The 72089-nt window shown below is 40.6% G+C and overlaps 1 protein-coding gene and 1 non-coding gene across 2 annotated transcripts; both read right to left on the reverse strand.

Annotated features, from left to right (window-relative positions):
* Positions 1–8128: 8128 nt before the first annotated feature.
* On the reverse strand, positions 8129–36301 carry LOC128051597 (zinc finger protein 474). The gene is made up of 3 exons (XM_052644222.1): positions 35270–36301; positions 10941–11121; positions 8129–8280 (listed from the first exon to the last, which is right to left on the reverse strand). The coding sequence occupies exons 1-3, from the start codon at positions 36299–36301 to the stop codon at positions 8129–8131; spliced, it is 1365 nt and encodes a 454-aa protein (XP_052500182.1).
* A 22281-nt stretch (positions 36302–58582) lies between these two features.
* TRNAY-GUA (transfer RNA tyrosine (anticodon GUA)) lies at positions 58583–58654 on the reverse strand. Its single transcript has one exon. It is a non-coding gene; the product is annotated as a tRNA-Tyr (tRNA).
* Positions 58655–72089: the final 13435 nt, after the last annotated feature.

Raw genomic sequence — 72089 nt, forward strand, 5'->3', positions numbered from 1 at the left:
AGTGACAAAGAAAACTAATTAGGGTAGAAAACAAACAAACATATCCAACTCTACCATTCTTGGAGTAGACCACAGTTTGGGAGCTTCTTCCCTGGGGTGTCCTTTAGTGCCCCCAGCTGCCTCCACTTGTTCATCCTTCCAGCTCTGAATTCTCTCTGCTGTGAGGTCTCCATAATGATGCCTGTCCTCCCATCTGCTTCGGCTGCAGGAGTCAGAGCCTGTGTACCTCCTGTCACTGTGCCATGCAGTCTTTCACGTCGTTTGCTGATGCTATGCGCTGTGCTTAGTTGCTCAGTCATGTCTGACTCTTTGCAACCCCAGGGACTGTAGCCCGCCAGGCTCCTCTGTCCGTGGGGATTCTCCAAGCAAGAATACTGGAGTGGGTTGCCATGCCCTCCTCCAGGGGATCTTCCCAACCAAGGGATCACACCCAGGTCTCCTGCATTGCAGGAGGATTCTTTACCATCTGAGCTACCAGGGAAGCCCAAGAATACTGGAGTGGGTAGCCTATCCCTTCTCCAGGGGAACTTCTCAACTCAGGAATTGAACCAGGGTCTCCTGCATTGCAGGCAGATTCTTTACCAGCTAAGCTACCCAGGAATCCCTTGCTGATGCTATATTGAAGCATATTTAACCATATACTCATGTTCCCTGGCCTTTTAGGGTTGCTTGCCCCTTTGCTACCTGAATAACCAGGCTCTAAAGTCACTATTAAATGATGTCAGGCATCCTGGCCCTCTTCTCTGGTGATTTTAGGATTAAAGAAGACTACACACCTGTCTTGGCTGTTGCTTGCCATCTGTGGCTCCTTACTGCTCCCTGGGTGCTACTTGAAGCTTCACGGTTGTCCATGTGTAGACACTGGCTCCTCTTTTACTTCACAACTCTACCCAGCACCCCAGCACAGCTGAGGTGAGACAAAGTGAAAGCTTCAAGATAACATACAGAATTAGACTGCAGGAAAGGGACATTTCAAATTCAGCAGCAGTGATCACTGCACCTAAGTCCCCCAGCCTTGTCTCCATGTAGGGTGACCCCTACCTGCGGTCTGGCAGAGGTGTTGCTATGGTTCAGAACTCCCAACAGGTGGGGGTTCCTTTCAACCTAGTTCTGAGCCCAAAATTCCAGTTTGTTTCTTTTTGTCAAGGAGAATGAAAAATCAGAGTACTCAATAATACCTCAAGGTTGAGTTCTGTCCACCGTAAAAATGGCATTCGCATGCTTTAGCAACATTTTCTTTGCCCCAACTACCCATATGAGACTAATCTTTTCATATCAAGAATGCCTTTTAAATTGTTTCCTCAAATATTAAAAAAAAGAACAATCTTTTCTTCAAATATTAAATGATGTTGCTATTTCTGGTCTGTGAAAATGGCTATAATGTTTTAAGTTTTATCCTTTTTTTTTTTTTGGCCTTATTTACCAACCTTGTCTGCCTTGATGGTAAGAACAACTTCTTGTCGCGCTATTTCAGCCCAAATACTGTCAGTTTCCCACAAGAGGGAATGTGGTTCCCTAACAAGAAGCCAGGAAGAGATTTATGCTTGAGCTCATGACAGAAACTCCTAATTACTCCCCCCCCCCCCCCCCCCCCCCGCCCCAGTCCCGGTCACTCTTCCTCCTGCTGTGCAGTGAGAACACAGTGTCCAGACCTCCTCGCACTTAGATGCAGCCATGTGGCTGAGATTCAGATGATGAGGATTTCTTCCAGGCTGATTGGGTAACTCCTTGCTTTTTCTCCTCATGTGGGTGTTTGCAGGTTAAGTTGCTTCACTCATGCCAACTCTTTGCAACCCTATGGACCTGCCAGGCTCCTCTGTCCCTGGAACTCTCCGGGCAAGAATAATGGAGTGGATTGCCATGCCCTCCTCTAGGGGATCTTCCCTACCCAGGGATTGAACTAGGGTCTCTTACGTCTCCTGCATTGGTAGGCAGGCTCTGCACCACCTGGGAAGCCCCTTTCTCGCCATGGCTGAGCTGAAAAGAGAGGACCTCCCACTGCAACTTGTATGTCACATGTTGAAAGTGGCAGAGATTTCATCAGCCTGGGATCCTGAATGATGTCATGAAGGAGGGACACCCCATTAAACTGCTCACTTGCCCAGGGCTCTTTGCCAAGCAAGAAATAAACTTGTCTTATTACAGCTGTTAGAATATTTTGGTCTGTTTGTTACAGCACTTAGCCTACCTTAATACCAGCTGTAAGCAGAAATCTAATTAGAGGTGCCTCTACTCAGGTGTGGAGTTAACAGAGGTCTGTGTGGTTGGGAAGGGTCATTATGGGTCAAGGAGCAGCCCTCCCAACCCCCATGCCCTTTTGACTTCCATTCCAACATTTTGTCTAAAATTTCACCACATGGATTTCATTACTTTGGATAAAGACATACTTCTAGGAAACACCTTTTAAAATAACCATGTCATCTGAAGGAGATAGCACATTAAACCATCAGCCTTCGTGAATCCCTTAGTGTGGATGACTTTCTCAAGTTTCTTTCCAGTGAAATAGCTGGTGAAAAGTCAAGAAGGGGCTACGGGAGAGGAATGTGGAAGGGTAGACTGGGAGAAATGGAGGGTATCTGGAGGGTGGAGCACCTGGGTTTTTTTTCTCTAGGAGAAACAGAAGTCTCGGCAGTCATGGGTGGAAGATTAGACAGCAAGATCCAGGAGAAAACTTGAAAGGATTAGGAGGAAAGAGTTCAAGATGTTCCAAGATAGGACATGAAGGCACTTAAGGCAAACATCTTGCTTGACAATTTGCCTGAATGCCGGTCCTCGAATCAGGTACTTTGAGCACATTTCTTTGACAGTTCAGCCTGCTCTTAAGATCTGCCCATGGCCTTTCAGAAAAGTCCCAGTAAAGATCATAAGAGAATGTTGAGATTTAAGCTATACCTGCACTTTTAGCACTCGAACACTTTGACTGTTCTTCAGTTAGTACCTTATTTAGAGATTCCCGTAACTATAAACTTCTATCATTTCAGATTATACAATTATTTTCTTTTCATGTTCATGGAAAGGATAAGGTCATAGGGTCATTTGGCATGAAAAGTCAGTTGCCAAATAATTCAACTGCATTTGTCCATTTATTACTTTTTGAACAAGTGTGTACATATACCAGAGTCACTTATGATTTAAAATATTAACAGAACATTAAAAACTGGCATCCAGACTTTGAGCATGTTGTGAAATAGCTGTGTATTTCAGGAGTGACAAATCTTGGAGCCAGTTTTCGCTGGGTTCTCTGACCCTACTGGCTTTGGTTACAGTGCCCTCTCACTAACGCAAGTAGTGGAGATGGCCAGTGTCCCGCATGAATTTAAGGACTCTACTTCTCAATAGGGGGTTTGGCCTTTTAATCCACATACAGTAACACCTTGTTTTAGTGTGCTTCGCCTATTTTACTTCTCAGATATTGCCTTTTTGTTTTGTTTTGCAAGTTAAGAGCTTGTGTCAACCCTGTGCAAGTTAAGAGCCTGTGTCAAGCAAGGCTATTGCTGCCATCTTTCCAACAGCGTTTGCTCACTTTGTGTCTCTGTGTCGTGTTTTGGTAATTTTTGCAATATTTCAAACTTTTGAAAATTATTATTATACTTGTTATAGTGATCTGTGGCGAGTGATCTTTGATGTTTTTATTGTAACTGTTTTAGCATTTGGGTATTTTAAAAATACCGAACATGTACATTGCTTTTTTAGATATACTACTACTGTACACTTATAGACTACAATGTAAACAAATTTTTCTATGCATGAAAAAAACAAAAAAATTCTATAATGTGCTTTATTGTGATAGTCACTTTATTGTGGTGGTCTGGAACCAAATGCACAATATCTCTGCAGTCTCCCTTCAGATGTTTCTATTAGCTGTCTGTTGCTGCCATCATAGATTACAAACTTAATGTATTCAGCCGCACACATTTATTTTCTTACATTTTTGCAGGTCAGATGTTCAACCCTGGACTCACCAGATAAAAACACATTGTTGGTGGGGCTGTGTTTCTTGCTGAAGGCTCCAGGGGAGAAAGTGTCCCCTTGCTCATTCAGGTTGTTGGCAGAATCCAGTTCCTGTGGTTATAGGACGGAGGTTCAAGTTTCTTTGCTGGCTGCCTGCTGGGGCTTTAACTTGGAGAAGCTTCTCTCTGGTCACTGCACATAGCTCCCCACATCTCAGAACAAGCCACAGGGTATGGGATACTTCTTATGCTGTCATCTCTTATCCTCTTTCTTTCTTATCCTACTATTAATGACATAATATTGGTCCCATCCAGATAATCCGAGATACTCTCCTCATGACGACGTGCATAACCTTAACTACATCTGCAAAGGTAACATAGCATGTAAGGTAATATATTCTTAAGTTTGGAGGACTAGGGGCCAACATCTTTGGGGCCATTACTTTGCTGAAAACACACTCAGTTAAGTATCACCTGAAAAACATTGGTCTATAGCTGATGAGTATGAATCAATGATGGGCCCTAGCCCTCATGATGTCTAGGCCAGGTTTCACTTGTTCACTGTAGTTGCTTTATAGCCATGTGGGTTTAATCTCATATTTCCAGAAGTAGAATTAAAAGGCATCAGAGGCACTCTGGAATCTTGTGTTCCCAGCACCTCTCCCCATCACATATCCAAAAGAACAGTAGTTGAAACAGAGACCATTCGGATTCAATCTTAGCAGGTTTTCAGCTCAGTGTACCTGGGTGTGGAGGATAGAAGACTTCATTATACTTTTCCCTGCAAGTGTTATCTATTGAATATTTTCATAACAAAAACTTAAAATTAAGCATAAAACGGTACCATCCTATGCTAAATTAGCAGTGCTTTTCCTGGTGTAATTCTCTCTGTCCAGCTTGACCCCCGCTGGAACCTCAGCTGCTCCTCATGTGTGCTGCTTCTTCCAAGTGCGGGAAAACCTCATTTCCATCTCTGGCCACAGTGCTCACAGAGAGCGGGCAGGGCCAGCAGAAACAGGCATGGCCTCTCATGTGGGCCAGACAGAGAGTCAGGAGGGAAGTAATAAATGATAAAGGAGGGTGGACCATCACCAGAGCAAGGGAAGGGCCCCCTCAGGGTTGAGGAAGGAAAGGGCTGAACTTCCTGTCCTGGCCTGGTATGGGATTAAAGCCATATGAGTTGGTTTAGATGGAGTGTAAAGAAGAAACACTGCTAATGTCAGAAGCAGAGAAGTTCGGAGAAACCAAGTACCGTTTTCAGGCTTTTAGGAGAAGGAAGACTTTGGATATTTGCCCTCTTTCTCTTGCCTGCTCACAAATGGGTCTGCCTGTCAGTCACAGCTTCTTTTTCTGAGACTCAGGCCAATATTCCCCAGGCTGATGTCATCTGGGGGCTTCCTTGGAGATACTGGGACCCCACTGGGAAATACTTCCAAGGTTGCCTGAAGAGGAGGTCCCACAATGGAGCTCTAACAGATCTCCATGTTTACTCACCGGAGGATCATAGCCTCCTCCAAACCCCTTATTAGGACAGGCTTGTTCCATCTCCAGGGTTCCCTTCTGATAATACATGCCCTGCACCACTAATGTGGGTTCAATGTGCAAGTGAGCATCAAGAAATCTTGGAATTCTTCCCATAATCTCAACTAGAGGGGAATTCAATTAGAGATTGTGCCGCACCAGTTGCCAGAGCTGAAAGGGAACTGTGTTGTTACTGATGTCCGGAATACCATTACATCCCAGCATCCCAGACCAATAACTGCCTGAGCCAGTGTAAGAGCTCCAAGGACCTTCATCTAGTATCTGCTCTTCATCAGCAAGGAGACTGTCTATGGGAACCATTTCAAGGTTCAAATTCACAGCTCACGGATGTGCCAACCATTGTTAAAGAGATCATTTCTCTTTGAGTGCAAGAATCTGCACAGCTGTCAATGAGTTGAGGGGAGGGCAGATGGCAAAGAGCGGATGAACTCTTTCCCATTGATGGCGAGACTTCAATGACATGACTTGGTGAAAGACGGAAACCCTTGGATTGATGTCAACTTTCTCCACATTTGATACCCTGCAACATTTGCAGGGCAGCTCAGGTGGAGCAGGTGGAAGCCCCTCGGTCAGCACTTTGGTGTTCCTCAAGCTTTTCCTTGTGGGAGTGGTGCCTCCTATAAGAGCTCATTTCTTTCAACCACTTCAAGAACTCAGATTTAATAATTCCTACGGATGAGGTAGTTTTGTTTTTCTCAAGCTTTGAAAACAAAGGGCCCAAGAACCTTTATGACCCCAATGGCCACTCATTTTAAAGTTGATGCCAGAACTCTTCCTTTATTTCCCTTGCTATCTGACTTCTGAACATTATTAGCAGAACACAGAAGTGGCTTTTGGAATACAATGCAATTCAAAGTGTACTCTGAATTCGGCAAACTGTTTTCACCTCGGTTTAAGATAAATCCAGACTAGCAGCTGAACTGCAAACATCCTAATTCCCTTAGTTCCTAAACACTGTACAAAACTTTCTCCATGTATCAGATCATTTGTGTTGGAACAGTCAGTCTCATTAATGGCGGCATGCGGCACACAAATGGCAATGGATGAGATTTTGGGTTTGCAAGTCTAGCAGTCTCAAGTCTGCTTCCTGACTCCACCCCTTAACTCAAGCTCAGTGTGACCTTGAGTTGGCTATTTTAGTCCAAGTATCAGTTTTCTCATGTGTAAAATAAGGATTATATCTATTTGAAGGATTGCTGTGAGATGTATATAAAGTGATATACAGAAAGCACTAGACACATTGCCTGATCCACAGTACATGCTCTACATATTAGATGTTATTGTCATTTTTGTTAACAAAATAAAAGAACTAAAGCATCAACTGCAAGTCATTGAAGGGTCTCTTTCACAAGATGCTAATCTTTTGGGGGATATCTAAAAGACTTAAAAAAATAGTTTATCTCTTGCTTCCTTCAGAATAGGCAGGAATAACAGAAAAATTAGCACAATTTTCCTAATCTAGCCTTTTACAATAGGCAGATGTATGACCAAATTATTAGGTCAAATAAATTTGCTTGTATAATTTGGAATTCACTGCGCTGTTTAAGGTCATGAATGCAAGGTTTGCAGGAACCTGGTGGATCCGGAATGGCCCTGAAATTCAGCCATTAAATGAACAAAGAGATCAAGCAAAACTGCTGGGAGTCCAGGCAAGGCAGCGCTGCCCGGGGGAGCAGAATTTCCTGGGCAGAGCCCCTCCCTGGCACTGGCCTCCTCCCAGGAGAGCCCCGCCTCTCTAAATACACATTCAAGGACTCAAAGCCAGAGCAGCTGCACAAGCCACTTTCTGTGCATGGACCCTGGGGGAGACGCACGGAACTTGCTGGCAGGCTTTTTAGACCTCAACAATAAAGCACCTATGAGGCCCGAGGAGGGCAGAGGAAAGGAATTCTCGCTGGACTTCGCTAGGTGGAGGCAGCCGGTTTCCACAAGGTGATGAATCACACCCAGCGATCTCCCAGCATAGGAGGCTGGTGTTGATCCTGAATCTTCCTTGTAGCATTTCTCACCGAGGGAGTATGAGTACTATACGGTTCTGGTGTTTTAAGCCCTTAGCTCTTTTTTGATATATCTCTCCTGTTGAACAGTTTTGTACAGAAAAGAAGAATTCCAGTCACTGAGTCGATTAAAAACATTTCCCTGGATCAGAAAAAGCAGGGAGGGGCACGTTATTTCAGAAAGCACAGGGATGGGAGGGAAGCCAGTTTTTCTCGGGACTGAAGAGTTGCCTGAAGTCACCCACCACTAAAATAATAGTCCTAAGCGGTGAGGTTCAGAATCTTGTTCGGGGAAAACAGACCAGATGAAAAAATGGCAACAGCTGGCTCAGAGATTTCCTGGAGATGAAAATGCCAGCTCTGAAGAGGCGCGGCCACGTGTCATTCTGTTGGAGCACCGTGTCTCATGAGAGGCCCGCGGCGTGTCTGGGCACACGCACGCAGCTGCTTGTTAAGAGCGGTGACACAGCGGTCAAGGCAGGCCACCAGAGCACTGAGCTGGGCGTCCTGTGCTCATGGCCTTTGGTCAATTCCAGTTCTTCTTCCCCAACTCCACCCCCACTTTTCCTCCTTTCCACCATAACCCAACTCCTTCCCAGGAATTTAATGCCCGTAACTCTTTCGTAGGGAGAAAGGGCTTTACTTGGCGACTTTTGGTTTACAGGATCGTTGGTGAACAATCAGTCTGTCTGGCAGGAAGGTACGCCCACAAATATTACAGGGAACCAACTGGCTCTGGGCGCTTGTCCAAGCAGCTTCGTTTAAGGCATCGAGATCATAGAAACCCTTGGCTGAAAAGTTAAAGAAAAACAGAGGGCAAAAAAAAAAAAAAAAGAACAAAGAAAGAAAAGAAAAAGAAAATGGGAAAATGGATCAGTTTTCATTCTGGAGAACCATACTCTACTTTTTATGGAAAGTATTTTCAGGAAATACCTGTTGACTGAGGCTTTTAAACAAATTATATTACTTTTGCCAAAAAAAAAAAAAAAACAACAAACTGCTGCTCAGTCTTTTAAGGGCTGAGAACTGTTAGCTCTGAATCAGAGGTTTTTCAGTCCTTGAATTTTGAAAAGGGGAAGACATTGTTTTATGTGTTGTGATATGCATTCTTCACTAATTATTAACATCTTTGTTTACGCATTATTATCTTGCAAACATAACTTTTGGCTTTCTTTCAGTTGACTCCATAAGCTTTCAAAAGAAAAAGAACATGTCTCTATCTTCCTCTTCTGTAATCTTTCAGAATGTCTTTCGAGGCCACAACTGACAGTGAGAGTGAATTTAAGACAAATTATATCCTAAAAATTTATCATCTCTTTATGGCCATAAAGTCAGAGATTCTTTAAGTAATTAAAGTGAAGAATGCAAACAGGATAGTTAAGCTGACAAAAAGAAGTGTCCTTAAGAAAGCAACAAAGACAGCTGAGAGATGTAAAATCTCCATTGACAGAACATAGGAAAAAGGGCATATGGGTTTATTTTAGAGAAACAGTGTGGGATTTAACTTTAATAAAACTTATTTAAATAGAATGGCTTTGGTACACTAAATTGACTATGTCTTAGAATTTCCCCAAAAAAGCACCCCCTCAAATGTAGCCAGGCACTCAAAAATATATCACATAGCTTTTAAAAAATTAATTTCACAGCATATATTTTTTTCATTAAAGCCCAGGCAGTTCTCATATGATTTTTGTATCTAGTGGTTCATAAAAATGTAGCCAATGTTAGATTCTTTAACAAGTCTACTAATGTTCTTTTTCTTTTTATCCTCCATGGGAAATTAAACTCTAGCACAATAGGACCATCTAGTATTTCTCCCTTGGATAAAGGAAGTGTCACTATATATGCAGGATATGAATGTATATTTTGAGTGCTTTAAACCAGTTAAAAAAAGAATGGTACTGACTTTCTCCTTACTCATGAGTTTTAATATGGGCTCAAAAATTCCCAAGTATTCATGGAGAGTTGAAGATGAGTCATTACATTTCTAAAAGTTTTAGTGCCTTTACTTTGGAGTGGGAATTCTCTTCACCCAGAGAGGAAGGGCACCCTCAGAAAGAACAGTTACATGGAGCCAAGAGGAAAATTGCAGAAAGTGCAATTATAGGACCTGGCTTTTCCATCTGTAGCCAATCAAGAGATTGGTGAACCCCCCAGGGCTTTCAAACCAGTAGTTTCTCTTCTCTCCTATAATTGTGATAACTCTGCTCAAGCAGAGAAAGTGATAGAGATCAGGAGTGAAGGAAACAGATTTTTTATCAGTTGAGAAATGATGGGAAGCAAGTCTCAAAGAGGTAAACAATCTCTTTGTGAGCAAATGCTCTAATTTTCATCTCGAGCTCTTTTCCGAGCATACACAGTTCTCCTTTTGGCAAGGACTTTGAGTAGTTGAGTTCTGGTAGCCTAGAACTTTATCATGACAATCTAGATTCCACTCTGGGAGCTATTAGAAAACTCTCTTTGGGTCACATGTCTAACAAGAGTGCTCTGAGATAATTGGTACTAAATGGCTTCCAAGGTACCTTCTGGATATGTAAATCTATGATTCTCTTACATAAAGAGAATCAATTAACTGAATGATACTTCTGTTAAAACCAAAAATGGTTTTCCTTTGAGAGGAATCATGGGATCAACTGATAAAATGACAATGGTAGGCGATGACTAAGTCTGAGCTGGCATGGCAAATTCTCTGAACTACTTCATTCTCACCCTGAAGAATTAAGTATAGGGCTCTGTAATGAGGCCCCACACGACAGTTTATGAAGTTCAGGTTTCATATGGCCTTTGCAGTGCTTTACAAAGTATTCACTGCAAAATTTTAAAAATCTGGACATTTCATATAGAAGTCAAGATTTCCAATTTCTTTTGTATTATTGAAAGATACATCACAGTGAAGTTAAGGCTAAGTTTCTTAAGGATAACACCAGCTGGAATTGGGTAGCAGCCGTCTCCTTTGGAGAGAAGCAGTGCTCTCAGTTCCCCATGATTCCCACCTTCCCCTTTTCCACACATGGACACATGTGCTCAATTGTGGAATCTGACCAGTGGACCTTGTAAGCATTTCACTTTGGAACCCCTGATCTTTGAACGCTAAAACACATTCATATTTGAAAGCATGTTTCTAGATGTCCCCAGAGGTTAAGCTTCACATTTTTACAGTATTGTGTTTGATAATATATGAATATAACTTTGGGGAAATATAGCAATTTTTAGTGAGTCCCTCTCCTTGCGCAGTTTGCCAGGATATAGCGTCTTTGTGTCTCAGCATCTGAAAACAACCCTTTGGTCAGGCATTTCAGAACTGTTTTTTCTATTGGCCACTGTTTTGTGGCCAAGACAGTAAATGTTGCTGATGTCAGTTGCTTGAGCAAGTAATAAAAGAATACCTCTGCTCTTTTAAGTTTAGAGAGAAAAGTCTTCCCTTATACAATCAAGTCTTTTAAAAACTTACCAGTAATGGCCCTGACTTCTGGTTTCTTTGGTTCTGGTCTCCTTAGCTCTTTAGGCAACAAGTTGTTTTCATTGTGCCATTTTTTCAGACATTGTGGCTCATGAATGGCAATCGATTTTGTTCCATATTCACGACCACAGATATAGCAAACAACTGTTGGTGGACGTCTTATCATTGTTGGCTGCAAGTAATACAAAATGCCTGTTAGCAGGTTTTGAAATTATACCTTTACATTATACTACATTTAAATTAGCTAGAAAAATCAATAAATTTTTAAAAATCTAAAAATTTTGGTGAGATTAACCTTTTTAGCAGTTGAGATAAAAATATACTGTCTGAGTGATTGAGGTGGGAGTGAAGATGTTGCTTTGGGAGGAGAATAGGAAATGAAGAACTGGCCAGAATTTTACATATTGGTACTTTATAAAAGGTATTTTCTCATTTAATAAATACTGATTGTCTTCTGACTATTCTCCATGCTGGGAGAACACAAAGATAAATCAGGTATGAATCGTCTTCTCAGTACATCAATATGCCTGAGAAATAAAGTAATAAATGTCCTTACAGGCACAGAGAGACTTTTTAACAGACACTGTTGTAGCCTCTCTCTCATTCCTTCATGTAAAATGCTTCTGCTGCACCTGTGATTCTCTGCCTTTTTTGATCTGGCATAGATTTCACCTAGAGACAGGACAACTAATCAATTACAGATGGGAGTTGGTGGATAAAGACCCAGCTTGCCCACTTAGGCTGTTTCCTCCAGAAGTCCCCAGTGGGATTGCACCACAGTTACTCATTAACACACTTCGTTCTCTTCCCTGTTTCTTCTTTCACTACTTGACTGGGGTTTCTGGGATCACCTGCCCTCTTAACCTTTGTTTCTGGAAGAGCCAAATCTAAGGAAGATTTACGTATGTAACCCAATAGGGAGTTTCTGCTTCTGTCTAGGATATAGAACATTACAAGAAACACTTCTCCCACCTCAACAATGAAAACAAATCAGAAATTTTTGAGCTATTGGATACTCAAAATTGCAAGGTAAACTAATGAACCAAAAAACACTGCCTCAGTTTAAGGGTGGATCAGCAGAAACAAAACAAAACCTCCCACACTCCAACTTTACAGGAATTAGAAACAACAGTCGTCTGCCACAGAAATAAGGGCAGGACAGCTGTATGAACTCTTCTGATGTGCAGCATCCAGGTACCATCTATATTAACTTTCCCACCCACTGGGTCTTACACCTAGCAATGGGGTGACAGTCCAACACCAGAGAGAGGTAGGAGCATTGAGAGAAACCCTCACCAATTCAGGAACATAGGGCTGCCTAACTGTGATGGTAAAGCTAGAGAATTAGGCCGTGTACTAACCCTAGATAAAAGCATACTATACAGATATATCACAAAAGACATATATGCGATGCATATGTGTGTGTATTTTTGTACATATATATGACAAAATTGCTTTGGACCATGGCCTCTTTAAAGAAAGATAATAAAAGAATATGGAATTTATATTCTCTTTTGTATAAAGTCAGAGTAAACAAGCACACAAATTATAGGGACTAAAATTGGAAATAGATTGTCATAGAATTCTTAGATATTTTTCTTAATTTTTTAAACATAGAATGTAATGTGCTAAAGATGCATGTTTTAGTGTCTATGCAACTGCTGCTACTGCTAAGTCTTCAGTCATGTCCGACTCTGTGCGACCCCATAGACGGCAGCCCACCAGGCTCCCCCGTCCCTGGGATTCTCCAGGCAAGAACACTGGAGTGGGTCGCCATTTCCTTCTCCAGTGCATGAAAGTGAAAAGTGAAAGTGAACTCGCTCAGTCGTGTCCGACTCTTTGAAACCCCATGGACTGCAGCCTACCAGGTTTCTCTGGCCATGGGATTTAATAACCACTAAAGTACAAAATCATGCTAAGAGGCATAAATAAAAAAATCAATGAGAAGAGAGAATTTTTTTTTTAAGGATTGATGGGTTAACCATGACCCAAACAAAGATAAGAAGAGAGGAACAGAAGATCTAAAAATAAAAAAAAAAAGAAGAAGGAAAGAAAAATGGCAGGAAGAACAAACATGATTAAAACTCCAAAGTGGTAGATTTTATTCTCTCTCTCTATATATACATACACACATACATATATCAATAACTGGGGTAAATATAAATGGATCAAAGAACATAGGTAAAAGGCAGGGTTGACCGACGAGATAAAACACAGCAACGCTCGATTATATGTTGTTTATGAGAAACATATTTTATAAACATAAAGACACAAACAGATTACAAGTAAAAGGAAGGGAAATTTTTTCATATAAACACTAAGCCAATGAAAATAGTATGACTATATTATTAAAATGTATTAAACTCAGAGTTGGGAAATGTTGGAAATCTTCTTCCAGTTGTGAAGATCAGGAAAAGCTTTAAGGAGGTAGCATTTGAAGAATGAGCAAAATTTAGATTATAAGGACTGGGAAGGGGCTTCCCTAGTGGTACAGTATATAGGGGTCTGCCTACCAAAGCAAGGGATACAGGTTTGAACTCTGGTCCAGGAAGATTCTACATGCTGTGAAGCAGCGAGGCTCACGTGCCACAAGTACTGAGTCTGTGCTCTGGAGCCCATGAGCTGCAACTACTGAGCGCTTATGCTGCAACAGTGGAGCCTGCGTGCCTAAAGCCTATGCTCCACAGCAAGAAAAGGGTCGACAACAAGAACCCTGTACACTGCAGCAGAGAGTAGCCGCAGCTCGCCACAACTAGAGAAAGCCTGGGCAGCAACAAGGAGCCAGTGCAACCAAAAATAAATAAATAAAAGTTGAAAAGACTGGAAAGGATGGAGAAAACTTTTGGATGCTGAGCAAAGACAGCATGAGCAAAGCCCCATGGACAGGAATCTGGAGGTGATTACAGAGAATTGTGAATAATTCAGTTTGCCTGATCCTCAGTCTAGCACTGAGAACTAGAACCAAACAAGTAGGGTGCAGCCATGCTGTGAACAACTTTGAATGCCATGCGAAGATCTGGATTTCGTTTTGTAAGTGATAGGAAGCAGAGAGGCAGGGAAATAGCCTGTAACTTCAATTCAGGAAAGTTTGCGTGGCTGTAAAGTGTCTAAGAGAATGAACAGGGCAGCATATCTATGAGAGCTTGAGCATTCATTGCTCTGTGAAATGAAAGTTGCTCAGTCATGTCTAACTCTTTGTGACCCCATGGAATACTCCATGGAATTCTCCAGGCCAGAATACTGGCATGGGTAGCCTGTTTGCTTCTTCAGGGGATCTCCCCAACCCAGGGATTGAACCCAGGTCTCCCGCATTGCAGGTGGATTCTTTACCAACTGATCCACCAGAGATGCCCAAGTAAATCATGGGTCCAAGAAAACACCAATGTTTTAGTCTAGATGACAGGCAAGACGGTGGTGTCAGTTACAGAAAGGGAGAAATTGGAAAAGACAGGTTGGGGAAGGAGAGAAAAGAGATTCTGTCTTGGAACTGTTGAGTTTGACGTATTAGTGGAATTTAAACACGAATAAGCCCAGCCAAAATAAGAAACAGAAGCCTATACTTCGGGATTAGTGGGATTCAGAGCTTTTTGCACAGAGAAGAGGTTTAAAACCATAAAAATTCCAGAAGAGGAATATGTAGAGAGTAAGTAGAGAAAAATTCCTGGGAGAATATCTACAATAAGGAGATTGAGCAGGGGAAATTGAAGCCTAAAGAGATAAAGGTTCAAGTTCAAAGTCAAAGAAACAGGGCTTGGAGACAAAAGACTCCATTCACAATTCTGGAAACACTTCTGGTTCCAGAAAGTTGGTATCATTGAATCTGTCAAGTGCTCCAGGAGGTAATAGGTAGTTGAGGAAGGCAGTTAAATGTGGTGGCCAGTAGGTAATGAGCCAGTGACTTTTGATAATTTAGTTCCAATGGGGTGATAAAGAATAAAAACTAAACTGTTAGGAGTTAAAGATTCGGTCAAGAAGAAAAGCACATGTTCAAAAGGTTTGCAGAAAAGATATTTGAGAAAGAAGTAGAGTTAAAGATCAGCTTTGTCGTTGTTGCTGTTGTTAGGATAGGAGTATTTGGAGAGGAGAGCAAGAAACTGTGGTCCTAAGAGAAAAGAGATAATCAACAGAAAAAGCCTCTGAAGAGGTAGGAGGAGATGGGATCAAGGGTGAGGAGATGGGATCAAGGGTGTGGAGATGGGAAAGGGAAAAAGGAAGAAAAATAAAATAGATGGATTTAGAGAAAGGTTATTGTAGAGAAGGGAGGCACTAGTGGAGCTAATATAAAATGAATGTAGTCTTCTAAGCATGAGGCGAAGTAATCTTCAGAGATTCCAATCCTGGGAAATAGGATAGTGAAAAATACTGGGAATTAAGCACTGTGGGAAATGTTATAGTGACTCAGTTAGGGAAGAATACTCACTGAATAATGGAAAAGGCCCAGTTAAGTTGAGCTGCAAGAAATTTCGGTGAAATTAAATGACTTTTTTCAATCTTTCTCAAGAAGCCCTGGGTGGCATGAAAGCAGAACCAAATTAAGTTGGTGGTGTGGTCTCCATTGGGGAAATAAAATACGGTAAAGTGTGTGCGTGTTTTAGAATCAGCTTGCTTTTAACAAGACTGTTGGGGGTTACACCTGCAGTGGAAAAAGCAAAGGGCGAGGTCAGCATCAGAAGGAAACACATTTATATTTCTGAATGCCCAAGCAGAAATAACAGATTTGAGATGAGTAAATCTGCAGTGAATACAGACCAAGCGAAATGGACAGTGGAGTTACTTCCTGGATGATCCGAGTCTTTAAGAAAGCACATTTTTGAGGAAAAATATTTTTATTTTATCTTTCTATACTGACCTATGTGAATATACTATGTTCATCGAAATAATAAAATAGTTCTTTATCTTTCCCTTTTATTGGCCATGTAGCAAAGCCTAACACTTGAAAAGTGACTTTAAAAATATTTGGGGAATTCAAGACCTAAGAGAAAGAATAGAGCAGAAAAAAACAGCCAAAACTTCCTTACTATTTGTATATATTTACTTGAAAGACAAATGCAGGTTTTTTAACTTTCAAAATGAGAGTTATTCTTTTGACTTTGAGAATAATGAATTTATTAAAATTACATATGTAAAGTATGAACCTTAACCGAGCATGTAAGCAAAATAAATGGTATGGGTCATAAATGAAGACATTCATGTCACATTGTCATAAGATTTCTTTTGGTAGGAAAAATTAAAAGAAAACAGGCAGACACAGAGGCTAGAAGACATGCACAAAATAACTTACAGGGATGTGGGAGAAAATTAATACCATAACAAGGCTAAGATGTCCTGTATTGTATTTTCCAAAGCCTGCCCCATGCTCTATATTTGCGGTTGAACTGCAGTTGAACTTGCAACATACTCCATATTCTTAAGTTTCGAGCATTTTACTCTTAAAGCCATGCTCCAGGGAAGTGCAAGCAACCCAGACACACAGCTGAAGAGAAAAATCCATCCCCATGGGTCTGAATGGAGATAAGAGAACCTCTTACTGTTCATTAATTTCACAACTGTCAGTCTGAAATTTCAGAGAAAGCTGAAAAATCAGCTTGTGGTTACTGCCGCTGCCCTATTTGCCAAGGTTTTACTCTTCAACCTCTTTGTTTCCAGAGGGAAGTCGATGTGTGGGGGATTGAGAAGAGAGGAAGAAGAGACCAAATTACAGGTGGAAAGAGTAGAGGCCCGTTCTTGGCTAGTGTGCTACTGTGACTGGCATAGCTGAGCGAGGCAAGGGTGTGGGAAGGTGTGCCCAGGGGGCTTGTATACATGGGTACTGCCAGGGCCAGCCAACTCTAGGAAGTGTAATGAAAGGGGGAGTGTGGCAAAGAGGAAGCCAAGCTGTCTAAATTTTCTGCAGAGCAAAGGCTTAGATTAACAGTTTTCCTGTCAATATCTCAGATCGTATTTTGGGGATAAGGCATGATTTTTTAAAAAGTTAATCTCTGAATCGATCTGAATCAGTGAATCTGATATGAACTCTTTTGGGGGGGGGGCAACTAGTGATAAATGCCCCTACACAGCAAGTTTATTAGGGCTCAGTGCATTTTGTTCTTCTTGTTTCAGTGTCCTGGGAAAGTCTATTTAGGTTGGATGTAGCCAGAGGCAATTGAACACTTCAGGGGAAGTTTTCATATGTGTATATTTCTTTCAACTAACTTTCATATGTTTTTAATCATTTTGCTGGCCACTATTGGAATTATTATTCTATTTTCCATGCAGCATTTTTTTTTTTCTATTTAGTTAATGTCTTTTCTCTGTCGGGAATGCCTCATGTTCCATCTTTTAAGCCAAGACTATGCAATGCAAAGGGAAGTGGACATTTAACAGCTTTCCTCCTGATCAGTGTAGATGACCTGTCATCCATCCATTTGTTTTTAGTTTGCAATATCACTGTTGAGTCAAAAGGCAAAGAATAAGGATCTAGAAGAGAGTGGTTTAGTGGATAACCTTGAGAGGTGTTGATAGAAGAGGAATGGACATAGTTCCAGAAAACCTAGACTAGAATACCTATTTCAAATCATTTCAAATAGTTTTCAATGACCTCCCTAAGTGTTCAGGCAGAAAGAAAACCACAGTGAACCACACAACTAAATAGCTAATAGAGCTTATAAAAGGACACATAATAACTGGTCAGAAGGAAAAAATAGTCCTAACATTAAATAGTATTGCATGAACCTTAATGAAAGAGATATTAAAAACTGAAGCAGAAGTTATTATTGAGGCTTTCCAGGTGGCACAGTGGTAAAGAATCCATCTGCCAATGCAGGAGATGCAAGCGATGCTGGTTTGATCCCTGGGTTGGGAAGACCCCTTGGGGTAGGAAATGGCAACCCACTCTAGTGTTCTCGCCTGGGAAATTCCATGGACAGAGGAGCCTGGCGGGCTACAGTCCAGGGGGTTGCAAAGAGTAGGACATGACTGAGCACACAGCACACACACAAATGTATTACTAGCAGTTTTACAGAGGATCAGAAACACTCTACACCTGGTCATTTCTTATATTAATCACACAATAAATACTAAGTAGTAATAAGTGAAATTATAGTTGTGTGGTGTTATTTATAGGAAAGTTAGGAGAACGTTCTCCAATGATGTAACTTTGGGGAGATTTCTTGTGAAATATCAATTAGTAACATATATGGAGCCATTAGCCCCTTTGAAAATCTAGTGGTGGAATGGCCCTCTCCCCAGAAATCGTACATGCATGGAGAACCATGGATATGACTTAGAATGACAGGTGGACTCCCTAAAGCTCATCCATTAGTCCCATGAAGGGAACTGTCGGGCCTTTAGTCAGAGCCAAACTTTTCCTTTCAAATAGATGCTCCTTTGTGCAAGGCATCATTTGGCACCATTTAAATGCCTCAAAAAGTACTGAGTGGAAGCCTGCAAGAACTTGTGAGACATACTACCTCTGGCTTTAGGAAGATCTTAAGTTCTGCTTTGTGCAAAACAGTCCCTAATGTACCTGTTGTCTTGACTAATATTAATAGTGTCCTCTTTTCACTCTCTGAAATGTCCCTGTTTGGTCAATAAACTACACAGACACTTTTCAAAAACATCAATTCATAAAATATAAGCAATCAAGAGATGAAACCAAAACAGCAAAAATGAACTTAGAAATATTGAAACTGTGAAACCATGTGGAGAAATATGAATTTATAAGACTGGCAGTGAATCCATTTAAACACAGAACTAAGGTAAAATGACTATAGAAATTATGGTTAGAAAAGAGAATAGAAAAGCAACATGTCTTGACAAAAATACCTTACAAAAATTGATGAGGGAGGGAGAGGTGAAAGGATGCTAATGATACTAAATTCTCTGACTTTCATGGCAAACAGTCAATTAAATCAGTGTAACATTAAAATATGGAGTGAAAACTGAAAACAAATTCTTTAATAATTTCTCTTTGTTTTTTAATGTTGGTGGGTCCTTTAAAAACTAACACTCTTTTAGTGAAGAAATATTTTTCTGAAGTTCAGCAATGAACTTCAGCCAAATGAAGTTTCATTTGGCTCTTATTGTTGAATTCAAGTAAAATTAAATATATTATCTTCATCAATAATAACTTTGATAAGATGATCTCACTTCAATGAAAATATGCATGTCAATATGTTATTTACATAGAGAGATGTCTGGAATGATATTCACTAAGGTCAACCTAAATTGTGGGTAATTTTTATGCTAATTTTATACTTTTATAACAGCTTGAATTTTTATAATGAATTTGTGTCATTTTTATAATAATAATAAAACAATAAAAAATATCAACTTCAGAGTCAAAACTTAGGCAGAGATTAGGTAATAAAATCAGTTCTAAAAGGAAAAATCAAGTGGAGTCCAAATTACTTTCTGAAATGACTGATAAGGATGATATTTAAGGTGTTGTATATAATACAGTTTAGTAATAGAACCAATTAGTAATTGACATTAAAATTAACATTAGGAATGAATACAGCTTTGCATAGAATAAAATCAACATACAATGCAAAATGAAAATATTGACTATCTTAAATTACATTATTCCAATAATGCTATCTTATTTTGTCAATCGTTTATAGTTGAATATATTAGTTAAATGCTTGCATGATGCAACTTAACTGAAATCCTAGAATTCAGTTACAAAGGCCTGGAGAAATAATCTGAACACAAGATTTAGCACAAGTCTGTTTCTACCATAACATAAGACAGCTCTTCCTGATAGTTTTATTGTATTCAGACTTGTTTCCCTGGCTTGCTTGCATTCACCAAAAAATGAATTCACAAATAACTGGATGAGACTTGTAGGGTATGAGCCATCTTGCGTTGAAAAGTGGCAGCCAAAAAGTTGGTTTGGGGGATGCATGGGCTGAACCATTCCTTGGGGCCTATGTTGCTGGCTGTGGCTGGACTGAGAAATCATTGTCTAACATTCAGCCTCCCAAATGCTTCCCTACCCTGTGCCTCTAAAAGGTCACAGGTATAATTATCTACCTGCTACCAGGGAAAAAAGGACGCTTCCCACATTTGCACATTGGAAGGCTGCAGTTAGCTGGATTTATTTGCTGTCATTGAAGCATCTGGCTTGCTGGTTTTGGAGAGGCTATTTTAGTGGGGCTGGGCCAAAGCAGCCATATCGAAATGTAAAAGATGTCTTTATTACCAAATATGTATGTAAATAAAATGCCTGGCTCTTTCCCCCAAGTGACACGTTTCACACATTACTTAGAAACAAATACTACTGCAAGTTTAATGGTCCTTTTTCCCCCTTTTAGATTGCATGATAACATCCCTGTAACAATACAGCCTCATGCCCTGTGTTCATTTGTGGACACTGATTAACCCGAGTCAAAAAGAGATCAGGGAAACTAGAAGTGTGGGAATGTCCTGAAAAGGAAACAGTCCTTGTGCCCCGAACCACCACTTTGAGTCAAATAGGAAAAAGTGCCCCACCTTAAGACACTCTCAAACCATCTTAGTTGTGATCATTAATCTGTAATGAGGCATATCACTAGATATAATATTTTAAAATGGTGACCATGGGAAAGCACACACAGGACAATCCTTGCCCTCCTGTCTCAGGACATGGCCTAGAATCGGCCCTGTCTGTTGGTGTGCACTTTGTATCTCTGATGGAGTGTGACTGGTCATGAGCACCGTATGGTCACTTCTGCACACATCTGGGTTGAATCATAGTCATTTCAACTTCATGAAAGCCAATAAAGCAATTGTTCTAAATATTGATATTGAAGTTGCACTGTGAGCTGAAAGAAACCAGAGACCTCTGCTGGAAACACGGAGGAGACTCAGTTAGTGGATGAGACTGCCACTAGCTGGAAATGCACCGGGAGGAAAGGGCCGCAACTCAGGAGGGGGTTCAAGTGTAGCCCAGACGCTGCTGTTCAGGAAGAACACTGATTACAGGCCAGGAGCCAGGCACTGTGCTAGGGACAGAATCAGAACTAGCCCTAACGGTGGGAATGATTGCACTTAAATTCACCACTTTTATTTAGGAAATATTTTTAATGTTTTTCCTAAGCTCTTTGCCTGAGGCAGTAAGTCAGGTTGACAGACCCCTAACTGGGGTGCACAGAGCCCATTCCCCTTGAAATTAGTCAAGAAACAAGGGGATAAAGAGACTTGCTGTGTGGAGCAAGCCTTCTTGACCTCTCTGCCCATTGATATGTTTGAACTCACATTGATTAGTTCTGATGATTGTTCTCCAGATGGGAACCTCTCTAGGATCCTGGACTTCTTTGTGGTCCTTAAAAATTTTAGAAGCTTTGGCTCCCAGATATCTGACCCACAAGAAAGGCCTCACTGTTCTGGAGTCTCCCATAGGTGACCCAGATGGTGTTTGGCAGCTGGCGTGAGTTACCCTCAGCCCTGGCATGAAGCCTGTGTGCCTGGTCCCTGGGCTCAACTACTACACAACTCTGTGGGTCATGTCATGGGTCCTTTGTGACCAGGCTGTCCTCTTTACAGCATCTCACCCAGGCTACACCATAGAACTACCTCCTCTCTGCTTCATATTCTGGATTTCAGACTGTAAACTGATGGACTCAGCACAATTTCAGCCAGTGGACATTCATGTTTTATTTGACTGGCATGATGCTCTTAGAAGTTTCAAATGTGAAGATCCTTAGGTGGGACTTACTCTCATGGATACTGTACTCTCCACCACTCCCTATGGCCCTGCATGCAGCTGCCAAACCCCCAAAGCATATGAGCCTGTGACTGAGCAGCCTACTTTTCCCACTCTCTCTCCAACTTTGTTGCTGTTCACTCACTCAGTCGTGTCCAGCTCTTTGTGACCCCATGGACTGCAGCACGCCGGGCTTCCCTGTCGTTCACCATCTCCGGAGTGTGCTCAAACTCATGTCCATTGAGTCGGTGATGCCATCCAACCATCTCAGCCTCTGTCGCCCCCTTCTCCTCCTGCCTTCAGTCTTTCCCAGCACCAGAGTCTTTTCCAGTGAGTCAGCTCTTTGCATCAGGTGGCCAAAGTATTGGAGCTTCAGCTTCAGCATCAGTCCTTTCAGTGAATATTCAGGGTGCCCCACTTATCTCAACAAAAGGTATTTGCCTTATATTTAATTTCTAAGAAATGAGCTAAACTTAGTTAATTTGCATGAATGTGCCAGTGGGCTAGACATGGGTTGCTACTTGTCTAGAAGATCTTTGCATTTTAGCTGGGATTTCCTATGGAATTAGTGCTTTGAGTCAAAGGAATGAACCTGTGGCTCTGGAATTTAAGAAGTAGGGCAGGCACTTTAGAAAACAAGTAGGCAGCAATATATTAGTGATTGTCACACTGAAGTGTCCCTGCTCTCTTTGATTATAAGCATGTAGGCAATTTGAACAGAACTTGACAGGCTAGAAACCTATCCTTAGGCAAAAGAAGCCCCTCTATGAAGGGAGGAGAGTCCAAGAGCACAAGAGCACCCAGTAACTGTGCACAACCCTCAAGTCATTTGCTTGATGGAGGATTTTTTGCTTCCTTCGGTTCTAGCTGGAACCCAGGTTGTCTAAAGCAGGGACCACCCTGCCAAGGCCTGAGGGAATCGTTCTGTGACTGTGCAGCTATTGAATGGGTGTCATTCCATTCACAGTGTTCCTCTTTCTGCTTGACAAAATGAACATAAAGAATTTGGGCCATAGCTTCTGTTTTCGATTTTCCACACTCCTTATCCCTTCTATTAGGCCAAATAATTGAAATGTTTGTGGTGAGCGCACAAGACTTATCATAGCATGCAGTAAGGTCAGATGGGGAAATAAGAGGGAAAGTTTTCCTTCCCTACACTTGAGGAAAAAAGAGCAAATCCTCTTAGAAATTCTTGTGTAAGACATGGGGAACAAAAGTATGGCGACCAAGGGGGGATGAGGGGTTGGGATGGACTGGGAGACTGAGACTGGCGTATATGCACTACCATGTATAAAATAGCTAACTGAGGACAGATTGTGCAGCACAGGGACCTCTGCTCAACGTTCTGTGGTGAACTAAAGGGGAAGGAAACCCAAGGAAGAGGGGATGTATGTATGCATATAGCTGACGTGCTTTGCTGTACAGCAGAAATTGACACAATATTGTAAAGCAGCGATGCTTGCTTGAGGGCTCAGTTGCTCAGTAGTGTCTGACTCTCTGCGGCCCCATGCACGGGAGCCCACCAAGCTCCTCTGTCCACGGGATTCTCCAGTCAAGAATACTAGAGTGTGTTACCACGCCCCACTCCAGGGGATTGTCCCATTCCAGGGATAGAATCTGCAACTCTTGTGTCTCCTGCATTGGCAGGTGGATTCTTTACCACTAGTGCCACTGGGAAAGCAACCATACTCCAATATAAAATAGAAAGAAATCCTTGTGTATATTCCAATAATGAAAATGTCCAACCAAGAGGCAGCTAACAATTACTAGGCGCTTTCTAAGTGCCAGTCCCTGTAGTAAGCACTTAAGATGATTTATCTTAATACTTCTGACAATAATCCTCTGGATAAAATGCAGTATTCCCATTTTACAAACCAGGAGACTGAGGTACTGAGCTGTTAGTAAATGGTAAAGTTGCTTTTCACCCAGACATTAAGTCTTAAGGCTGCCTGCACTGCCACTGTGAAGGGAAGAGGGACGTATTGACATGCGGCTGTTTGTCAGACATGATCCCGGGTTCTTCGCAGGTATTCTCATGTTTAACCCTCTGTGTGGATCACAATAAACTGTTTGATATTCTTAAAGAGATGGGAATACCAGACCACCTGACCTGCCTCTTGAGAAATCTGTATGCAGGTCAGGAAGCAACAGTTAGAACTGGGCATGAAACAACAGACTGGTTCCAAATAGGAAAAGGAGTACATCAAGGCTGTATATTGTCACCCTGCTCTCTCGTACTCTTGCCTGGAAAATGCCATGGATGGAGGAGCCTGGTGGGCTGCAGTCCATGGGGTCGCTGGGAGTCAGACACAACTGAGCGACTTCAATTTCACTTTTCACTTTCATGTACAGGAGAAGGAAATGGCAACCCACTCCAGTGTTCTTGCCTGGAGAATCCCAGGGATGGGGGAGCCTGGTGGGCTGCCCCATCTATGGGGTCGCACAGAGTCGGACACGACTGAAGCAGCAGCAGCAGCAGAAGCAGAGTACATCATGAGAAAAGCTGGGCTGGAAGGAGCACAAGCTGGAATCAAGATTGCCGGGAGAAATATCAATAACCTCAGATATGCAGGTGACACCACGCTTATGGCAGAAAGTGAAGAACTTAAAGAGTCTCTTGATGAAAGTGAAAGAGGAGAGTGAAAAAGTTGGCTTGAAGCTCAACATTCAGAAAACTAAGATCATGGCATCCATTCCCATCACTTCATTGCAAATAGATGGGAAAACAGTGGAAACAGTGTCAGACTTTATTTTTCTGGGCTCCAAAGTCACTGCAGATGGTGACTGCAGCCATGAAATTAAACTCCTTGGAAGGAAAGTTATGACCAACCTAGAGAGCATATTAAAAAGCAGAGACATTACTTTGTCAACAAAGGTCCGTCTAGTCAAGGCTATGGTTTTTCCAGTGGTCATGTATAGATGTGAGAGTTGGACTATAAACAATGCTGAGTGCCGAAGATTTGATGCTTTTGAACTGTGGTGTTGAAGAAGACTCTTGAGAGTCCACTGGACTGCAAGGAGATCCAACCAGTCCATCCTAAAGGAGATCAGTCCTGGGTGTTCATTGGAAGGACTGATGTTGAAGCTGAAATTCCAATACTTTTGCCACCTGATGCGAAGAGCTAACTCATTTGAAAAGACCCTGATGCTGGGAAATATTGAGGGCAGGAGGAGAAGGGGATGACAGAGGATGAGATGGTTGGATGGCATCACTGACTCAATGGACATGGGTTTGGGTGGAGTCTGGGAGTTGGTAATAGACAGGGAGGCCTGGTGTGCTATGGTTTATGGGGTCACGAAGAGTCAGACATGATTGAGTGACTGAACTGAACTGAACTGAATCTCTTGCTGTGAGGAACTGAGGTAGGGAGAAATCATCTGTTCATAGATATGTGATTCTGAGGTAGGGAGAAATCATCTGTCCACAGATATGTGATTCTGAGGCAGGGAGAAATCATCTGTCCACAGATATGTGATTTCACTGTGCATTTGTCATCTGATTCCAGGTCTGTTTGATTTCAGCAGTTTCTAGAAACATGAGGGGGAAGGTCATCTGTGGTCGGCTGAATATCATGCTCTGCCTTATGGGTTCACAGAGTCAGCCATTGCATGGGATTTGAGAGAAATCCACAAAATTCCTACTTCTGCTCTCTGGACTACCTCAAAAACTCATTCCTTTGGATTAAACTGCTTTCTCCCCAGATCCTCTTTCAAAATGCAAATAGACCTATGAGAGTTTTCTATGAAGAATTTTATCATATTTCCCCAACCCCCTTCCAACAGTATCAAGGGATGGGGGTTGTGAAGGGTAGAAGGGGATGCTGAAAGTGATGAAAAGGAAAGGAGATCCAGGTGACCCAAAGTTGTTCCCAAAGTCAGAACTTTGCCTGCGGCCATTTAAAACAATTTGAAGCAAACTGACTGAGCTTGAAAGTGTATAAACAAGTTTCCATTCCCCCAGGCATGTCCTACATATGCAGAAACAGTATCAATAGCATTTTAATATATAGGAGCAACTGTGTAGTTCAGTCTCAAACCTCAACAATTGCAGTTTGATTGTCTCAAAACCACTGGTATTTCACGTTTACTTCTAGTGTTTTCAAACAATTCTACCCAAATGTCACATCTGGAAGGATCGTTGTTTGAAATTAAATTGTTTTTGGAAATCACTGGATGCCACGTAAAGGAATTTTCCAATCCAGCCTGTCTATTGGCCAACTATTAAAGAGTCTGCTACATGTGATCTGGGGATTTGTTTTGCTCCTTTCAACAATAAGAAAGACTTGGCCATTCATTTGGAAATGCTGTTAACATTAGAGGATTTTCATGTACCTGATTTTTAAAAACAAACTATTGGTATTTTGAATATATGCTTGGCATTTTAGTTATTTACTTGCTAGTCCTGAGATAACAAAGGCTGAAAAATAGAAGTCAAAGAATGAAATCCAAATGAAAGCTTCTGTTTATGAAAGGAATACAGTTTCTTAGCTAAAGTTTTTCCCTTTTCTTTTTTCTTTTCACATTTGAGGTAAGTTTTTTTTTTTTTTTCTTCCTGATCCCGTGGAAAGCTATTGGCTGGAAAGTGAGGTGTTTTTGGTATGGATTCAATCTCTTGGCAAATTCTGGTAAGAACAACTTTCCCTGAAGAAAATGGGTGTGGCCCTGGCGTGTGGTTCCCATGCTCTTCAGTTTGGCTCCAGGCCTGACCTTCATATTCAGATAGCTTCCGGGTCACGGGTAAAATGAAGCAATGGGGGAAGACAGGAAAAACCTAATAACTGTGGCAGGCACTCAGTTTTTCCAGCTTCTAGAGAGAAAAAAAGGACAGCAAGGGGCACTATCTGACCAGGAACATGGGAGCAGGGCCTGCTTTGTCTACCGCTTGTATACTCGAGGGCCCCCAGCCCTGGGAAAGGCCCAGGAAAGAAGTTTTTCAATGAAAAGAAGAAAGATATCATCTTGGATATAAGACAGAAAGGATTCTATCCTTAAGAAACAATTTTGTTACTTGTTTGTTGTCTTCTCCTTTCTTATCAGAGTTTTTGATTCCAATCTTTCCCTTTCCTCCCTCTCTCTCTTCCCTCAACCTCTGATTTCCTGAAGCTTTAGTTTGGGACAAGTGATCTCTCTCTGTTTTTACCTTCTTTGCTTAAACAAAGGTAGATGTGAAAGCTGCTTAGGGACTTTTAATGACAGTATCATGGCATTAGAGCTGATCCTTGGAGTAGGATTATTGGAAAGTCATTGAGACCCTTCTTCAATTTGCAAGACCTCTTTTTCCCTATAGGGCTTCCCTGGTAGCTTAGCGGTAAAGAATCTGCCTGCCAGTGCAAGAGACACAGGTTTGATACCTACGTTGGGAAGATGCCCTGGAGAAGGAGATGGCAACCCACTCCAGTAACTCTTGTTTGGGAAATCCCATGGACAGAAGAGCGTGGCAGGCTATAGTCCATGAGGTCACAAAAGGGTCAGACATGACGTAGTGACTAAACAATAAAGCTTCTCTGCCTATAAGACCCTCAGAGAGGTAAATATGTGAAAGAGGCAATGGAATGTAAGAAGGATATGAGTTACATAATAAAAAGGGAAAGTAAAAGAATTAGCCTTATGTCAAATTCTGTCAATGATCTCGCTCTTCATAGAGTTGCACTTGTCCTCACAGCTAGCAGTGAGGGCCTGTTCATAGGACAATTGCCTCCATTTCAATGGAACTTTTTCAAGGTTGTGTCACACTGCTTTTGGTGGAGTTCTAAGAATTTGGGGAGAGATTTTAATTGTTGACCTTGGAATGTGGATTTCTAAGAACTATGTATGTTCAGTCATTACATGAAGGTTTCCTAAGCATTTATCACTAGAAAATGTGGATGTGTGTGTTTGGGACTGGAAGAAGGGAGATGAGGGTAACATGGAGAGGAGGCTTAGGAAGGTACATGAAATCATTTAAACTAGATAAATTCCTTGAGAGTACAGCATATTGTAGTTCTGTTCATTTTAGGCTTGAAATAATATTTGAACTTGTAATATGTATCCTCTCCTTTCACAGAGGTTACAATCAGTATTTTTCTTTTCAGAGAAGCAGAAAGACACATACTGGAGCAGAAAGGCAGGACCATCTATTGTTGCTTTCATCTTTGGGCTCTGAGAGAGGTAGCTATATCTATTATGGTCTCTCTCTCTATGGATATATGATATATAATTATAATTTGAGCTTACTTTTAGAAATGAATATGTTTGGCAGAAACCAAAACAATTCTATAAAGCAATTATCCTTCAATTAAAAAATAAATAAAATAAAAAATAAAATTAAATTTTAAAAATGAATATGTTAAGAGTATAATTTGTATAGGTGAGTATTGTTTTCAAATTTCTATGTCAGGAAGCTATATATCAATTTCATTGATGATGCTGTTGCTCTAAAATGTGTAACTCTCACCCTCAACACATATTTCACACACGCTATATACACACGAGTCCTTTGGTTTGGCTTTGAGAGCCATCAGTGCAGAAGTGAATGGTCTTGTTACCTTAAAGTTGCGCTTAGTTCACCTGAGAGCCGTGGGATCCTAGAATGCTGCCCTGATATGCAGGCATGGTTGGCACCAAGAAAAGATGAAGAAATGGCATGTGGAGCTGGATATTAGTAGCCCAGCTGGCAGCATCAACAAGGGGTGGTTTGTGAGGTTGAGCCTAGTTTTCATGACATCAGCACTGATGAGTCTGAGTAGGTGAACTAGGGCCACTGAAGATGAATATATGAGTAGGAACCACCAGAAGGATCACACTGAACTTTTTCCTATCACTTCCAAAGAGTTCCAAGTCATTCTTGTGTTTAGGAACCAGAGGCAAATGGTTCTAGGAGCCTTAGTCTTGATTTCAGAAACTTAGTTTAACCGAAGGCATGAACAGACAAAGGACTAAGAAAACCCTTAAGATTCACTTTTCTCTCTCTCGTTACACATCTCTCCTCCTCATCTGATAGTCCTGATAAGCCTACCTGGTATTTCACTGAGAAAATATAAGCTTACATACTGTAGCTTTGCCTTCACTTGCATTCAACCTGCTCCTGAAATAGAGAAACATCCCCTGGTACTAAACCCCTCCACTTCACAGGACAGAACCCCAGCCCTGGTTCCTGTTTCTCCTTCAGGTTTTACATTTGCTTTTATCACCTCTCCTGCTTTTTTTCAACCTTCCTCTCTCTACTGGCTCCTGATCCAAAATAATCAAATACAGTCTACAAGCTCCCATCTTTTAAGGGAGCCTCTCTTAACCGAAAGTCTCTATTTCTCGCCTACCTATTATTTCTCTCCCGATCTCTAAGCCAAATTTCTCAAAACACATCCAATATCACCCATACACTCTGCAGCCCCCATCATGACTGAATGTGTTCTCTCCAAGTTTGTCAAACTAAATCCACATGGCCAAATCAAATAGATTTTCTGGCGTTCACCTTGCTCCATCCTTCATCCTACCTCTGTGCACTGTGTACTGTTCCCCACACCCTTGTTCTCCACATTTTCTCCTGTCAACAGCGCTCAGGGCACCAAACTCTCAAGTCATTTATCCAGCATTTCCAGTCAGTCGTTCTCCAACTCCTTCTTCTCTAACCTCTAAATACTGTAATGCTTCAGGGTCAGTCCTGGGTTGATTTTTCAAGTCCTACACTCATTCTGATGACTTTAACTATATATTAACAATGCACAAATATATATCCCAGCCCACTTCCTCTTTTGAGATTCAAACATATATTCAGCCTGACTTATCTAGTTAGATGTCTCACAAGCATTTTTTTTTTTTTTTTTTTTTTGCCAGTCTCATAGAAATTTTATTTTTTATTTGGGAAGAAAATAATAAAGTCGTATAGTTACAAATGACCATGACAAAGAATGATTTTCAATGAATGATAGCGATATAGTATAAATAGATCTCTATCTCCTTGCACTATCTTAAGATATTATCGTGGCTCAAATCTTCCTCTATCAATGTCTGTTAGTTGTGTGTTGAATAACTTAAGACATATACATTCATCACAAATAAAACTGTCTTTCTACCCCTCACTGGTTACACATTATGCTCTGTGCTTACCCAATCCCGCCCACTGTAGAACTTTCACCATTCTTTCAGACCTACTTAAAGTGTCTCACAAGTGTTGCGAACTCAGTCATGTCCAGAATGGAAAAATTGGTCTTCATCACAACAGCCTATCTGTTTCTCAAGGTTTTCCCATCTTAGAAAGTGAAACAACTGGTACAGTTGCTCAATTTAGAAATCTGGGAGTCATCCTCAACCCTCTTCCTTACTCCTCCACATCCCAACTATTACCAGGTTCTGCCCACTGTCCCTTTTTTTCTATCTCTGATACCAACACCCTAGGCTAGGCTTTCATCCACTTTCACCCGGATTCCTGCAACAGCCAAATAGGGTGTCCCTATGTCCACTGGGCAGCTGTGCTGTTTCCACAGCTTTATCATGTGTGCCTGCCCCTTCCTTCATTTGACTCTACTCGTGGATTTTTCAGTTCCATTTTAAGATCTTTCTTACCTCAAGGCCTTCACACAGAATGTCTCCTCCTCCTGCACTTCCCTTCCCCTGACATCCTCTTGGCTAATGTTTTCACGCCTTCCATGTCTCAGCTGAAATGTCACTTCCTCCCAGAGGTTTTCTCTAACCAAGAACCTGAATGTCCACCTCCCACCATTAGACATGGTCACATTACAACTTGAAATTTTATATTTATTTTTATTTAAATTTCATATCGTTTCCTCCATAGGGCTAAAAACTCCATGAGATCAAGAACTGTGTCTTTTTAATGATTCTACATTTAGTACTTAGTCCAAAGTAAGTAAGTGAAGTCACTCAGTCATGTCCAGTTCTTTGCGACCCCATGGACTGTAGCCAGGCTCCTCTGTCCATGGGATCTTCCAGGCCAGAGTACTAGAGTGGGTTGCCATTTCCTTCTCCAGGGGATCTTCCTGACCCAGGGATCAAACCCAGGTCTCCCACATTGCAGGCAGGTGCTTTACCATCTGAGCCACCATGGAAGCTCAAGAATGCCTAACAAGAATGATCTGTTGAATGAACAAACTTTTGTCCTCTTAACCCTGCTTAACTAGCACTCAGCCTGGCACCATAGCCCTACCCTTTTTGTATGACACGTATGCTTCTCTCTTTGAAGTGAAGTGAAGTCGCTCAGTCGTATCCGACTCTTTGCGACCCAATAGACTGCAGCCTGCCAGGCTCCTCTGTCCATGGGGTCTTCTAGGCAATAGTACTGGAGTGGATTGCCACTTCCTTCTCCAGGGGATCTTCCCAACCCAGGGCTCGAACCTGGGTCTCCCGCATTGTAGACAGACGCTTTACCGTCTGAGCCACCTTGGGTCTCTGGAGTTAGACACATCTGGCTCTGACACCCTCTGTGTGACTCTAGGTTAGGTGCTTAACCTCAGTTTTTCTACCTGGAAAGTAGGGAGATGTATCTGTCTTATAGTAATATTATGAAGATTAAAATGAGGACATGGACATAAATCCCTGGCCATAGATGCATTCAGTACAGGTCATCTCCCTGTATCGCAGGCCTCCTAATAAGCTCCAAACACTTTTTACCTGGGTTGGGAAGTTGGCACCTACTCCAGTGTTCTTGCCTGGAAAATTCCATGGACAGAGGAACCTGGCGGGCTACAGTCCACGGGGTCACCCAGAGTTGGACACTACTGAGCGACTAAGCACACAGCACAAGCACTTTTTACCTCACACACACACACACACACACACACACACACACACCCCTTAACAGTGTTCCACGACGTGAACCCATCCACTCTGCCCTTCTGAGTCTTTCTGAGTCTCTGATTGTCACTTTCTAACTAAGAGGTTTGCCTTTGGAGAATGAGATACTTAGCGATGGAACAGCACTGATGATATTAAACCAAAGACATAACGGTAGTCCTAAATAAATGGAATTTGTATTATACGGGCACATTCTCAAATATATTTGGCGGTAACACAAAGAGAAAGGCAGTAAATAATATTTTTGAGTGTAGAAGGCATTACTCTAAAAGAAAACACCAGATGGCAGCAGCAGATGCTAGAGATGTGTCTGATGGGATTGTAGCTCAGCCCTCTAGGATGCTAAGGACAGCTTAAAACTACATTCAGAGACACAAACCTTTGTTAAAAGAAGAAAAAGACAGATTTCCCTGAAGAAAAAGAATGCCTATTTTATAACATAGTATCAGATTTTTAGAAACAATGTTTCACATGTTATCATCAAAATACTAAGAAAATAACCCCAAGCGTTATGTAACTAATAAAAGGTAGTTAAACAAAGCCTTCATTCTGGTTTGTAGTTATATTTAATTAACTGTCAATCTGTGTTTCAGTTAGCCAGAAAGGCCTTAAGTCAAAGACTGAAATACTATCAGCTTATGGAAAAGGGCAAACTTTTCCCCAAATATTAAAGACAAATATTAAAATGTGTTCACTCATATTAAAATAGGGGTCAATAGTGACCTCCATTCTTGCACTTCCAGCACCACTTAGGACACTGCTTGCTAAAATAGAAATCAAAGGATCACATTAAGCTCCAAATTAAACTTTAAACTCATAATCTCTAGTTTCCCACATTATGCATCTAATTTCATCTGCAAGTAACATGACTTTTAAAATCTTGCTAAACTGGATACTGCTTGCTCAGGCTTTCCTTCTTCTAGAGGGAAAAGGGAGAGTGCGATGCTGCTCTGATACCACATAACAGCAGAGCAAACCCTTTTAAATAAAAATCCGCTTTGTGGATGTCATTCCTCTTTCATACTGCATGGTGTCTTTCACAATGTCACTGTGAAATCAGAGAGAGTGAATTCAGTCTTAGATTTTGGATGACAAGCAACGGGACAAGTTCAAACCCATTCCGTGGTGAGAGGCAAAGCAGAGCTGGTGCAGAATGCACATTGATGACTTGGGTTGGGGGGTTTGTCTTAGGGATCTCGGCATTTTCTTTGTTTAGATTTGACTGAAGGGTAACAGGAGCATTTGTCATCAGAGAACCGAGCCAGTCTACGCAGGAGGAACACTCTGAGCGGAGGGTAACTCACTCTGCCAGCGAAACAGTCATTGTTGCCCAACTGCAGGGAACTATTTCCAAGTTCTGTGGTCATAATTCTGAAAATGTTTTTCTTACCTGAGTTCACTATGAGATCGAGCCCCCTGAAAACACTGGGCAAGATCGCTGATTCTAACATGAATTCAGATCAAGGATTCTAGGGGGAAATTATTCTAGCTGGCATAAGGAAAAAGGAAGCAAACATCTGAACTGAAAAAACCACGCGTGTGTCTCACAGTCAGCCAAAAGTCGGCCGCCACAGGCAGATGAAATTCTGAAATCCAATAATGCACAGGGCGTTTTCTTTATGGAAATGAACGATTCACTGCACTATCTAAATCTTACATAATACAAAGAAAAGAAAAACAGCAATAACAGAGTCCAATAACAACCACAACAGAAAACTACGTTCCCCAGGAGAGGCTTTCTGCTGAAAGCGCAACGCAGTGGCAAATGTCTTTTCAAGGGAAGGAATAAAGTCTGTTGGTTCAAGAGGTCTTATTCCTCTTGGAAGCCTAGGAGTTTTCTCCATTTTAATGAACCCTAGCTTGCTCCAGATCTGGCAGCTGAAGGGACCCTAGGTTGGATGACCTTACTATGCCCTCCACTAAAGCCTGTGTGGTCCCCAAACAGGCCAAGGCACATCTGACAGTGGTGGGTGCCAGTTTCTCACTGACATGTGCCTTTTCAGGTTAGGAGCAGAGTTGGCTGTGCTCTGACATAGCTGTCGTGTCCTCCTGATGCCCTTGTTTTGACGGACTCCCTCTGATCTAAACGTGAAAGTCACTGACAGCCATCACTGGCCTCCTGTCCTGACAGTCTCCTCTCCAGATGACTCAGTGAGTCAGGAGGTGTCCTCCTGTGGAGCTGGGGGCCCAGGCCAGCCTCTTTTAGCAGTTGTGACTGAGTGAGAACATGCTATGCTCAGCCTGCTGGCTCCACTCTGGGGAGCACAGAGTCTGTGTTACAACAACAAGCATGAGCATTCTGACCACACTCGTCCCTGTCTCAAGTTCTGTAATGAGGACTTTTAAAGAAAATGCATACAATCAGGAAACAGTGCTGAATGTCAGAACACTAACCGGAGCTCTTGATTTGTGGCTCTAAGACATGGATTCTTTTGCTCGCTGAATCCAGACCCCACACGTTTTGGAAGAAAAGCAACAGCCAAAAGATGAGAAAAACAGTTCATGTTTATGAGACCAGCCTGAAGCCCATGCCACACTTACGAGTTTGGGTTTTCATTCGGCAAAGAAACTATCTGTTCTTTCTTCAAGTTCATCGGAAAATATGCCCATTAGTCTGACTCTTCGGCTTTAGGATCATTGTTTTGGAATCTTCTAAGCCAGCAAGTGAAAGATCATTTCATTTTAAACATGGAAGTTTGGGAAAAGTACCCGACATTTGCCCAAGTAATACAATAAAAAAATAAAAAAGTAATGAAGAACAACTGGATTAAAAATAAAGGATGTCTTCCCACCCCCCCAATCAGTCTGGTTTAACTGTTTACAATAGCTTGGGTTACCTTAGTTTCCTGAAAATAGTTCACTTAAAGAACCCCTACAGGTGGGGCCTTTCAAGCAGCAAGTCATAGAGAAAAGACCTTGACTGCCTCCTATTTCTCATGATTTGATGTTCTGTAAAGTGTGACACATGGCAGGACAGCCACTTCCCTCGCTTCATGGCAGAATGGAGCACATGGACCTCACCTTATCTTGCAGGTAGCCATCCTCAAAAGCAACCTTCCCCAATCCTGGATGATGATGAAATTTCAGGTCAAGACCCAGTGACACTTCACTATATAGGCTGGGGACCCCTAGGGTCATGCTTATTTACAACTGCCCAAATCAGGGGTCACAGCCTGGTGTCTGACCCAAACATGGGGTCCAGAGCAGCAGCAGGAACTGAGTATTTCCCAGATCCATGAACACACCGAGGTGACTCTCGGTCTGCGTGGGAGTTACTTCCCCATAGACTATAGCCATGTAAGCATTAAAAGTAAGCATGCTGCACTGTAGAGCATGTTCAGTTCTGCAAGTGCTCCGGTGTTTAATTACTGCTAAAGTCATCTGGGGTTTTTGACACAGATTCTATTTTAGTACAATAAACTCACCATCACCCAGTGTTGCCAAAAGTGAATTCCTAAGGTAGACTACTAAAATAAACCAGTAATAAATATTGGCAGTTGGAATGGGAATGATATCTCTGTAATGTAGACACAGCATTACTGACTCATTTTCAAATGCCAGTCTCTCCCAAGGATTATTGGTATGAGGGATTCAGAGAAGAAAGAAGTCCATCTCTCTTTTAGGCAGCAGAATGAAAGAGGACCAGGGACCCACTGGGCAAGGATGTTTTTATATCTGCTGTGCCAGTGAAGGTATAGCCCCGGAGTCCAATAGGGGGTCAACTTAGGTTTCACTGAGGCAGAAATGGGCACTGAAGGAAAACCATCCTAGGGGATGAGGGAGCTGATTCCGGGGGCATTTTTCTCTCATTCCCCTGGAGGTAGAATGTACCCCCAGGCCTACCCGATGCATTTCATGTGGCACAAATTACCTTATCAGTCACAGGGGGTGCTGCCGGGTTCCTCTGAGACTTGGAATTAGTGGACTCTTTCAGGCCACCTCTACTCCCTAATGTCAGATCCTGAGCTTTTGGCCCACTAGGTTGACCTTTACAACTTCTCTGGTGTACTGGAAGGCGGTCGGGGGCAAGGGTCTGACTACAGTTTGGGCAGGACACGAGCTGGCCTTGACGTGGCCTTGTGTGGTTGGGCTGTCCAATGGGAAGGGGCTGAGGCTTCTGTGGGAGTGGCTGGCGGAACTCCCTGGGGAGTCGGTCATTTTCTACTTTCCACTTTTCCAGGCATTTGGGCTCATGGATAGGAAGGGACAGGGTACCAAATTCCCTCCCACAGATGTAGCAGATGACAGTCCTCGGTCGGGTTGTGATGCCACTGGAAGCTTTCTTGAGACTGGCAAGATCATCAGATCTGTCCAGGCTTGGTGCCCTGGGCCCCTCAACCTTCTGCTTGCAGCTTCTCTGATGAACAAGAAGCCGGTCTGGCAAGAATGTGCGGCTGCAGGACTCACACGGCAGCAGCTGAGCCTGGGAACTCTGGAAGGCTGCCTCATTCACTGCCTGAAGACTGTAGGACACACTTCCGTTGAGAGGAGGTGGTTTGGAAGGTTCTGGCCTCCTCAGGTGCTTGGGCAACTTGCTGTTTTCAACACGCCACTTCTCCAGGCACTGGGGTTCATGAATGCCAAGGGATTGAGACCCAAATTCTCGGCCACAGATATAGCACACCCGGAACCTGGGTCTGCGGGATGGGATCACGGGGGGCCTGGGCTGGCTTTCAGACATAATCCTCCTACTGGACTGCTTTGAGAGAATTACAGTTCCAGGTCTGTTTTTCCGAGGGTTTGCCTTTACTTTTTCACCCTGACTGTCACGTTCTATTTCTGGCAAGAAGCTAGAATGGGACTCACCAAATAGAACAGCTTGGTTTATAAGAAAGGTGGGCTCTTTGGAATGGTGGAAAGACTGTTGCAATGTGGAAACCGTTTTCTCCTCTTCTCTTTCCATTAACAAAGAAGGCTTTCTCTAAGGCTTGCTCTGATTTCAGGCCAGACGCATTTTGGGCTTCTGCTTAGAGTGAAGGTTAGTCAGGTTGGCTGTCTTGGGGTTCCACATCGTAGCCAGTACCTTAGACCCAAAGACTGTGACTCAGAGCTTCATTGCAGGGCAGCAGTCTGGAATGCTGGAAAGTCCCCATAAAACCTCAGATGGCTCCAAGATCTGCAGGGGAAATATAAATCAAGAAGTTATTGCATACACACACATTCACACACACACACATTCACGTGAGCACACACACACACACACACACACATTTTAAGTTGATAAAGAACAGTGATTTTTTTGACTGAGCATCCTCTTCGGCTATCATAATAACTGCACATAGGATTTGTTCAGTAAATGTTCGAATAAATATGAAAAACATTTCTGTTATGAACTGCACTGTTACCGCATCAAACAAAGGCAGTGTTCATTCGATACTGCAAAGGAAGATGGACAGTTACTGCACATCTCAACACATATGGTATGAACCAAGAAGCATGGTGGTGAGGTCATGCAGCAGAGAACCGAGGCTTCTGAAAACTAGATTAATGAAACTGCGGATCAAGTACAAAAGACCTTCCATTACCTTAGGGATTCTTTTTAGTGCCATGGATCCCTTTGTCAGTTCTTTGAAGCCTATGGACCTCGTCCCAGAATAATAATTTTAAAAGAAAAATATAAAATTCTTCCTAGTACAAGTGAAACTAATTTTATTGAAATAATTTATCAAATATTTTTAGTTGTGATTTCTCTTTTACTTGAACTATAGTCACAGGCCAGACTTTTTGAGTGTCCATGAGCCTAAGGTTAAGAACCAGCAGAAGTAATTAAAGCTTGAACAGGTAGATTATCAGGAAGCCTTCAGAGTGAGTTAAGCTTCTTATAACCTACCAGGTATCCATGCTTCCTTATTATGGGACTGGACATATTAATAAATTATGGCTGTAATTGTCAAGCCAAGAATGCAACCTTGGGCTCTATTCTTCCTGGTGGTCTATCTGTACAGCTTCCCTGGGATGAAGATGCTCAGACTTCAGCTGATGTTTCTTTAACAGATGTTGTATTTATGTTCTTGTTTTATACAGATATATCTTCTTATAGACATCAGTCTACCTGTCAAACTATCTTTTTTTTAAATAAAAACATGGCCGACAATTTTCCTAAACTAGAAGAGAGGACTGATAAGATCTCATTACAGTCAGAAGCCAAAGGAGTTTTTACCTTGGGGAAAGGCATGAGTCAGTTTTATCCCGGTCTACAACCTAGTTCAAGAAAGATTATCTTCAAAAGTCTTAGGACCTTCTTCATTTCCTGAAGGATGACCTCACTCTGGATTAGGGATTCTTTAGCATTGGCTCCCATTCACAGAGGGAGCGGCACCTGATCTGAGGCTAGATCCTACAGCCATCGGCAGGCACTTGAGTTCAAGCACACCAAGGACAGCTGTGCTGGTTATATCAGAACACTGTTCAGGCACTGCGGCTGAGAAGGGACAGAAAGTTGTGAGATCTGCATTCAGTTCCTGCATTTTGGTGCCAAGAAAAGTGTGAATCGTTGCAATTAAGGCTATCAAATCAGCTCTGGCACAGAAAAGGAAGTTATTCTTCATTTTGACAGATCCTAAGACAGTGATATTAACACATGTGACAAAAGAATGTGCTGGCCCCAAACAGAATGACCAACACAGAAAATGAGGCTTGAAGAAACAAAATTTATCACTTGATTATCACCATCCAAAAGAGAAAGTGGCTCTAGAGAACACAAAGAACCCAGTAAAATTATTTCATTAGATTTTAAACAGCACATGGGTAAAATAATCCCCCAAACCACTCTGCTTTGTTGGTTCTGATTTCTTATTAACCAAGGACTTCCTGTTTTAGTTTCCCATTTTCCTTGTTACCAAGAAGTTGCACATAGCAAAAGTATTTAAGGAGACCAATAAGAAAAATTACTGCAATCAAATAAACTAAACTTGTGAAACTTCCCTAAACTTGCTTACAATCTTCCCTCTTCACCATGCTGCTCCCCGCAGATGAAAATTCTGAGAAAGACCCATGACTTGCCCCAATAATTCATCCATCTCTTTTATGTTAAAGATAACTAATATTTATTTAATGTTAACTATGCATCTGACGTTGCACTAATTTTTACGTACATAATTATAGTTAATTCTCAAATGATTATCAGACAGGTATTATTATTTTAATTTTTACAAATGAATAAACTATGACTCAGAAAAGACTAGTAACTTGCCCAAGACAGTCAGTTTCTAAATGACAGAACTGGGAATCAATTCCAGCTCTCTTTGGCTCCAGTCCTTGACTCTTTCCATTATTCATTCTGTCTAAAATTCCACCGACAGAGCTTCATAAGTTTTTATCCCTATTTTAATGTACAATTCATATGCCCCATGGGTTTATGAAGGTAACTAAGCTCTCACCCGCTTTTATGCTCCCCTTTAGGAGAAGGAAGGGGTGAGAGGGAGGAGGGGAATAGGGCACGGAAGAGGAGAAATCTTTGAGATGGAAAAAGCAGGTGAGAAATCAGGGTTACTGAAGACAGGGTTTCTCCTTAAAGCAACAGGGATCATTTTATTTTGCTGTGAATGGTTTTCTAGAAGTTATTCTCTGTATGATGTGCAAAACATACCCTTTCCTGATCTCACCAGTATCCTTAAGAAAAATCTGTACTACTAGCTGCAGATGGTGGGTGAGGGGAATTGGGATGCAATAGTGGGTGCAGAGTGAAAGTGAAGGCTGCCCAAAGAGGTCAGATTGGCATTCAGTCTGGAGCCCTGTCACTACTTTGATTAGGAATGGATCTTTATGCATGCAGGCATTCATGCCTTTTCTCTGCAGCAAAAAATGACAAAGAATCATAAAATTCCCATTGAATCTTCATCTTTTCTTTTTTAATCATCCTCATTCCTCCTTCAATGTCCTCCTGAAAATTGTCTTATTGTGATTAAAGGTATCGATGTATGGAAAATGAGGTAGCTAGGACCAAGTGACACCTGGGGAGACTGAGGTGTTTACTAGAAAAATTTATGATATTTCTGCCAACGAGTCTGCTAAAGCAATGTGACAAGGCACAGCATGGTCAGTTGCTCTATCCTATAAGTTCTAAAAGTGAAAGTGCTAGAAAATACTAACTACATATATTTAAATCACTTAAGAATTTGGCCTCTCACCCAGACACGTTGTAAAGCAACGTTGCTAGTTTATAAAGAGAACCACTTTGCAAAGCCAGCCAGTTTCACCCCAAGCATTCATGGAGAAATATTCACTCCAATTGGCCTGAATTATTCATTTTGACCATATTTGCACATAGGCCATTTAAAGAATGTCTTGGAAGGCATCATGTTTTATCAATATGATGCCATTTTTCCATGCCCTTTGGACTTCATGGGAAGGGAGAGACAAACTCACGAGGATGAATATAATAACCATGAAAATCCAAAAGCTATCTTAGCATTAGGGGGCATTTCTTTAAAAGAGAGGGGAAAGAAGTCAAGTAGAAGTATGTGGTCTTCTAAAAAATAATTTAGTTCTTTGAAACAAAACAAATGTGTGATACATGACCCCTTCTCCGCTAGTATAGAATCCAAATCCTTTAAATGGATAAATGAATAAAAATGAATAAATAAGAAAGGTAGACTTGGGTTTTATGCTGCCTCTGAGAAAAATTATTAAATAGAGAAAGTTTGTCTTCAGTGTCCTCCATCGACGCCATTCAGTAGCCTCCCCTGCTCAGTACCCTCATATACACTCTAGTCTTCTTACTGATGAAATCTTGCTTTCAAAAAAGAGCTGATACACTAAGGCTTACAATTGATGAGGTAATATCCCTCCCAGAGTCTGGCAGAGACAGCTTGTTTCCTATTAATAGTTATTCTGCCCAAACTCCCTCAAGTTAATAGAGCCCCACTTTCTAGCTGGCACATGATTTCCTAGCCAAAAGTCTACAGGCTTCTTTGTAGCTAGTGGAAGTATTGCGTGGCACTTGTAAAAACTCTTCTTGAAAAGTAGGTGACCAACCTACTCCTCTTCTATTCCTTCATACTGATGATTGATGGCTGGAGCTCTAGCAGCCATCTTGGGGCAGATTGTATTCATGTAACACTTAGCAGACAGAGTAGAGACATGGATGAATCTGGGTCCTTGAAAATGCTACAGTCATCTTACAAACTCTGGAGTGACTTCCTTGGGCCTTACTTACATAAGAGAAATAAATGTTATTTTGTTTTTTTTTTTGGTGTGTGTATTTTAGTCAGTTTTTAAAAGAGTCTTTAACTCATATGAAAACCTAATACTAATTGAGTTATAGTTTAATAGTTAACATGGAGGTAGGCACAAAATGAATTAAAACAGTGATATGTCAAATTTCAAGATCTTTTTTGATGAGAAAAAATGTTAAAGGGTTTATAGGGCAAAATTGACTTATTAAGAATATCAGTTCAGTTCAGTTCAGTTCAGTCGCTCAGTTGTCTCCTACTCTTTGTGACTTCATGAATTGCAGCACGCCAGGCCTCCCTGTCCATCACCAACTCCCGGAGTTCACTCAGACTCACGTCCATCGAGTCGGTGATACCATCAAGCTATCTCATCCTCTGTCGTCCCCTTCTCCTCCTGCCCCCAATCCCTTCCAGCATCAGAGTCTTTTCCAATGAGTCAACTCTTCGCATGAGGTGGCCAGAGTACTGGAGTTTCAGCTTCAGCATCATTCCTTCCAATGAACACACAGGACTGATCTCCTTTAGAATGGACTGGTTGGAACTCCTTGCAGTCCAAGGGACTCTCAAGAGTCTTCTCCAACACCACAGTTCAAAAGCATCAATTCTTCAGCACTCAGCTTTCCTCACAGTCCAACTCTCACACCCATATATGACTACTGGAAAAACCATAGCCTTGACTAGATGGAACTTTGTTGGCAAAGTAATGTCTTTGCTTTTGAATATGCCATCTAGGTTGGTCATAACTTTCCTTCTAAGGAGAAAGTGCCTTTTAATTTCATGGCTGCAATCACCATCTGCAGTGATTTTGGAGCCCAGAAAAATAAAGTCTGACACTGTTTCCACTGTTTCCCCATCTATTTCCCATGAAGTGATGGGACCAGATGCCACGATCTTCATTTTTTGAATGTTGAGCTTTAAGCCAACATTTTCACTGTCCTCTTTCATTTTCATCAAGAGGCTTTTTAGTTCCTCTTCACTTTCTGCCATAAGAGTGGTGCCATCTGCGTATCTGAGGTTATTGATATTTCTCCTGGCAATCTTGATTCCAGCTTGTGCTTCTTCCAGTCCAACATTTCTCATGATGTACTCTGCATAGAAGTAAAATAAGCAGGGTGACAATATACAGCTCTGATGTACTCCTTTTCCTATTTGGAACCAGTCTGTTGTTCCATGTCCAGTTCTAACTGTTGCTTCCTGATATGCACACAGGTTTCTCAAGAGGCAGGTCTGGTGGTCTGGTATTCCCATCTCTTTCAGAATTTTCCACAGTTTATTGTGATCCACACAGTCAAAGGCTTTGGCATAGTCAATAAAGCAGAAAGAGATGTTTTTCTGGAACTCTCTTGCTTTTCTGATGATCCAGCGAATGTTGGCAATTTGATCTCTGGTTCCTCTGCCTTTTCTAAAACCAGTTTGAACATCTGGGAGTTCACAGTTCACGTATTGCTAAAGCCTGGCTTGGAGAATTTTGAGCATTACTTTACTAGCGTGTGAGATGAGTGCAATTGTGCGGTAGTTTGAGCATTCTTTGGCATTGCCTTTCTTTGGGATTGGAATGAAAACTGACCTTTTCCAGTCCTGTGGCCACTGCTGAGTTTTCCAAACTTGCTGGCATATTGAGTGCAGCACTTTCACAGCAGCATCTTTCAGGATTTGAAACAGCTCAATTGGAATTCCATCTCCTCCACTAGCTTTGTTCGCAGTGATGCTTTCTAAGGCCCACTTGACTTCACATTCCAGGATGTCTGGTTCTAGATTAGTGATCACACCATCGTGATTATCTTGGTCGTGAAGATCTTTTTTGTACAGTTCTTCTGTGTATTCTTGCCACCTCTTCTTAATATCTTCTGCTTCTGTTAGGTCCAGACCATTTCTGTCCTTTATCGAGCCCATCTTTGCGTGAAATGTTCCCTTGGTATCTCTAACTTTCTTGAAGAGATCTTTAGTCTTTCCCATTCTGTTGTTTTCCTCTATTTCTTTGCATTGATCGCTGAGGAAGGCTTTCTTATCTCTTCGTGCTATTCTTTGGAACTCTGCATTCAGATGCTTATATCTTTCCTTTCTCCTTTGCTTTTCTCTTCTCTTCTCTTCACAGCTATTTGTAAGGCCTCCCCAGGCAGCCATTTTGCTTTTTGCATTCATTTTCCATGGGGATGGTCTTGATCCCTGTCTCCTGTACAATGTCACGAACCTCATTCCATAGTTCATCAGGCACTCTGTCTATCAGATCTAGTCCCTTAAATCTATTTCTCACTTCCACTGTATAATCATAAGGGATCTGATTTAGATCATACCTGAATGGTCTAGCGGGTTTCCCTACTTTCTTCAATTTAAGTCTGAATTTGGTAATAAGGAGTTCATGATCTGAGCCACAGTCAGCTCCCAGTCTGACTAAGTATATTAAGTATATACTTTACCCTAAAAATCAGAAATGAAAAAGCTTGGAACTGTAAATACTGAGCCAATGATTTTTTATGAAACTGATTTACAATACTTCCTTTTTCAGAATTATTTTTTTAGAAAAAAAAGTAATGACATTTACCTCAGGAGAATAGAACCTTATTTTCCCCATGAGCTTTTGAAAGATTGAGAAGGCATCATTGCTGTGCCAGTTGTTAATGCACTGTCTCTGTATTCCATACTCTCTCTTTTACATCCAGCTTTGTGATGCTGGCACTGGGACACTGCATGCCCTGTTTCTGCTTAGCCAGCCAGCTCTGCATTATGATTTACTAATACCAGTACTGGAGGGAAAAGGTGAGGTTAGAGGAGAGAGAAGACTTGCATCTTCTTAAAGGGTTTCCTGTCTGCTTTTGGTTCCTGTATCACCCCAGCAATACTGCTTTATCCCCGCAAAAGCAGTTCTTTCCTGAAGCAGCACCTGAAACCAGTTTACAGTTTTTCCAGCATTTGCAAATCAAACTGAATTTCCCCTCCCCCTCCAGGCAGCACCATCAGCCAGACTGTTCTTCCTCTTTGGAAATAAGATTTTTGGCTCCCTAAGGTGCTTCTTCTAAATTTCTAAGTCCTAATAATTCGAACCTCTTCCCTCTGTCCTTCAGTGTTTGGAATGGTAGGTAGCTACTGCTTCCCTTCTATAGCAGTGCTTTTTTATTTTTTTAAACTCTGCTAGTTACCTAGGTAACAACTTCATTTCTGGTCAACAATTCTTTATATTAGATTCTCTCTGTTTAAATAACTAGTATGGTTTCTGTTTCCTGACTGATACAACTACTCTTAGAATATAAGTAATAAAAATCTGTGACATTCAAGCTGCATATTAGCTTACTATTGAAATAAATATAAACTAATCATTTCATAGTGTCTCAGAAACCGTGATGCTTAATATTCAACTCTCAACTCATTCAGACCACTGAAAACATACCTTTACAATGTTTACACAACCACTAGCTTCCAAAAGCTGGAAAATGTTGTTCCTCCATTTGTGATCAACTGAATAAAATCAGTTTTATTCTGCCATTTTAAGCATATTTGTGTTTTTCTTAAGTTTATATTATACTTTTCCTCCACTGACTACCTAGCCAAGAGGCCCCCACTGCCACAGAGGGAGTTATAGAGTATATCAATGCCATAGATCAAGGATGACTGAGAAGTGTTGAGGGCAGATCAATAACCTGTCAGTCTGGGTGGTTCCCTACACTCCCTTCTAGATGAAGCACCTGGGCCAGTGGCATTTGCAGTTCCCAGTAATTTTGATGTATGTGGACAGAAAAGCAACTGGGAACTGGGGGTGGTATGGTTTGGGAAAGACAGGAGCAGTGTCTGAAAGGTAAAAAATGGAAACACTTTCAGAAAAGCCATTTAGTCTGAGGCATGATTTTGATGGAATCTGGCTGTCCATATTGATATTCCCAGGCTGATTTTGAATAATTAATGAAAAATTTCCCCTTCCTTGTCTCTCCTTCACTATGAAGAACATTAAACCAAGATATAAGTTCTTTCACTTTTATTCCATCTAATTGTCAGGTGTGGACATATTAGTCTATGGTGTTAGGAAAGCTATGAAAACCAAAAATGGGAGAAATGCATTCTTTATGCCTCTAAATAGAAACTTCTGCAAAGACATTTTATGTTAAGGCTCATAATACCACCCCATGAAAGCTATTGTTAGACCAAGCCTGCAATTTTCACTCTATATTGAGTATTCAAATCACAGAGTACTCAAGAGTCATAAACGCCACACAGGTATGACCGTGTAATTGCAATATTGACATTTGGAGTGGTGGAGAACTGGTTATGGAAACCACCAGGACAGTTGCATTAGAGGCCTATAATATACAGAAATTCAAGGCTAGACAAAGAAAGTGGGAGAGTCAGGCCACTGAATAACAAACAAATCTACATAACATTTTTTTCTGACACCTAGGATAGTTCTATTCCAATAAAATAACTATTCCAATAGTTTTTTTCAAGACTTTAAAGAAATAGTTCATAGGCCAGATATGGCTCACAGATATGCTCTTTTTGGCCTGGATAGAGTTTAAAATGTTTGAGCTAGTTGCCATTATTTTAAAATTTACAAATGTCACACAAAATTGTGACTTGGAGTTTCTTTTGCAAAAGTGGAAGATCTGGCCTAGAGGCCATCTTCCAGTGTGGCAACATTGCTGGGATACGTAATAACATTGAAACTGTAGATCAGACAGCCAAGCTTTACTCTTGAAAAGTTGCTCATCAGCCCCTTGTTCAATTCACAATTCACGCTTGATTCTCAGATTCATTTGAGTTTGTGACCTTTTGTGATTCTCACTTTAAAATGTCCCTTTCCTCCATTTTTCTTCTCAACTGAATATTTGAAAATCACTGTGAGGAGCACTTGCTCTCAGAAAACTGAGAACCCAGTTGAAGTCTTTTCTAATGGAGATAATTACTAAAAACATGATATATTTTTTGGTAAAAATTCAGAAGGGAAACTTCCTAGTAAAAATTGAGTCAGGATGAAATACTTGGTTCAAGGAGGTAGGGAAATATCCAGGGCAAAAAAGAAAGAATCAGTGACCTGAGAATGAATTTTAATACATTATTAAAGGGCCATAGGAAATGATAAACCTAGTTTCATAAAGAAACAAAAAAATCAAGAAGCCTGTGTTTAGATCAACCACAGGGGAGATGTTAAAAAAAAAAAGGAAAAAAAAAGAAAAAAAGGAAAAAGAAAAACACAAACAGGCAAGAAATGTGTATGTGGAGAACATCTGAATTTCTTGGAAACATTCCCACAACTGTTTAGTTATTCATTGATATAATAAGAGCTACTTTTCTGCTTTAGACAACAGCCCCTGATTTACCATTAAATGATTCTCCAGATGAAGAATGTTGGATATCTTAAGTTATTAGATACAGAAAGAATCAGTCAATAAGAAGAACCATAAGTAAGCTACTAATAATAAAGACTATTGTTGCCTTTCCAAGATTTGGGCTGGAAATACTTCCTAAGAGACTTATACTTCCTTGTAGGGATTTTAGAATTTGATGACTTTTTTCTTTCTGCCAAGTTGACCACTGCATCAAGTACCATCTACGTTAGTTTAAACTGAAAATGTATAAGAACAGCACAGTAATTCCTTTTCAATAAAGAATGATATATTCAATATCCATTAAATGTTTAAATTTGATGTTTTGATAAAAACGGGGGTGGGGGGCGGAACTACAGATACCCTTGTTTTAGTATTAAATTTTAGACAGAATTACAAATGGATTCATTATTTACTAGTTCCCAGGAACTGCCTTCACACTCTTGATTTACTGTCTCAGAGGACTAACTCAGTGCAGTATCTTTGGCAAAGACTTCCAAGCCACAGTGTTAGTGTCAGAAGTGCAGTCACCAGACTAGTGCCTCCAGGTTGAAACACAATGAAGAATACAGCTGCCCTTGATGGGATGTTCCTGGCCGAGACAGATTGGCGTAAGACAGATGGGCCTCACAGTATCCTGGAGGAAACTTTTTTAACCACATCACCCTCTTACCCTCCAAAAGCCTCAAAGTTGTACCTTAGCTCTACCCACCTCCAGGAGGTCAGTGCCTCCCAAAGCCTGGCTAGTGCTTAAATTGATCATCATTACCATTCATTAGAGACATCAACACCCTTTGTTAATAATGCTCTCTCCACCCAAAGCTGTTTCTGAGGAAAGTCACTGGGAAGGAAGTCAAAAACAGGGCAGAGCCCATAAGGCAGGCTGAGTTTCTGCTATGTGTGAATGAATGTGCTTCTATTTTCTGATACGTGCAGCATGTCTTCTCTGGAGGTGACTCTGGAGATGGGGTCATTTAGGTACATCCACCAGCTGAAGACTGTTTCTGAATAGGGGCTTTTTGTTGCTCTGCTCCCTGCATCGCTCATCCTCCTATGTATAAAGAAGTCATTAAAAAGCTATTGTTATTCATTCGACATCTCTGAGTTTTGTGAACAAGAAACTCTTTCACAGATCAGATGATTTGAGCTTGTTGATGGTTAGAATCCTCCACTCCAACCTCTTATTGCCCAGGAAATATTACCGAGCCTATCCCCGGCTGGAGAAAACCACTAAAAAGAGATGCTGGTGTCTATGAGAAATGTGTTCCTTCTCCGTGTCCCCAGAGCCCAGGCCAAACATAAAATGTGGTTGACAGCTCTTTACTTGCAAACGTTCTTAGCTTGTAGTTTAAATATTTTGCGGTTTCAAGTTTACTGAGAGCCTCCTTCCACCCCACGCCCAATAACTATGAAATAGCAAGGAAGTCAGTGAGAGTATCAACTGCTTTGTTCTCTTTTCCTGTAGTAAACAAAAAGACCTGTATGTATTTTAAGTTACACCTAGCATGGAAAGATTGGAATATTTGATTAAAATAATTCAATTTAAAATCAACTCTTTGAATGCTATTTCCTCCTCTTTCTTGTGCTTCTAGTGGGCTTTTTCTCCTCCCATTGCCTGCGCTCTCTTTCTCTTTGTTTCATTATTTCAAATATTGGTCTGTCTCCACTTAAGTCTAGAAAAACAACCCAACGGCATTAAAGACAAGGTGCTATCTGCAAGGGAGTGAAGGATGTGGCATCCTGTGGTTGACCCCACTGCTAATTTGCTCTAGAGGGGTAAGACAACACAGACTGGCTCAACACTAGTAAAGCATGTCTTACATTTCAACTCCACTATATTCTGGAGAAAACAGGATGAGAAGTGATAGGCCCCGCCTAATCATATGAGTTCTCAAAAGCGGAGAACCTATCCATCTGGTGACAGAGATGGGACAAGGGAAGGAAAAAGGGACACAAGGAGCCATTGCTGATGCAATAGTGGAGGACTGGGGCTGTGTGCAAGCAATGTGGGTGGCTCTAGAAACTGGAGAGGGCAAGGAAACAAGCACAGGGTCTCAGAAGGGACACTGTCTGCTGGCAACTTGATTTTACCCCAGGGTACCCATGTTGGGCTTCTGACTTATAAAATGATAAGATAATTAGCTGGGTTTCTTTAAAGCTGCTTATTTTATGGTATTTGCTATAGCAGTAATAGAAGACTAAAACACCCCAAGAGAAAGATATCAGCACTGTGAATGCAGCCTTCTGAAAACTATTGCTCAACTAAGTTTGGCCATCCTATGACCCAGAATCTTAATAGTCAGCTCAGGGTCACACCCCGCTTTAGTCTCCACTGGAAATACCACCAGAATGACTCCTTTCCAGGGGCCTTGCTGAGAAGCCCCAGTCAGCTCTCTATAATGAGAATTATAGTACAATTCATTCTAGAGTAACAAAACATAAATATTCACATAACGTTACAGAGTGGGTTCAAGGATCTCTGTCTAACTCTTATGAGAACCCTCAACCGGTGTGACTAAAGAAATAATCCTTCAGATTTTGCATTCTCTTCAGTGTGATCTGTCTTTTCTGACCACAAGTCAAGCTTGCTCTTCCCTGTCCTCTTTGACTGTATTCTTTGTTTTGATATATGCATATTTGCAACTGGTAGTTCAGTTAAGCTCAATTCAGTTGTTCAGTTATGTCCGACTCTTTGCGACCCACGAACCACAGCACAACAGGCATCCCTGTCCATCACCAACTGCAGGAGTATACCCAAACCCATGTCCACTGAGTTGGTGATGCCATCCAACCATCTCGTCCTCTGTCGTCTCCTTCTCCTCCTGCCCTCAATCTTTCCCAGCATCAGGGTCTTTTCAAATGAGTCAGCTCCTCGTATCAGGTGGCCAAAGTATTGGAGTTTCAGCTTCAGCATCAGTCCCTCCAATGAACACCCAGGACTGATCTCCTTTAGGATGGACTGGTTGGATCTCCTTGCAGTCCAAGGGACTCTCAAGGCTCTTCTCCAACACAACAGTTCAAAAGCATCAATTCTTCGGTGCTCAGTTTTCTTTATAGTCCGACTCTCACATCCATACATGACCACTTGGAAAACCATAGCCTTGACTAGATGGACCTTTGTTGACAAAGTAATGTCTGCTTTTTAGTATGCTTTCTAGGTTGATCATAACTTTTCTTCCAAGGAGTAAGCGTCTTTTAATTTCATGGCTGCAATCACCATCTGCAGTGATTTTGGAGTCCCTCAAAATAAAGTTAGCCACTGTTTCCACTGTTTCCCCATCTATTTCCCATGAAGCGATGGGACTGGATGCTATGATCTTCGTTTTCTGAATGTTGAGCTTTAAGCCAACTTTTTCACTCTCCTCTTTCACTTTCATCAAGAGGCTCTTTAGTTCTTCTTCACTTTCTTCCATAAGGGTGGTGTCATCTGCATATCTCAGGTTATTGATATTTCTCCCAGCAATCTTGATTCCAGCTTGTGCTTCCTCCAGCCCAGTGTTCAGAAACCTGATTTTAATACATTCTGCTCCAGGTTAACTGACTACATTTCTTGTCAAAGTGCCACATGCATAAGTTTTCACTTCAAATCATGAAAAAGCCTTGTAACTAATCTCAAGTATGCTGAGATTTGTTCCCAGTGTACCTTCCCAATTATCTATATTAATTATCACCATTTTTTTTCCTTTGTCATTTCACCCACACCTATCTTACCACACACACGCACACACATACAACCACTCACATCCATCCACAAACTCATACATACACATCCATTAACATACCCATATTTATCTATACACTTACACCCACACACCCATACACCTTCACACTAACATGCATCCACTCACCCTATCCACACACACCCATGTACCCATTCACTTACATCCACACAATCACTGACACCTATGTACACCTACCCATTCACTTACATCCATACTCATACCACATCTAACAATTCATACATCTATCTATGCACTCACCCCACACCCATCCACTCACATTCATGTACATGCCCACACCTATCCATTTACCATCCTCAATCCTAAAGGAAATCAGCTCCAAACATTCATTGGAAGGACTGATGCTAAAGCTGAAGCTCCAATACTTTGGTCACCTGATACAAAGAGTTGACTTGTTGGAAAAGACCCTGATGCTGGGAAAGTTAGAAGACAAAAGGGGAAGGAGGCAGCAGAGGATGAGATGGTTGGATGGTATCAACAACTCAATGGACATAAATTTGAGCCAACTGTGGGAGATAGCAAAGATCAAGGCAGCCTGGCATGCTGCAGTCCATGGGGTTGCAAAGAGTCAGACATGACTTACAGACTGAACAACAACAAGAATGTTGATTTCCTTAGGAAATTTTATATTTTCTTATAATATGTATAACATACAATTGAAAAAAGATCACAAGTGAAGAAATGTTGAGAACATAAACATTTAACATTCAGAGACTAGGGAAAGGAAGTTCTTTGGTTTCCTAACAGGATCCATTACAGAGTTTACTCAAAAAGCACACTTTTAGTAGGAAAATAGATCCCTCTGATTTACAAAATGTACTTTATACCTAACTTCTTGAGACTATGTATACTACACACTGCCAAACTTTTCCATTCTGAATTTCTGTTTAATGTTGCTTCAAACAGTTGCCACCATGTCCCATCTTATGTTGCTAGTAGCTGACATATATCTAAACATTTTTGCCGAAAATCTTGACAAATACTTCTGCTATAAAATTCTGCTGCATTTAGACAGAGCTTCAAGAATGAAAGAATTTAGGGTGGGATGATTTGGGAGAATGGCATTGAAACATGTATACTATCATGTAAGAAACGAAGTGCCAGTCTATGTTTGATACAGGATACAGGATGCTTGGGGCTGGTGCATGGGGATGATCCAGAGAGATGATATGGGGTGGGAGGTGGCAGGGGGATTCAGGATTGGGAGCTTGTATACACCCGTGGTGGATTCATGTCAATGTATGGCAAAACCAATACAGTATTGTAAAGTAAAGTAAAGTAAAATAAACTAAATAAATAAGTAAATAAATATGGGCATTGTTTTCAAAAAAACAAATGAAAGAATTTATCTCCAACAGTATCTTCCCTCTAAATGCTGAATTAATTCCCACTCCTCTTTCTGTGTGATAGGCTTAGGTTATGCAGATATTAATCAAGGTTTCACTTACACATCTGGGAAACAAAGCTCAGGTTCAAGCAAATTCTGAAATACACTGGTACAGTCTAATTTGCTAAGTAAGAGCAGAAAAAGTAACTCAGCCAAGAATTCAGTAATACTCTCTTAGTTTCCACTTTAAAGTACTTTTGCAACAAATTTAGGTCTGTTTTAAACACTGGCTCCAAAATGTCTATCAGCTATGGAATCTTGGGATATGTAACTTCTCTATGCCTCAGTTTCACTTACATTTTGGAGGAATGATTGATACCTTGCAGAATTATTGTGAGGATTAAAAGTAAGATAAAATGCTTAGCACCGAGTCTGGTAGGGGATAAATATGATATCATAATTGTTACTATATGGTTTTAATAAGGTCTTCTTTCCCATATTTTCAATAATAACACTGCAGGCTTAAAAATGTAATTAGGTGACTATAGATTTTTAAAATTATTCTTCCTGTTTAAAAATAGTCTGAGGAAGTCCTAAGTTTTTATTATGTAGCTAATTCAAAGAACATTTTATTCATATTTCATTAAAAGACACTCCAACCTGTAGTCCTAAAAAGGAAAAAAAATACTGAAAAATTTTGAGAAATATGACTATATTTTCTAAAGTTATCAGATCAAAGCAGTATGAAATATTTCAATTATAGTGCTTGTCATACCGATAGCCCCTGCTAAAGAAACCTGCCCCTTCTCCTCTGGACCAATGGCCCTGGGTAGTCACGTTCTGTAGCATATTATTCAACTCCCAATCCCCAAGCTGACTGTATCAGAGCTTGGGCACTGGACAAACCTATCCATCATAGGCTCATCATAGGCTCATCAGCAGTAGTCTATGACATGCCTGGACATGAACAGATGAACTGATTTAATCACAATTAGTCTCTGGGGAAGGAAAACAGCAATGGCTGCTAAGGCAGTAAAGAAAATAAAGAGTTGTGAAGCTGGAGAACAGAAGCATGAAACATCACAGAAAATAAATTATGCTTAAGAAGAAGAATATGTAGAAGAGCTAAATATTTCTCTAAAGAAGACATATACAGATGGCCAAAAGTTACATGAAAAGGTAATCAACATCAGTAATTACTAGAGAAATGTAAATCAAAACTACAGGGAGATAGCACCTCACACCAGTAAGAATGGCCATCATCAAAAAGACTACAAATAATAAAAGTTGAAGAGCATGTAGAGAAAGAGGAACCCTCCTACACTGTTGGTAGGGATGTAAACTAGTGCATCCACTGTGGAGAACAGTATGGAGGATCTGTAACAAAATAAAAATAGAGTTACATATGATCCTGCAATGGGCTTCCCAGCTGGCACCAGTGGTAAAGAATCTGCCTTTACAAATCCTGCCAATGCAGGAGACATGGGTTCTATCCTTGGGTCAGAAAGATCCCCTGGGGAAGGCAATGGCAACCCCCTCCAGTTTTCTTGCCTGGAGAATCCCATGGACAGAGGAGCCTGATGAGCTATGGTCCAGAGGGTTGTAAAGAGTTGGACACGATTGAAGCACCTTATCACACACACATGAATGATCCTGCAATACCATTCGAGCATATACCCAGAGAAAACTCTAATAATAGGAAAAGATATATGCACCCCAATGTTCACAGCAGCAATATTTACAATAGCAAGCGACCTAAATGTCCATGGACAGAGGAATGGATAAAGAAGATGTGGACTATATATACAATGGAATATCAGTCATAAAAAATGAAATAATGTCATTTATAGCAACATGGATGGACCTAGAGATTACCACACAAAGTAGAGTAAGTCAGATAAAGACAAATATCATATGATGTAACTTATATATGGAATCTTTAAAAATGATACAAATGAAACTTTACAAAACAGAAAGAGATCCACAGATATAGAAAACAAACTTATGGGTTACCAAAGGGAAAAACAGGGGGAGGGGAGTGGCAGATAAAGTAGGAATCTGGGATTAACAGATACATACTACTCTATATAAAATAAACAATAAGGATATACTGTATGGCATAGGAAACTATATTCAATGTCTTATAATAACTATAATGGAAATGTATCTGAAAAAGAATACATGTATGTATTAACACACACACACACACACACACAAATCACCTTGCTGCACACCTGAAATTAACACAACTATTCTAATACAACTGTAAATCAACTACATTTCAATTTTTAAAGATTAAAATAAAGAAGAAAAAGACAGAAAAGGAGGAGATGGAATGATTGTGGGTGAAACAGGGTAGAGCACGGGAACAGGCTAATGACGGATCACTCAGGTGAGCAACTGTGAGGGGCTGCCACTGCCACCTGAGTGCAGAAGACGTACGATATTCTTTAGTCTTTATGTCTTGCAGTATGTCTGGAAAATATGTGTACTCCTGGAACTTTATGATAATTCTACTGGAGAATGGAAGAATCCTCTGTCACAATATCCCAAAGAAGAAATGAGAGATTATGTTCAGATATGACTAAAGTATAAAAAGAAAGCAGGCCATCTCATAAGTGGGAAAGTAGTGACCAGTCAGGGTTGCAGAGTTTGACTGTGGATAGGGCTCTTTCTTCATCTCTCCTAAAAAGGAAAACAGGGTGAGGCTTTAGTTCTACTCAGAAAGAGGCCTACTATAGGGCTGAATAGAGGCCTAGTATAGGGCTGTAGGGTGATTGCAGCCATGAAATTAGAAGATGGTTACTCCTTGGAAGGAAAGTTATGACCAACCTAGAAAGCATATTAAAAAGCAGAGACATTAGTTTGTCAACAAAGGTCCGTCTAGTCAAGGCTATGGTTTTTCCAGTGGTCATGTATGGATGTGAGAGTTGGACTGTGAAGAAAGCTGAGCACTGAAGAATTGATGCTTTTGAACTGTTGTGTTGGAGAAGAGTCTTGAGAGTCCCTTGGACTGCAAGGAGATCCAACCAGTCCATCCTAAAGGAGATCAGTCCTGGGTATTCATTGGAAGGACTGATGTTGAAGCTGAAGCTCCAATACTTTGGCCACCTGATGCAAAGAGCTAACTCATTTGAAAAGACCCTGATGATTGAAAAGATTGAGGGCAGGAGGAGAAGGGGACGACAGAGGATGAGATGGTTGGATGGCATCACTGACTCAACGGACATGGGTTTCGGTAGACTTTGGCAGTTGATGATGGACAGGGCGGCTTGGCGTGCTGTGGTTCATGGGGTTGCAAAGAGTCACACAACTGAGCGACTGAACCGAACTGAACTGATAGGGCTGAAAAGCCAGTGGGGATATTATCTGACTGTTACTGCTGAATAATCAGCAGAAATAAAAAAGAACTTGGTTGAGAAACTCTTTTGACTTTCCTCTATAATTCTGAAGCTTTTATAAAAATTACCTACTAATTATTTTGGTGTTTGGCCTGGAGAACAGAACCCACTCAACTCTTTGGCTAGGAATTTCTCTGGAACAGGTAGTTCTTGCCCTTCGTGAAGCCTGGTTGTTTGAGTCCCCTGTGTTTCCATGCACATGTAGCCTTATAATAAATGCCCTGTCTAAGTACACTTGAGTCCACTAAGAAGGCCTGGGTGGAGTTGGATTTATTTAATAATTCATTCAGCCCAGAATTCTGCCTCTGGCAGAAGAGCCTAGAACAGATATTTTGTGATATAATTTTTGAGTTCCCATTACCACAACCACAGTTAGACATATTTTTAAATAATCCGATCCTTCCATCTACGAGTTAACTAACAGACTACTACAATACATTTACTTCATCTATATACCAATTAGGATTGTGTGTTGTGAATCTGAGTCAGTTGAACTGAGGTGGGCAAATCTACAGCCTGTTATACAGAGTGAAATATTATAAGTCAGAAAAAGATAAACAAATATTGTATATTAACACATATATATAGAATCTAGGGAGAAGGCAATGGCACCCCACTCCAGTACTCTTGCCTGGAAAATCCCATGGATGGAGGAGCCTGGTAGGCTGTAGTCCATGGGGTCGCTGAGAGTTGGACACGACTCAGTGACTTCACTTTCACTTTTCACTCTCATGCATTGGAGAAGGAAATGGCAACCCACTCCAGTGTTCTTGCCTGGAGAATCCCAGGGACGGAGGAGCCTGGTGGGCTGCCGTCTATGCGGTCGCACAGAGTCGGACACGACTGAAGCGACTTAGCAGCAGCAGCAGCATAGAATCTAGGGATTTACCTGGTGGCTCAGATGGTAAAGAATCAGCCTGCAATGAGGGAAACCTGGGTTCACTCCTTGGGCTGTGAAGATCCCCTGGAGGAAGGCATGGCAACCCAGTATTTCTGCCTGGAGAATCGCCATGGATAGAGACGCCTGGCAGACTACAGTCCATGGGGTCACAAAGAGTCAGACATGACTGAGTGACTAAGAATATGACATACAGAATCTAGAAAGATGGTACTGATGAACCTATTTGCAGGGCAGGAATAGAGACGCAGACAAAGAGAACTGACTTGTGGATACAGTGAGGGAAGAAGAAGGTGGGATGAATTGAGAGAGCAGCAATGAAATATGCTGCTGCTGCTGCTAAGTCGCTTCAGTCGTGTCCGACTCTGCACCACCCCGTAGACAGCAGCCCACCAGGCTCCCCTGTCCCTGGGATTCTCCAGGCAAGAACACTGGAGTGGGTTGCCATTTCCTTCTCCAATGCGTGAAAGTGAAAAGTGAAAGTGAAGTCGCTCAGTCGTGCCCGACTGCAGCCTACCAGGCTCCCCTGTCCATGGGATTTTCCAGGCAAGAGTATTGGAGTGGGTTGTAAAATTGACAGCTAGTGGGAAGTTGCTATATAACACAGGAAGTGCAGTCTGGTGCTCTGTGACAACCTAAAGGGGTGGGATGGGGTGGAGGTGGAAGGGAGGTTCAAGGTAGGTGGGGATGTATGTATACTTATGGCTGATTCACACTGTTGTACAGCAGAAACCAACACAACATTGTAAAGCAATTATCCTCCAATTAAAAATAAATTAGAAAAAAAGGATTGTGTATCACTTTTAATAAAAAGACTCCTATTCTAGTCACTTAGAGAAACAGAGGCATAACCTTTTACCTAAGTGAGAAGGTTTTTTTGAAAAAAACAATCAGATTCTCAATAATACCAAGGCTTCAGTGATAGTCTTAGCCTTTCCTTCATGGATGCAACTACTACACTGTTATGATGAAATTATTTGCATTATATGATTCTAAATACTATCTTCATATAGGACAGATGGACCATTCCTAGGGTGTGTTATTATTCTGGACCCTAGGGTGGAAAGGTACAGATGAGATGCACTTAGTCCTCATTTGCTTTCAGTGGGCTTTATAAATTTCTTGGTTTTACTTTTTCTGTTCATTGTTCTTTTCTCCCTGTAGCCTCCTGAAGCTTCCACTTAAGTGTTGTAGTTGTTTCTTCATAGTTCTTCACTTTTCTGATTTTTTGAATCTTATAATACCACAATTATGTGCGAAAATAAAATAGGCTGAAATATCTCAAGACATTATGAAATCAGTATTTGAAAATGTATAGATTTTAAATCTGTTTTGTAAATATCATGTGGAAGTATGACACAATTTCAGACTACAGATTTTTCTCTATTGATTAATTATAACATTCCAGTCACAAAATTAAGACTAACACTAAAAGTTATTAAATTGTTGGTGGATCACATTACCTGTTTTATTTAGACACACAATGGATAGTGTCCATTTCAGTAATTACAGCTAGAACAGTGTTCTTGTGCTACTTATCAGTAAGTTTTTCCTGGGAGTCTCTGCTGAAAAGTTTATTTGGAAACTTTTTGTTACTCATAAACACCCCAACAGCTAAAATAATTAAACTCCACTTGACTCAGTATTCGACATAGGAAAGAGGCTAACTGAAGAGAAAAATGTGGTCTTAATTTTTGCTGACTGAAATGCCATGTGTTTCATATATACTATGGTTCACTTGGAACTGAACAGATAGAGCAGTCCAAGATTTATCATTATTTTAATATTGCACAATCATTTGGTATTTTTGAGAGGAAATGCCACAAAGTGATTCAAATAATGTAAAAACTAATTTCTTACTACACATTTTGAAAAGAGCTACAACATAAATAATTTTTCACAAACTAAATATATGTATTTCCATCCTTTCAGTGAATATATACACTTGGCAAGAGGCTGGAATCTTATTAGCTGTATTTATCATAACTACTCTGAGCATTCTCTTTCTAACTGCTCACACACACATACACACATCCCCCTCTATACATTTTCCTCCATATCCCTTCTAGGTCAAGAGAACAGACTGATAACCCTTGTCAAAATCTTCACTTGACAATGAATCCGTGCCAGGATTCCAGTCCATGTAGCACGTAATTGGTAATGATGTGCTGGATTGTAACTAGGTCAGATGATACTAATAAGAACAACAGTTGGCTAAACATTGAATTCTGAGTCTTTCTCCAACCATGGGTTTCTTCTATTTCCATTCCTCACTACTTTCACTTTGTACATTTCACAGTAGTTTTACTGAGATAACCTTTGACCACATCTTTTGGCCTGGGAGAGGGCCTACCAGTGGTGAAGGGAGGGGAAATGATCATGAGGAAACCTTCCTTTGCCCCAGCTCTCCAACTAACTTCTTGATCTTCTTGTGGGCTTGTATGGGAGATGTGGGGTTGGGAGAGGAGAACAAGAGAAAAGGTAATAGGAACTAGTAGACACTCTAAATATTCATCTGCAATGCGTGACACCTGGGTTCAATCTCTGGGTCGGGAAGATACCCTGGAGGAGGGCATGGCAACCCACTCCAGTATTCTTGCCTGGATAGAGGAGCCTTGAGGGCTACAGTCCACAGCGTCGCAAAGAGTTGGACACAACTGAACAATTAAGCATGGATACTCTAAAAATAGATTTAGCATTTTTTTATCCCCATATAAGTGCCTTTTAATAATTCCACAGAAAAGTAAACATCTCATTTTACACCAGTCACCTTATATTTTCTTTCTGCTCACTTTCTCCTCTCCTGTCCTCTGCTTCTGTGTGTGTTAGTATCTCTCCTTTCCCTATTCTTTCACTCCTGTCTCCGTGCTTCTAGTGATGCTGGATAACCTCATGATCCTATATTAATTCACATACAAACATTCTTCACCTCTGTCTCTAATGTAGCCAGTTATCCCATTTGGATGATTTGCGCACTCTCTCAAGTTTACTGCCTTGCAGGTAAATGGATGTGCCTTGCTGTCCACATGCTCTTTCAGGCACAGCAAGAGAAAAATCACTCCTACCATCTAATCCTTCTTTTTCAGAGCAGACATAGTCACCTACTAAAGTTATAAAACAAATCTTCAACCTCCCCTGACTAAACATCCACGGTTGTGGCGCTATTCTCAAAATAAAGGCCAAATGCTTGAACTTCTATAACCTAAATGAAGTTGCTCAGTCGTGTCCGACTCTTTGCAACCCCATGGACAGCAGCCTACCAGGCTCTGCCGTCCATGGGATTTTCCAGGCAAGAATACTGGAGTGGGCTGCCATTTCCTTCTCCAGAGGATCTTCCCAACCCAGGGATTGAACCTGGGTCTCCTGCATTACAGACAGATGCTTTACCCTCTGAGCCACCAGGGAAGCCCCTGTGCCTCCCTAAGCCTCTGCTTTGGGCTCCCTTAACTCTCTCCTATCTGTACTGTGTTGCATCCTTGTTCACCTCTTGGTTCCTCAAATAAACCAAACTCATTCTTGCTCCGGAGAAGGCAAAGGCAACCCACTCCAGTACTCTTGCCTGGAAAATCCCATGGATGGAGGAGCCTGGTGGGCTACGGTCCATGGGATCACGAAGAGTTGGACACAACTGAATGACTTCACTTTCACTTTTCAGTTTCCACTTTCATGCAGTAGAGAAGGAAATGGCAACCCACTCCAGAGTTCTTGCCTGGAGAATCCCAGGGATGGGGGAGCCTGGTGGGCTGCCCTCTATGGGGTCGCACAGAGTCGGACACAACTGAAGCGACTTAGCAGCAGCAGCATTCTTGCTCCAGGTTAGGGGAGAGATTGAAAAGGAGCCTTGGACATGCTCTTGCTACTGCCTAGAATCTCCCCCCAGCTCTTTGGGTAGCTTTCTTATTTTATTTTCCAGATTTCTATTGAAATGTCAACTCCAACAGACAGACCCTTCCTGACTACTCTTTCTCAAGTAATTTCTTTGTCTCTTCCTAAAACAAACACACACACACAGAAACACACACAGGCACATAGACACTCATGTACCTACACAGACGCATGTGCACACATGCGCATACACATGAACATACCCGTGTATGTGCATCATATAGGCACATGAACACACACACGTACATGTGTACCACTGCCACCACAACTATCATAGTTACATGCAGTTATGACAGTGCTATTTATTTTCTGCACAGCTCTTACAGCATATATTATCACCATTTGTTTGTTTACATGTGTGGTATGGGTTTCCTTTACTTGAATGTAACCTCCATGAACATTAGGGTCTTATCTGCTCTCTGCATAGTCACATCCCAAGCAACTAGTGCAGTGCCGAGCACTGACACAAAACTGCTGCATGTTGAATGAGCCGAGTAAGATTAGCTTGATTTTAAACAGATTTTGAAAACAAAAATCAAGCCCATTAATTAAACAGAAGAATAAAAACAGAAAAGGACTTTTGTAGAGAGAGGATTAAAAGCTACTCTTGTGGTATTTTCTCAAGTATTAGGGATATCTGAGCATCTAACCCTTGTTTAATCTTTCTAATAATACTAACTCAAGGGATTAGTATTTTGCAGCAATCTTTTTGGATCTAACTCCTAGAGTAATGAAAATTTTAAATAAGTAAACAAACAAGGCCTAATGAAACTTAAAAGCTTTTGTACAGCAAAAGATACCATAAACAAAATGAAAAGACAACCAACAGAATGGGAGAAAATATTTGCAAAGAAAGCGAACGACAAGGGATTAATCTCCAAAATATACAAATAGCTCATGCAGCTCAATATTAACAAAACAAACAATCTAATCACAAAAGGCCGATCTAAATATAAATTTCTCTAAAGAAGACATACAGGTGGCCAGAAAAGCACATGAAAAGATGCTCAACATTACTAATTATAGGAGAAATGCAAGTTAAACCTGCAGTGAGCTATCACCTCACACTGATCAGAATGGCTATCATCAAAAAGTCTACAAACAATAAATGCTGGAGAAGGTGTGGAGGGAACCCACATACTCTGTTGATGGGAATGTAAACTGGTACAACCACTATGGAGAACAGTGTGGAGGTTTCTTAAAAACTAAAACCAGAACCACCGTATGATTTCTCAATCCCACTCCTGGGTATATATCTGGAGAAAACAACGCTTCGAAAAAATACACGCACCCCAATGTTCATAGCAGCACTATTAACAATAGCCAAGACATGCAAGCAATCTATTAATAAGTGTGTATCAACAGATGAATGGATAATGAAGATGTGATGCATATATTCAATGGAATATTATCCAGTCATAAAAAAGAACGAAACAATGCCATTTGCAGCAACGTGAACGACCCTAGAGAGTGTAACACTAAGTGACAGACCAAAAAGGACAAATATCATATGATATCATTCATATGTGGAGTCTAATTTTTAAAAATGATACCAATGAACTTATTTATAAAACAGGGTCACAGATTTTGAAAACAAACTTATGGTGACCATAGGGGAAATGTGAGGACTGGGGGAGGAATAAATCAGGAGCTTTGGGCTAATATACTATTTATAAAATATATAACCAACAAGGATGTACTGTATAGCACAGGGAACGCTACTCAATATTCTGTAATAACCTATAAGGGTAAAGAAACTATAAAAGAAGGAATATATGTATAATTGAATCACTTAACTGTACACCTGAAACTAGCACAATGTTGTAAATCAACTATATTTCAATAACTTTTTAAAGGAATTTTCATTCTGGACTTAGAAGTGTCACTATAGTCAGTCACTTGTATCTTCAGATTTTGAATCTGCAGAATCAACCAACATCAGATCAAAAATATTTTTTAAAAGCCCAGAAAGTTCTAGAAAAATGTAACTCGAATTTGCCATACACTGGCAACTATTTACATAGCATTTACTTTGTATTAGGTATTACGAGCAATCCAGAGAGGATTTAAAAGTATAGCGGAGGATGTGTGTAGGTCATAGGCAAATACTATACCATTTTGTATAAGAAACTTGAGCAGCCACAGATTTTGGTTTCAATAGGAAGTCCTGGACCCAACTGCCCAAGGATCTGGAGGCAGGATTGCCTGTATACCAAATCCAATAGAAATGAGAATCCAGCCAAGGACCGTGTACTGAACCAAGCCCTAAACCCCATGGTAAAGACTATTCAACAAGAAATGAGCTACCTGCATCTATGGCACAAAGCTCCTCCCAAGAATAGAGCTAGACAAGCACATCCGAGGTGGCTTTATGACTAGGTAGACACATGCATTGGGTGCTGTAGGACTAGGAAGAAAACTGAAGGAGAAACAAAGTTAGGTTTTCCTTAACTGAGCTTATTCATATATTGTTTCTTTTGACCACATGCATTCTGAATGCAGATGACTTTCAAAGCTTAATTCTCCTTGGAAGTGCTATTTTCTTTGAAGATAGCCCCACAGTACCGGGCACTCAGAGGAAGAACAGTTTCAAGGCCACAGTTCTTTATACGTCAATATACAATTTTGCAAAGTATTTCATTAGAATTCCTTGAAGATTAGAACAAGGGTCGACAATCTAGGGCTCCCTGGTCAAACCTGGCCAGCTGTCCATCTTTTTATTTTTTTTGTAAATAAGGTTTTACTGGAACAGAGCCATGCTTGTTTATTGGTGTATTTGTTTTGATCGTTTTTGTCTTACCACTGCAGAGCAGACAGACTATGAGGCCTAAATTATTTATTATATGGCCATTTATAGGAAAAGCTTCCTAACCTCTGAATTAGAGCACACAAACGAGAAAACTCCATTTTAACAGCGAAACATCCAATTATTCATCAATGTGAATTTACAAAATAGCACTTGGTACATCCACAGTCCTACCAAGTTTTGTTTGCGACAACTCCACGGGCCTTCCTTTAGACTTCTCTGAAATAAGTGTTTGGTTGCACTGTACTCCGGACATTCTATTTGCAGTTGTCATCACTTGTAAGCTGCTAACAATGTGCCTCCTTCACATTTCCCTTCCTGTTGCCCCAACACTATGTGTGCATCCTGCTGTACTTGTACACTGTGATTTAGAAAAGGTTTCCCTACGTCTTCAAGACTCCACAGGAATCTCCCCTGCTGCCTCAGGAAGGGTGCTCTGGAATTGCTCACATTCTTCACCACTTACAACTTATCTCTTGAACTGCAAAACTCCCAAAAATGTTTCATTCACCAGGAAGTTTGGGGAAATTTTTTAAAATAATAATATTAAAATAAAACAATATTCATTTAAATTATATAAATCCAGAGAAGAAATGGTCATATTAAACTCCAGTTTCTGAACACATTTCTCTTAGAAATAATAGATAAGATTCAACTTCTAAAACAGGTTGGAAAATTCAAATGGACAGAAGGGATAGTTTACATTCTCGGGCTTAAAAGAAATGGATGTTTTATGACAGGGATAGCAAACTTGAAAAGCCTGAGGAAGTATTTTTCTTTAGTAAACTTCTGAGTGCTGACAATTTTCTGTAAATTCATAGGAATGCGTAAAAACATTCTATCCAATGTTTATTTTATCAGGCATAGGTTTTTTCTCTGTAATTGTGAGATATATGCTGTTAAACAGGCAAGAGAGTAGAGATTATAAGTATTGTTTCCTTGTAGAAATTATGAACAAAGAAATATTTTCTTCCCCTCTTTCCTTATCTAGAACAGTGTCTGAAAAACAGTAGACAATAAATTATTGAATGAATGAATGAATGAATGAAAATTAAGTTCAAGCCACATTTTGTATAAATGGGTTTGAAAAATGCATCCCTTTTACTGGGATTATCATTCTTGATTAAATTTATAACCATATATTTTTGGTTTTTGCTTACCACAGAATAGCTTAAGATCAGATTACTGTCTAGGAGGAGATTTGGAAAACATAAAAGACAGAATGCCCAACCTGATTTAAACTCTTATGCATGGTTCCACTGGCAAATGGTCATGGAAGCACTCAACCTGTATATCTGTTTTGAAGTTGGACACGACTGAGCAATAAACACTCATACACACAAGCCAAGATAACTGGCTTATTAAAAATTAATGATGCCAATAGAGACATCAGTGTAACTATAATCCTATCAAGTTTTGTTTAGATTGATGTAATGGAATAGAGTCCAGAAATAAATGGTCGATTCACATATGTGATCAATTCATATTGACAAAGACGCCAAGATAATTCAATAAAGAGAGGAAAATCTTTTAAACAAATAATGGTGGAACAACTGGATTCATGTAGCAGAGAAATTAGTATCAACCATCTACTGTCACCAAACGCAGAAATGAACTCAAGGTGAATCACAGAACTACATATAAAAACTAAAACTATAAAGCTTCTAGAAGAAAGTATAGGGAAATACTTTATGATCTCAATATGTGTAAGGTTTCTTAGACAAAGAAACCAAATGGCACTAAACATAAAAGAATTTAAAATTTTACTTCATGTAAATTAGAAACATCTATCCCTTAAAAAATATCATTAAGAAATCTAAAAGATAAGCCACAGATTGGGAAGAATTTTTTGCAATGCATATATATTTGACACATATGTGGCAAGCAACACAACATGGGTTGCCAAAGATGAGCAAAAGCTTTGACTAGACTATTCACAACAGAAAATGTATAAAATATCAATAAGCTCATGAAAAATTGTAAATTAAACTAAAAAAATTAATTTGCATTTTCTTGTTATTAGAATGGCTAAACATTTTTAAATTGTCAATACCAAGTGTTATGATGCAAAAAAAAACAGAAATTCTCATATATGCCTGATGGGAGTATGAAATATTACAATCACTCTGTAGAACCTTTGGGCAGTTTCTCATAAAGTCAAATCTATATCTACCTGATAACATGGATATATATTCCTAAATAATTACAAATGACATAAACACACATAGATGGATACACCATCTATGATGCATTCATATAATAGAATATTACTCCACAATACCAATGAACAAATCACACACAATGACATAGATCTCTTTCAAAAAATATTATGCCAAATAAGAGGTCATATGCAAAAGAGAATATATGAATTATTTCATTTATATAAAATTCTAAACAGGTAAAGCTAATCTGTAGGCGACAGAAAGTAGATCAGTGGACTTTGTGGCTGGGTGGGCAGAGAATGAACTACAAAGGTTAATGGACGTGTTCTTATATTTTATCACTGGTGGTAAAATAGATAAAATCATTCACCAAAACTCATTAAACTGTGTACTTGAAATGAGTGCATTTTATTGTATGTGAATTATATATCAATGAAGATGATATAAAAAGAAAAAACACTTAAACGGGACAAGAAATATGAATAGATACTTAACAAAAAACAGATACAAATCTCTAACAAGCTCGTGTAAAAATGCTTAACTAGTTAATGTATGGCAAAACCAATACAGTATCGTAAAGTGAAAAAAAATAAAATTAGAAAAAAAATGCTTAACTAATTTTTAGTCATGAAGGAAATACAAATTATAACCACAATGCCATATCATTTCATATTCCTTATAAAGTTAATACATCTGCCCTATCATCCATCAATTTTAGTCCTAGGTCTGAACCCAAGATAAATGAAAACACATGTCCACCAAAAGACTTGTGCAAGAATGTTTAAAGCAGCTTTAGTTATAGGAGCCCCAACCTGGAAACAAACCAAATATCAATTAATAAGAAAATAAACAGCTGTGTAATAATTCCATAATGCTATAATACTCATCTATACAAGGAATTGAACTGCTTATATACATAGCAACAGAAACAGTCTCAGAAACATTCTTCTGAGCCAATGAAGTCAGATACAAGAATATACACTGAATGATTCTACTCATATAGAACTCATGAACAGCCAAATTATTCTCATAGTAATAGAAATAAGAACTGTGGTTGCCTATGGAAGGGGGATTGACTGGAAGGCCTGTGAGGAAACTTTCTGGGCGATATAATTCTGATAAATGTTAAAAATATATTTTATCAACTTTTCTTTGAAGAAAATTTTAAACATCACCCCCTTAAGTGGAATTTGATTCTTTTAGTAATTAAAACATTTAATTCATAGTTCACATTATTGCCCAAATCATCCAGTGAAGCAAAACCGTATTTGTTCATTTGTTTAGTAGTACTTGAGGGTTATTTTTTTTTTTTTTTGAGGGTTATTTTTTTAACTTAAGAATGGATTACTTTTCTTTGGATTCCTTTTCTATAGCAAGCAAATATCACTACATAGTGGTGAGAAGGAAGTGGAAGACATTAAGGTCATTATTGCTAGTTGAAAGGTAAGATTTGAGACTGATTAGCGACCAGACAACAGAGAAAGAACACACCTTCTGGGAGCCTCACCTTGAAATACTCGTTCTTTATTTTTCTATTTCGGCTTTTGTCATGGCTTGCTGAATCCCTTGGTGGGGTAGCTGGTGGAAACAGGAGTAGAATAGCTGGGAGCTCCAGAATTCACATCCCCTCTTGCAGGAGTTCTTTTAGGACGTGAGGCTGGCTGCCAGGAGCAGGAACCTCTGCCTTTGTCGCCTGGATGTATCCTGGCAACCTGTCAACAAAACGAACAAGACTGAGTTCTATAGTAACAGATTGGAAACTCCAAAACAAGGGGAGAAGAAACTCAGAAACAGATGAAAAATAGGTATGGACCTCAGCTTTCTTTGAACTTGACTTTGGGAGTTTTACCAGTGGACTAAGCATCACAAAAAGGGATGCAGATTGATTTAAGCCATTCTTGGCAATGGAATGGAGAAACACTTCTTTTTTCTTAAAGAAGAAAAAAAAATTACCAATTATTCTATTAATCTTTTCTAGAATGTTTAAAAATAGGAGACCTTGACCTCTTCTAAAAGGAAATGGATATTCTCCATGGTTCTCAAAGGGTGTGTTGGTCTGAAATATAACAAAAATGCAAGAGGTAGAAGATAATTATTTTCTAATGTGTCTTAAGATATAGAAACCATTGCTAAAAACTAAGGTCAACATTTAAAAATGTCTCTAAAATATTTTTTAAAACCCTACATTTAAAAATACCCAGAGATATTAAGCTAATCATGGTACAATTCTAAGAAATTATTATTTTCTAATTCTGTAAATATTAAAAACTCAAAGGTGTAACAGTTTACTGCTGCTGCTGCTGCTAAGTCACTTCAGTCGTGTCCGACTCTGTGTGACCCCATAGACGGCAGCCCACCAGGCTCCCCTGTCACTGGGATTCTCTAGGCAAGAATACTGGAGTGGGTTGCCATTTACTAACCTAGGAAAAAGTCCATAATATGTTTCTAAATGAAAAAGAGAAGCTACAAAGCAGAATAAATATGATCATTAAACTCTGTGTATGTGTGTATGCACACATGTCTACATACATGTGCTTAAAGAACATATACTAAGATGTTAACAGCAGTTATCACTGGATGATGAACTTAAGAAACATTTTAAGAAACATTTTATTAAATGTTCCTTAGGGCTAGGAATTAGGGAGAAAATTCTAACCTTCTAGATTCCAAAATCCTATTCTTCACCCCCAGATAACTGAATTGGGATATATAGGTAATTCACAGGACTATTAATTCTGTTGAAATAACTTCAGACCACACAGTCTAAAGACTTCACTGGATAATGAAGTTCCATATTCTAACACTAGATAATGCTCTAGAGATGAGCAGATATGTCCTCAACAGAGATTTTAAGATATCTCAATTATGCTATCACATAAAATAGTTCTAATTTGGATGCTTTTCTCCCAATACCATTCAAAAGATACCATACGTAGATGATAAAGCATACCTAAAAAAACTAAACAGCTGCTATGACAGTGACTAAATATTGAGATGGGGAAAGAAAACTTAGTCTTACATTTGGCTTCTTACAAACTTGTAGGTCCCTAGTTAACATATTTCTTACTTTATACAAACTGCATGCCTTCTTGGCCCTATTGTGAGCTAAATGAGATATTTCTCATTTAGCCCAATAAGTAAACACCACCCCAAGTGCACACACAGTATTCAGTCCAGTGGCCAGCTATTTGAGCCAGATGGCAGAAGAACAAATAGGAAATGCTGGCATGGGACAGGACAACCCCGGGAAAACACCAGGAGAGCAGATATTTCCATGCTAAAATAGGGCAAAGAGTTCTTTATCTGGACGGGAGGGACTGCTCTCAGGAGGCCCAAGAACAACAGCTCTGTGGCAGTGGGCACATGAGTTAGCTGGGTCACTGACAGTGCAGTCACAGCCCTCCCTTCCCTTAGTGGGGCTGCTGAGTGGCCAGCTGCTTTTCTGCATTCATTGGAGATGCTTCGGAAAGTGACTGGAGAGGAACCTTTGTATTCTCCCCAGTTCTGGACCCACTTGAAGTTCTTCGGTTTGTAGTTTCAGCTTAAATTGAACTTCCTGGTGTTCAAATTTATTTCATCTTGGCTAAATAGGCCTTCCTAGGTATCTCTCTTTCTCTTTTCCCTCTCGAACTTTTAAAGGAACAAAAACTCTGAAGCAGCTTATTTTTTAAAAAATCAAGCTCAAAAGCTATCTTGGACACCACACAGCTTTACAACACAATCTTTTGATGATTTAAGTGTAAATGAAGCAGAAACATATGGATTCCATTTCCCATAAATCATACACAGTCCTCAAAAAATCAAGGGAGAATGTGCTCAGCACAATGTATTCTGTTTGGTTGAACCCAAAACATCTGAAGAATACTTGGAGGCTGATAGATCCAAAATATTTATCCATCTCTATTTATAACCTTGGGAGTGGGGGAAGCCCTTGATTCATGGCGACAGTTAAACTGCTCACATGTGCTAAGTGGGCAACCAGAAACCAGTGCAAGCTTAAAGATAATGGTGTTATCCTTCTCCTGTTCCCGCTCCAGACATTCAAGTCGACCTCAGATCAATAATACTGAAGCCCTTACTTAAACAGAGCTAGTCAAGTCAGGTATTGCTTGAGCTTTCCTCACCTAAAACAACTGTAAGTTATTTCAAGCTACTGACGTACAGTCAAGTTCATGTCGCTGTAGGATGATGCCAGCCTCCACCAATAATCCAGAACTGACCCCTTGTGGCAACAGCCCCACCACAAGGAATTCTGGATTCTTTCCCCTCATAAAACCACAGCTGTTGCGTCTCTGCAAGCCGCCCCCACCTTTTTTTTTCATTAAAAGGATAAATCACGGTGATTTTATAGACGAAGAGAAACGTTCCTTGCTGGTATCTCTGACTGTCTCTTGATTGATGCAAAGCCCAAATCTTAACTCTAAAAGTTACTGATAGTCCTTTTGAGTTTATTTAAATTGGGCAAGGGCCACATGCTGTGTGGAAGAATTTTTTTTTTTTTTTTTTTTAACAGCAGCAGCAAGAACTCAAACAGGATGTTTGTGAAGTTTCACAAAATAGGTAAACTGGGCATCATGTCTGTCCTCTTCTAGCCAGTTACTGTCTGTCTTCTTCTACCCCTTGCCTTACTGCTTAACTCAGAAACAGCCAGCACCAAACCACCCGACATCAGTTCTCTCAAAACCTTCAAGAACGCTGCAGCAGGAAGCATTGGCAGCCTTTTTTTTTTTTAACAGATGAGGAAACTGGGCTTCCAGGGCTTTCCTGGGCTTTCCCCTAATTGCAAGGCTAACCCAAAGCAAATCTGGGATTGAAATGTGTGTCTTTCTCTTACTCAGCAACTCCCCTTCCTCTGCCTCCTGCACAGCCTCTCTGCTAGACGGCCACACAGAACAGTCTGACCTCAAAAGAGACAGTCATTTTTCAAGATGTGGCTTTTGTCACAAGAAAAGTCTTTACGTAAAGTAAATTTGAAAATGTCTAAATTTAAACCATTGCAAAATTTGTCCTGTAGTAGATTAGAAAGAAAGGGGGAAGATAGACTTTAAATATAGACTTCGAAAACTTAAAAAAAAAAATTAAAAATGTGGTGTATGTGATGGTATCCTAACCCAACAGATCTGATAACCCAACCCTCCCTCAGGACTCTTTGCCCAGGGCAGTATTTCTCAACACTTTGGAAATTTATTATTATTATTGCTCCCCCTCCAAGTATTTTTGGCTTTCTTGGTGGCTCAGATGGTAAAGAATCTGCCACATTGTGGGAGACCTCGGTTCGATCACTGGGTTGGAAAGATTCCCCAGAGAAGGGAATGGCTACCCACTCCAGTATTCTTGCCTGGAGAGTTCCATGGACAGAGGAGCCTGGCAGGCTACAGTCCATGGGGTCATAAAGAGTCGGACAAGACTGAGTGACTAACACTTTCACTTTCCAAATATTTTAATATATTTTTTCCCTAATTCTCCTGGATTTCATCACCATCAAATTTTAATACCATAGATATGCCTTATATCTGATTATGTATTGCAGCCCTTTGGTGGCCTACAAACCAACGTATTATCTAAGATTACATCACCCTCCAAGCCAATTTTTACTGCCCCTTGGGGGAATACATGCCTGGGAGACATTCATCCAAAGAGCTGACAATGTTGGCCTCAGATAATCTATCGGCAGGCTGATGCACAGAAAAACTGACCAGGAGACCACGGAAACCATGGAAACCCTTCCTAAATTACCAGAACTAAGAAGCACAGTAAATTGCCCCTAACTGTGTTCAAGAGAAAAATGGACTTGTTTGAAAAGGGGCAATAAACACACCGTATTTTCTATGCATCTGAGTGGCTTTATCAGAGAACTAGAACTCTTAGAGCTCAAGTGGGCTGTAAAATAGCATCCAGCTCAGCCAACTGTCTCCAGGCAAGAAGATATTATTGGTCTATTTTAAATTGATGAGGCATCTAAGCTGAGGACATTAAGTTATTTGTTTATGGGCCACAGATTGAAACTCAGACTCCAATAAAAAAGTAGTCAAAGGGCTCCCCTGCTTTATCTCTGACACAGTGAAAACATTGGCAGGGCAAAGAGAAGGGCTTCTTTCCTTTGATCCCCTTTCCTAAGGGCAGAGGATATTTCTTCAACACTGATATCTAGTATTCCACCAATAATAAAATATTTTGTATATACTGTGCTGTAAAACCTCCTTGTTTCAAGGGCCTGAGATTCTAGCTGTGAGTCTGGAGGACTCATCACAGCTCTGGCCCTCCAGGAGTCCTGGCTCAGCTCCCCACCCTGCTACTCCACCTTCTTCCCAACAGCCACCAAGCCAGGTCTGAAACACAGTACTTCGAATTGCAGGCACTCAGTCAACATTCACCCACTAAACTGGGCACACACCTTTTTTGTTATGAGAGATAACAGTGACCAGTTTGGCTGAAGGTGACAAGAAGTTACAAGATGTTAAGTCCAGATTAACATTCAAAGTTTTCTATTTAATATAATGTAAACATTTTGAAATAAGTTTGCCTTTCCAGAGAACTGGCAGAAGTCCAAATCCTTAGGGCATGTGAATGATAAATGTTTAATAAATACTTAATCATTAGTTGATTACCCACAGATTTCTAAAGCTGGTTTAAATTAGAGTGTTCCCGGTCGATAACAGTCTAATATTTTACCTTTTCATGTGTATTTTATGAAGGGCATCTTAGCCTCTTAATTGAAAACAGTAAATTATAAGGGGATTCCCTCTAACTCTTTCCACAGGTCTCCAGGGGATGCATGTTTCCTCTCTGAAATTTTGCTCCCCTGGTTGGTGTCTCCTCTCTAGCTGATCTAATTTCTTCTGTTCTTCTGGCTTCTTGCCCTCCACTGTCAGAATCTCAGGTGTCCTCTGTCTTAAGAACATTGAGAGAATAGCAATGAAACATATACATTACCATATGTAAAATAGATGACCAGTGTGAGTTTGATGCATAAAGCAGGGCACCCAAAGCTGGTGGTCTGGGACAACCTAGAGGGGTAAGATGGGGAGAGATGTGGGAGTGGGGTTCAGGATCGGTGGGGGGGGGGGACAAATGTATACCTGTGGCTGATTCACATTGATATATGGCAAGAAACCATCACAATATTGTAAAGTAATTATTTTATTAAAATAAATTAATTAAAAGAAACAAATCTATGTTGTGGGCACCTACCTTCTTCTTGATAAAGAGGAGTTTAAGCCACTGTCCCCATTCTCCTCATATCTCCTTTCATTTTAAACACTTTCTCTAGCCTATCGTCTAGTTCCTACCCTCTTTTCTCACTGGAGCATCATCTTAGAACATCATGAGTGCCATCCTGATCAACTCATCTAGAAGGGTTCCTTGGTTCCCATCGCCCACAGTGACTTTGAAGCACTTAACACTGCCACCCTCCCACCTCTCTCAACCATCCCATTGAGAGTACAAATTCCTCAGACTGACTTCAAGACCTGAAAACTATAAATATAATCCATCCACGCAGAGTTCAAAACCTAAGTGACAGCCTATAGATTCTGATGTGGATGCTGTTGGTCACCAGTCTGATTGACTGGGGAGAGAGATGGCAGCTGGTTGGCAGGGAGCACTGTATTCTGAATCCTAGAAAGAAAGAATGAAAGAAAGAAGAGAGATGACTCTTGGAATTTTCTGTCTTTCCTTATTCCCTGCTTTCCTGCTGAGCTTCACCAAGATAGAAACTTGGTTACAGTAAAAACATGTGAGAGCTTTACCTAAGAGTTGGTCAATATCAGCAAGACCAAGTTTGTTTGTCTTGTCAAGGCTCTCCCTGAATTCTGAAAGCCTTAAGTGAACTCTTGAGGCAACCATGTCCCCACTGCCCTAGCGAGCTTCCTAATGAAGCTGGATTGAAGACACAAAGGAGGGAATGTCAGAAAAAGACAGTATTGTTCAGACACCCATCCTAGTCTGACTCTGTACAAACCAAAATGAAACTTGATTGGAAGATAAT

This window comes from Budorcas taxicolor, chromosome 7, assembly GCF_023091745.1.
Source record: "Budorcas taxicolor isolate Tak-1 chromosome 7, Takin1.1, whole genome shotgun sequence".
Lineage (NCBI taxonomy): Eukaryota > Metazoa > Chordata > Mammalia > Artiodactyla > Bovidae > Budorcas > Budorcas taxicolor.

Coding starts and splice junctions, on each gene's coding strand:
- LOC128051597 (XM_052644222.1), bottom strand. CDS start 36,301: ATGGAAAGAGAAGAGGAGAAAACGGTTTCCACATTGCAACAGTCTTTC. Junction 11,122..35,269: donor CACCCCCTGTGACTGATAAG/GTAATTTGTGCC, acceptor TATTACTTGCAG/CCAACAATGATAAGACGTCC. Junction 8,281..10,940: donor AGAAGTCAGGGCCATTACTG/GTAAGTTTTTAA, acceptor TTAACTTTTCAG/CCAAGGGTTTCTATGATCTC.